This window comes from Gossypium hirsutum, chromosome A09 (genome assembly GCF_007990345.1).
Source record: "Gossypium hirsutum isolate 1008001.06 chromosome A09, Gossypium_hirsutum_v2.1, whole genome shotgun sequence".
NCBI lineage: Eukaryota > Viridiplantae > Streptophyta > Magnoliopsida > Malvales > Malvaceae > Gossypium > Gossypium hirsutum.
The window spans coordinates 59,281,103-59,353,191 of record NC_053432.1 but is presented as its reverse complement, the minus strand read 5'-3'; the positions used below and the strand labels follow the sequence as shown (position 1 = coordinate 59,353,191).

The following is a 72,089-nucleotide window of genomic DNA, read 5'->3' as shown; positions in this document are numbered from 1 at the left end:
GGCGTTTGTAGAAAAAGCGCCACTAAAAGCCTTGACCTTTAGCGGCGCTTTTCCCGCAAACGCCGCTAAAAGCCTTGATCTTTAGCGGCGCTTTTCCAACAAACGCCGCTAAAAGCCTTGATCTTTAGCGGCATTTTTCCCACAAACGCCGCTAAAAGCCTTGACCTTTTGCGGCGCTTTTCCAACAAACGCCGCTAAAAGCCTTGACCTTTAGCAGCGCCTTTCTAACAAATGCCGCTAAAAGCCTTGACCTTTTGCGGCGCTTTTCCAACAAACGCCGCTAAAAGCCTTGACCTTTAGCGGCGTTTTTTTCAATAAACGCCACAAGTTTTTGTGGCGTTACCTATAGCGGCGTTTTTTGCGGCGTTTTAGAAAGCGCCGCTAAAAGTTTTAGCGGCACCTAAAAGCACCGCTAAAGGCTAAAAAAAGCACCGCTAAAAGTCTATTTTCCTGTAGTGAAAATATAAGATTAGTAGATTACAGAAAGTAGGGTTGTATCCACAACAACCGATGATAATTTTATTTCTTTAATAAAAATACAAATAAAAAGGAGGTTTAAAATTAAAAACTAAAATTAAAACTAAAACAAAGTGAAAAGAGATCATAAAATCAAATCAAATCAAATCAATGGGGAAAAACTCTAGCCAAAGGTAAAATCTTTGTGCAACCTGTGAACTCGATCATTGATACAAAGATATCTTCAGTGACTTCAATAAATTAGTTCAAGTTGTTGACTCAACGCAAAACAACTAATCTCTTCTTACTTTTTCGATAACCAAAAGACAACTCGTTTGAAATTATTTCCCTAATCGATAAATAACTTGGTAACTCAACACCCAAGATCTACCTTACCGACAACATCAAAACTAGAGAGACCTAATTCAAACCAACAAACTCACCACAACGGAGTTCATTTAAACTATATCACACATCCATGCCACATAAACATAAACTACAACATAAACAAGTTATGCAATTCGTCACTAGTATTAAAATAAATTAAACAATTACATATTTAATCATTCTAATAGACTTGGCCACCATTCTAAGCTATCAAATACTTGCCACATATTTAATAAACTTGAACAATCGTAATTATAACAGAAGTTGCATGAATACCAAAGAACAAAGAAGAATTAAAGAGCAAATTAAGTCTCAGGAATTTATTAAATCAAATTTCGATTGACTAGGAAAGAGGGTTTAGAAACCTATAAAATAAAAATAAAAACAAAAACAAAATAAAATAAAATAAAAAAGAATGGCTAGGTCTGTGTCTTCCTCAATCTTAACCTAATAATGTCCAAAAATAATATAATGGAGAAAATACAAAAGTGTCCCTAATTAAATAATGCAGAACTTTTCAAAAAATTCGGCAACTTGCGCGTCAAACTTGCAGGCCATTTTTGGATATTTTCCTGACATTTTTTTGGGCTTCATCTATTAAATAAATTTATTTACTCTTCGAATTGGTGAATTATGGGCCCAAAAAGGAAATTTGTAGCTCAAGCTATGGTTAAAATACTAAAATTGCAATATGTTGAAAGTGCAAACCGTAAAAACTTTTCAAAAATAAATTTTAAACTTATTTTTCTTCAACTATACCCTAAATCAATAATAAATAAAATACAAGTATAAATAATATAACTAAGAACATAAATAGCATAATTCAAGGGGAGAAATATCACAAATAAATAGAGAAAGTACATATTTATCAAGCATATTAAAAATCTTAAAACTATTAAATTTCTTCATCCAAACACGCTCTTAAACTCTTAAGATTAAATTAAAATATATTACATACTTAAACATACTTAAACTTAAGTGTGTTAAACTATCCAAAACAACAATTAAATGTGTAACGATTCAGAAGTTAGTGATGTCGAAAAGTGTGGTTGTAGAATTATATTAGAAGCGAATTAAATTTTGATTGACTAATTTTATCAAATTAGGGTTTAATTAGCGTAGAGAGACTAAAACATAAAAGTGTCGAAAATATAATTTATTAAGGAATCTTTAAATTAAACTTATGTAAGGACTTATAAAATAAACCTTTAAATTAAACTTATGTAAGGACTTATAAAATAAACATACCCTTAAAATTTTATAATGGCCGATTAGGAATTAAAAACATGTATGTTTTTATGTTTAAAACATTAAATAATATGATAATAAAAATAAATTGGTAATAAAATAAAAGAAAAGAAACTTAGTGGAGGAAAAACATTTTCCTCAAAGAGTTCAACCGAAACAACTAGGGAGAAGAAAAGCTTCACACGGCTAAGTTTTCCAAACTTTCAAGCACTAATTTGGTTAGTTTAATTTAGTCTCTTCTTCTTCTTCTTTTTTCTTTTTTATAATTTTTCTGTTTTTGGAGTCCTGGAAGCTTAAGTTAGTCGACTCATATTATGTTTTTTGATATTGTTAAAGTTTAAGGATGTTATCATTGTTGAATAGTTAGAGTTTTAGTTAGAGTTTTAAGGAGTAATTTAATAGATGTTAAGTTTAGTTTTGAAAAAAGACTAAATTGTAAAATCAATTGATGATTTTGTGCAATAGGAACTAAATTGCATAAATTTCAAATTTTGTTATAGAAATGTGAAATAGGAAGTTAAATTAGGCCTAGAGTGAAATCGACATAAAAATATGAGGCTAGATTTGAAAGTTATGTTAGTCCTAATTTTATGGACTAAATTGAATAAAATGTCAAAGTTGTATAAAATAGCAATTGAATGTAAAAATGGTTGCGTATTGATGATTTTATATTTTTGTTTTAATCCGTAGCTAACGTCAACCCGGATTCCTCGAAATACAAAGGAAAAGACAAAGTCATTGGCGAATAGCTTGAATTTACTGTTTATGTTTCTATAATTCAAACTACTTGTAAATTGTTGCATATTGAACTGTTGTTGCATTGTAAGAATTTAAGGTGAGACATTTTGATATGATGAGCTATCTTGTAATTGACTTGAGTTGAATATCGGTAGGGAGGACTAAATTGAAATTATGTGAAAATGTATATGATTATGTGAATGTGTAACTGAATGCATATAAAGCTGATTGATGTTTTCATGTATATGGATGAATGATTAAAATGATAAATAGATATATATGTGAAATGATATGTTGATTGATAATAAATTTTTCAATGAATACCCTATTAACTGTTCGGGTAAGGTCGAATATAGTTGGCATGCTATAGGATAAGAAGAGTTCAGAGATACTTCGACTACAAGTTGATGAGGCACTAGGTGCCAATTTTCTTTGGTTATACTGATGAGACACTAAGTGTCAAACATATTGATAGCGCTGGGAGCAACTATTTGCTTCGGATTTATCTAATGAGGCACTGGGTGCCAAACTGGTGTGTTGGTTGGATCTATGTATCCGTCTGAGTCTGAGTCGTGTTAATAAGGAAATAAATGATTAAAAAAATACTTAATGTTGAAATGGAAATGAATTAAGAAATGGAGTAATCAATTGTGAAATGGTTTGGAACATTGATAGAAATGTTCAATAGAAATTATGGATTTGGAAATTAAAATAGAATGTATCATCATATGAGTTGAGACATCAAATAATTTGTGAGGCAGATTTGTCATGTTTCATCATTGGTAGAATGTATTTGAAGTAAGCAATGAATATAAGAACTTGCACAATTGACATGTTAATTGCATAGCATCATCTAATTTTAACTTGAGCATTTTAAATGTATTATGTTTCGCTTTTATGTTCAAATTATAGAAATGCCACTAACTTATACTTAGTGTATGGTTTTATTTTTTGAGCGTAGGTTAGGTATCTAAAGATTTGACCATCGATTCAACATATAGCAACAATCCCAAACTCAAGTGTTGGTGATGTGTTCATTTTGATCTTGGCATGTGCCTAGGATGTCTTATGGTTATAATGCTCATTTTGGCATTTTGAGATTATGTATATATAAATGTTTATGTATATAGTGATAAAGGTCATGTTGTTAATGTCTTGCTAAAGTAATTTGGTTTATGTGATTCATGGTTTAAAGGTTGATTTGATAATATGTTAGGTGATGTGGTGATTGGTATTTAGTTGAAAGTGATGAATGGTATGCTACTATTGATCTTGTATTGAATGGTAAGTTTTGGTGTATGATTTGTGATTGAAGTTGAGTGGTTCATTATGTATTAAAAAGAGTTTAATAGCATATGTTTGGTTGAACTTTTTGAGGTGCCTCGAAGGCATATTGGTATGGATAAATATGATAGATTAGTTAATATTGAATTGTGAATTGAGGTGCCAATTGTGGCATATTGGTTAGGCACTTAAGCTGGTTGTTTAAAATGATGATTTTGGTTTGATTTGGATGCTTTTGAATTAGTTAAATATGGTTTAAAAGGATTGCTTGTTGCTTAAGTGAGCTAACATAGAAATCTTGCATTAAAAAGTAATTCCAGGTACACACAGCTTGAGACACAGTCGTGTTCCATACATAGGCATATGGCACAGTCGTGTGGTCTGTAAGTTTTTAGGTGATTTTAGTGCACACGGCCACAATCTGTTACACGGCAGTGTGACACATTTTTGAATATTAACACTTTTAACCTACACGGCCTTGATGAGTGTGCACGATTGTTTGCACAGCCGTGTGACTCTAATACTATACAGTATCAGTCTGTTGCACGGCTTGCCTATACGATCGTGTGTCCCATCCCACATGGCCTTGTGACCCCTGTTTGCATATTTTTTCCTAACTTTTTGTTTAGTTTCAAAATGATCCTTGTTTACTACTAGGTTAGTTTTAAGCTTTCGTAAGCTCGATATTAACCCAAAATTGATTGAATCACATGTTAACTTGATTATTTATGAATTGCTTGATAATTAATTGATACTTTGAGTTATAATTTATATGTAATTGTTTCGTATTTGTTTCTAGCATCCTATTGCTTGGGATCGGCAACCAGATCGGGTAAGTGGTGTTACAATATGAAGGTGAAAGGAGGAGTAGACAAGGCCTATAGGTCGTTTTATTTAATTAATTATGCATTTTAGGCCAATTTTAAAATTAATTAAGGAAATAGGCCAATTTTAGGAGAGAAACGAAAAGCATGTCTAGCTGGGTGCGCTTTCCATTCCTCTTTCGAGGGTTAGGGCTTTAGGATATTTTGAAAGTGTTTAGGGTTTTTGACTGAAATGATAGAAATTCTTAGGTATTTTTGAGGGGCAGATGATGTGATAATGCGCCTCAACGCACATATATTTCATATGTCATGACAAGATAGGACCATGACCTTAGAAACCTATCGTGGGGAAATCTGGTTTTGGGATAATAATGCTTGATACGATCAGGGGTTGAAGTCAAGATGAAAGTCTCAGCTGGTGGCTGTGATATGACTAAGAGTTCGAGTATAATCGGGGAGCAAGGTGACAGTCGTTATGCAGTTAGTAGTTCAAGCTTTTTGGATACTCGCAAACAATGGCCTATACATACCATACATAAGATTGATGCCATAATAATAAGGAAAAACTCTAGGGACTCCAGGTGTAATCAACATAACTTTTTTCTCTATTTCCAAGCAGCTAGTATCTTTAACCTTTCATTCTTGTTCGAAGGCTAACACCAAGGTGGACACAAGAAGGCTCTCAACAGGAGAGCGAATGTTCTGGCACAATAAAGCTCAAACTTGGGTCGTCGCGGCAGCAGTTGTAGTTACTAATGGGTTGTGTAATAATGACAACTATTGCCACTCCGAAAGGAGCCTCACCTTTACTGTACCGCAACAATCGCTCCCCCCTAAGAGTCCTTCTGTGTCTACGACGATGCTGGCCTTTGAATTAGATGGAAGGTTAAAGGTATTGGTTTCCTAGAAATGGAGAAAAAATTTACACCGATTATAGCTAGAAGCCCTAGAGTTTTTCCGTATGAATATGCCCTCAAACTTTTGTATGCTAACTATAGGGCATCATTTTGGAGTCTTGGAAAAAATTAAGCTCATGGCTGCGTAACAACCATTAACTAGCTCCCCTATTATACCCTGATCCATTACCGCATAACGGTCGTCAATTGAAACCTCCACATCGACTTCCACCATTGATCATAGAAAGAAAAATCACCCCATAACTGACTTCTCTATGATAGGTTTCGGACGCAATGATCCCTTCTCGGCATCATATATGAAATGTGTGCAGCTCAAAGTGATATCGCACCACCAGTGGCTCAATAATACCTCCAATGTAAACTAAATATTTTCAGCGACTGAAATTTTTAAGACTGATAAATAGTTTATAGTAGAGAAATAGAAAGGAGTGGAGAGAAATTATATGAGTGAGGGATAATGAAGGTTGGAATGTTAGAGCCATTTTATAGTCGCATGGAAGGATATGTTTGCAAAGGAAAACTTTCAAAGGACGCTAGAACATATTCTAAACATGTTGAAGTGTTTAAAGCATCCGAATTATTCAAAGCATCAGGCTCTTCTGCCTCGAGGAATAATAAATTTGTGAGAGAAAGCTTGCCCAATTGAGGGGGTTTTTCTGCCATGTCAAATCCCCCTAACTAGGTGAGCTTTCTCTAACAAATTTATTATTCTCTGGGCAGAAAGTACTTTTCAAATGACTATTGCACACGTTATGCAGCACAGAATCTCAATAAAATTGTATGATTTCTGAATGCGTGATGAAAATTATTTGCACCATACACTATGCAATGAATATGCACATTCATAAAAAAAATTCATAGCACGAATTCTCTTTCTCCCTATATAATTCTCTTATAAAATGGGCGTAATTTTCATAACATAGATACACATCAAGTTAATATGAAACAGAATAACCTTGCATCACGGGTGAGAGTTGTGTATACTCCTTTAGACAACTTTCTGCTTATCTTTTTGCGTTTATTCATCCAAACCATAACCAATATTGAAATGAGTCGACAAGTGAAACTCGTTATATACTAGGCAATCAAATCTGTAATATAGAGTTTTAGGTGGTGTTTGTTGGAGTGAAGTCCGTAAAATTTATGTTTAATAGTACCATTCAAATACGTGAGCTACGAACTAGAAGCAGAAGGAAAGTTGGAGGATCGAGCCAGGGAAGAATTATGAGGTTGCAATACATATATCTTGCATCTGTTGACCCCTATAAATATGAGCTATTTAATGTGATTAGCGAGACACATCTCGAGACGGTCATATCATTGCACATTTTAAGCAAAAATGATGTTATTGAGTTATATGTCAAGTTCACCTATGCTAATAAATCTGGCCTATCTACTACCATCACAGTAAATACGGGTATCAAAGCTGAAGTAGAAACTCCTACTACACAATTTTACGGTGGGTTTCCTGGCCTCCTTCAAAGCGGCTACTACAATGTTCTCAGAACATTTATGGGTAGACACTCATCGATTTTCAGCATCGATCTAAACTTCAAGGGTCAGTACCAGTCAGGGCATCAACATAACCTAAATCTAGACACTCAGGCTCGATATTCAATTAGTGCATTTGATTTCAACTTCGGCATTGGGTCGATATTATGGGGAAAAAAATTTATACTTAGGGATCATCGACGTACACCGGTCAACCCATTGATTATTCTGGCGAACACATGGATTTCAAGAAAACCAATGACCTATTCCTTTCGATAGGGGCCGGCGAGGGTACGTCCAACACTGTGTTCAAAGATGACAATGAAGGTGCAGATGAGGGAAGAGGATGCAAATGAGGAAAAAGGGACGCAGACACAAATGAGGGGGAGGAGTCAGAACTTGAGCCAATCCGGCAATGCGGTCCAGATGTTCAGAAGTGACACTATTTTCTGAACCAGATTCGGTTACAATAGAGCTGAAACCTTGTGAGTCTGATAATGATGCCTCAGACAATGCTCCAGACCCAGATGTGTGATTTAAGGTGCATGAACCTCTGCCTTACATGAAAAACGTCGACCTATCGATCAAGAGTGGTTTAGAGTTTTCACGACTTCCGTACAAAACAACTGGTCATGCAAGCACAGATCGTGATGTAGGAGTACTAGAAGTTGGAATGGAATACCCCAACAAGGATTTTTTTTGCTGCAGTAAAGCGGTACAACATCAAGAATGGCATGAACTACTATGTCACGAAGTTCCGCTCCGAGAAATTCGAAGGAAAGTACGCAATGAAGGACGAAAGGTGTAAGTGGAAAATTATAACATCTTACTAGAAGAAAATAGGGTTGTGGAAGATAAAAAAGTATCCCGGTCCCTATACATGTGTTGTGATAGGTGCAAGTTAGGACTACCCGAGGCTAGACTCGGACATGATTACTGACATTATTTTATTGGTGGTGAAGGCTAGTCTCCAGATTGAAATACCAATACTGATTGCAGACATACGTAGCTAGTACTAGTACACTTCAATGTACTACAAAGTGTGGGTTGCAAAATAGAAGGCTATAGAGAAGTTTTATCACGGGTGGGAGAGTTCGTAAAACTATATGACAATGGTGTCAGCTATTGGATCGATACGTACTATGTTTCGTAACTGACCTTAAAACGCTCCCAGGGTACTGCAGCGATTAGTTGGTCCTAAGGAAAAGAGTATTCCATTGGTTCTTTTGGTCCTTTGAGTAATGTAGAAATGCATTTCAACACTACAAGCCTATGGTCCAAATTGACAACACCTGGCTGTACGAAAGGTATTAGCAACATCTGATGCTTTCTGTTGCTCAAGATGGTAATCGAAAGATTCTACCTATAGCATTTGCAATAACTCTTGGAGAAACGGCAAATGACTGCGATTTTTTCCTGAACCTATTACGCAACCTAGTTTGCTCATAACCCGACATATGTGTTATTTCAGATGAGGGACCCAAAATACTCTTGGTGATTGATCATCACGGATCCCTCTTGGATTGCACTCATCATCGGTACTATATATGACATATAGGATCCAACTATTACCAAAAATATCTTTCGGCGATTGAGTGAGATCTAATGCTCGACATGGGTTTGTAGTTCTAACTATGTATTCACTATACATCAAATTTTCAATACAGGGTTACTTCATTGCACTAATTGGTACCTATTTATTGACAGGTTACGAGCTCTTCCAACATGTTTTCCATCAAAAAGTTGAACAACTTGAGCACCATTAATGCCTACGGTCTTGTGTATGTTTTGAATATACTGTTCAAACACTAGACAAGTCGTACGATGGGGATCTATGATACGATCACATGGCGTCAAACTTGGTCGATTGTATCAATTCGATACTGAAGGGGATGCGTCATTTTCTAGTAACATCAATTGTCAAAAAGACATTCTTTTGATTGGCCGCCTTGTTTCCTAAGATGGAGTGATGTATGTTGGAAAGATAAAGAGATGCAATACATCTATGATAACGTGATGCAAGAGATTCAGCGGAATACAACGAGAGCAAACATGATATATGTAGTGTGCCACTCATGTCGGAACCTCAATTTTTGAGTCACGGAGCATGATAGGCCCGACCAGGAAATGTCAGGTGCATTCTATCGTATAAACCTAACGAAAGGGACCTGCGATTATGGGAGATTCCAAATACTTCAGTTCTCATATGCACATGCAATTACCGCATTTGAGAATTTACAAATTGAGTATGCGCCTTACATCAACAATGTCTACTGACTATAACACATTCATAGTGTCTGGAATCCTAAATTTTCAGCCATCCTAGATGAGAGTATATGGTCATCCGTGTCCAGTGAACTGTTTGAGTTGGTTCCAAACAAATACTTACATCGCATCTCGAAAAGTCGCCCAAATTCCACCCGAATAAGGAACAATATAGATATTCGAGAGAAAGACAGTCAACAAAAATTATGGGAGTATTATAGAAACCCAAGGCATACGAAGCAACATGGTCCCTATACAAGGGTACGTTGGGGCCTCAACATGCCATACTAACATTGTATGTTGTATTCTGTATAAACTATAAAGTTTGGTGTTCTGTATTGCGATTGGTTATAAGGATATACAATTTATTTAGTTGTAAAATGTCATTCACATCAAATATATGATCTACCTGCTTCTTTTTATTCAACATTTTGCATGTTTATTTTTCTTTTCCTTCTTATTTAAAACACAAGCTAAATCCAAATCAAATTTCATATTCAAAATAATACGTCGATAACAAAATTCGACATTTTTTATTTATTGTTAACTTACTCATAACTCATGATAGATAGTAATAAAGACAAATGTTTTTTTTAATGAATAACCTCTATTTTTATTTATTTATGACATATTTGTATTTACATCACAATAATTGTAAGAAAAAATAAACTCAATCGTGCCGTTGGGGAGAATGTGTGCCACAAGGCAGTGGACGATGGTCGTGTAGATGATAATGACGAGGAGGTTGTCCTCGCCTGCCATTGTGTATTCGCCACTTCTACGTCCGATGGTTGCAACGATGAGCCACACTCGTAAAAAAAAGTGATACGTGTGGTGTTTGGGTCACTATAGGCATGTAACTATAAGGTGCCCCAAATCTCTGGTACGTTAGAAAGGTACCAGGCATCGACATCGTCATCGACTGCTGTACTGTAGTCTGCATCAGTACCATTATTAGTAGCGGAGTTCAGCATCTGTCCCTGCACAGGGTTCAGCATCGACATCTATTTGGGGGTATAGTATGCGGGGGACGTCGGTGGTATGAAATATATACATGCAGAAATAGAAGAATCGGCCCTGTGTGATGGTCTGTAGTGTAGTGGTGCTTGTGAAAAAACATAGAGTTAGATAAATGAACAGGAATAACTAGACTGAGATGACCCGGATATTGAGTAGCCATAGGCAATGCATCTTCTACTGGAACAGATGATGAACCTGTCGTGCAACTGCGTCCCTTCCTACGCTGCTATGGCAGTCAACGTCACCTATTCGGTCAAATTTTCAAACTTCTCGCCTCTAGTGTTAGCAGATATGGCTTACCGATGGCTCTGAATCATGTTCAGTAATCATTAACTGCCACTGTGTCCGCTAAGAAAAATGGCTCGCGAACAAGTAAAGATTGCATCCTATAATCTCATGCCTCGATATGCTCCTCGTGCTATACCACCCAATCGTTGTTGTCCTTCCCCCACATAACTACCTTGTGCAACTCTTTCAGGTCTCACAGTGGCGGCGGAATTCATTACCTTCACCCGAATTGCTGCAACACCCAGTCCGATTTGTGCATTTCCACCATTGCGTACATTACCAACGGCACCTTTGTGTCTCACATTATTGTTGATTTTCCAACACTTCCAACGGGATGCAAGATATTACATCAATGTCAACATCCATTAAAATTGAAAAGTAAAATTGTAAATATCGTTATGTATGATTTTTTTTTACGAATCATTACGTAATTAATATTGGCTCAAAAGAATAAGTAACTAAACTCGACTTCCAAGTGTTCATCTAACAATAACCTAATATCTTCTAACTCCTCGGGCAATCCCACGTAGCTTGACCCATGGTTCCACCTGTAAAAGCTATATGTTAGTCGAAACATATAATAAAAAAATTGCTGTTAGAAGCTCCTTTAAAAATTTTACATATGTAGGCATCTGCGATAGTTTTAACAAAGGGTAAATTAATATGTAATTGTTTAAAAAGTTCAAGAAATTTACCGAATTGTGCATCCATGCGGTCTTTCTTCAACTTTACTGGATATGGAATTGGTGGTTTATATTCCCTCAACACCGTTTTTTTCATTGTTTTTGGGTTTTTCCTCCTCATCTTCTTTTCAGTCAGATTCTAGTGGCAACTTCTTTTCAAATTCAGCTAACACTTTCCCAATCCTTAATGTAATTGCTTTCACATGCTCTTTTGGATTGGGTTTGGTATTGCTAGGTAGGCTCCCTAGTGGTCTCTCTGAAATCATCTTAACCAGTTGCCCAATTTGATTCTCGAGCCCTTGAATTGATGCTTGTTGATTTTTAAGTGCAGTTTCAGTGTTCTGAAAATGAGTTTTCGTTACTGAAATAAACTTTGTCATCATCTTCTCGAAGTTCGGCTTTTTCTCTTGCTGATAAGGTTGTTGTGGAAAGCTTGGGGAAGGTGGTGGTCTTTGATTTCCTTGGCCTCCCCATGAGAAATTTAGGTGGTTCCTCCAACCTGCATTGTAAGTGTTACTATAAGGATTATTATGAGGCCGAGGATTATTATCCATATAGTTCATTTGCTCGTTCTTCATGTTAGGGCCGTAGGATGGATAGTCTAAATTGCTCGTTCCACCCCCACTTGCATCGCACTGCATTACTGGATGAACCTGTGAAGAACCAAGTAACCCATCAATTTTTTTTCAAAAGTTCTACCTGATTGGAAAGCATAACAATTGAATCGACGTTAAAAACGCCAGCCGCTTTCATCGGCTTTATCCTCATGACTTGCCACTTTCAGTGACATCTTTTCTATAAACTCATGAGCCTCTTCAGGTGTCTTATTGTTAATAGTCCCACCAGCAGCTACGTCAATCATCTGTCTAGTCGAGGGATTCAAACCATTGTGGAAAGTTTGAACTTGTAGCCAAAGGGGTAACCTATGGTAAGGGCACCTTCTCAATAGATCCTTGTATCTCTCCCATGTATCATAGAGTGTTTCTAAATCTATCTGCACAAAAGAAAAAAATATCATTCCTTAATTTAGCCGTTTTAGCCGGCGGAAAATATTTAAGTAAAAAATTTTCGGTCATTTGTTCCCAAGTGGTGATTGATCCTCGCAGAAACGAGTTCAACCACTATTTAGCCTTATTCCTAAATGAGAATGGGAACAGCCGAAGACGAATGGCATCGTCAGAAACGCCATTAATCTTAAAGATGTCACAGTATTCCAGAAAATTTGCTAAATGAGTGTTTGGATCCTCGTTCTGCAAACCATCAAACTGAACAAACTGTTGTATCATTTGAATCGTGTTAGGTTTCAGTTTAAAATTATTTACAGCAACAGCAGGCCTAACTATACTCTATTCAGTTCATGTTAAGGTAGGTTTAGCATAATCATACATAGTACGAGGAGCGGGATTTTGATCTACTAGATTTGCAACAACCACAAGAGGTAACGGATTATTCTGATTATCAGCCATTTCCTCAGTTGTGGTATGAATATTTTCCTCTTGCCCTTCCTCTATGTATTGTAGGCTTCACCTTATTTCTCTTCGGTTTCTGCGAGCTGTGCTTTTGATTTTGCTATCAAAAAGTAAAGGTCCTAACGAGTTTATTCTATTCATAAACTATAAAAACTTGTCAGAAATAAATAAAATAAAAATTAGTAATTAAGAAAAAATTAAATAAAATTAAATTGCAATAATAAAAAATAAGAATGGCTAAAGTAATAAAAATTAAAAGTTCCTAATATCTTAGTCCCCGGCAACGGAGCCAAAAACTTAATGGTCGCTAAACTAACTAAAAATTTGACTAAGGCAAGCGCACCTACCGAATAGTAGTATAGTTATGGTGAGACCGGAATTATCGTATCCACGAGGACTAAAAGTACTAGTAATTACTATCTTTTTATTATCTAGCCTAAGAATTAAAGAATGTTTTTTAAACTAAAACTAATTATCTAATTAACTAATATTACGACAGAGATTAAAGTTGGAAAATACTTTTTTGAAAACCGATGGAGAAGACAATACCCAAGGAAGAATCCACCTAGACTTCACTTATTACCTTTGAGTTAGACGATTTATTCACTTGTCTTAATCTGTAGAAATCCTTGATTTATGTTAATATCTCTCTCGAGACTAAAAACAACTGACTCTAGGTTGATTAATTGAAATCTCTTTCTAATTAAAACCCCTGTTGTTGCATTAACTCGATCTATGGATTCCCTTATTAGATTTGACTCTAATCCAGCAATTTTATATCATCCTATCTCTAGGATTGCATGTAACTCCGCTTAATTATGAATGATCTACTCTTGAATAGGGACTTTTGCTCCACTGAATAAGCACATCACAAACATGAATTAATATCCTGGAATATTAAAGCAAGGGTTAAATTCACAATTAAAAATAAGAACAAGTATTTATCATATAACTCAAATAATAATAAGATTCGTTGATAAGCCGTAATTTATACATATTTTTACCCCATGTTTAACGCATTTTATGGATGATTTCCCATTAGAATTGGTGAATTTGACGCTTCTAATGCTTTAATTTCATGTTTTATACTTAGGAGAGCATAGGAGAGCGAAAGGAACGAGAAACAAGACAAAAACAGAGAAAAATTGGCCAAAGTACGAATTCAACATGGCCTGGACCTCCTCACACTGGCAAACCACACGGCCGTGTCAATTTGGTAGATTCGAAGCACGACTCACACGGACGTGTCCTTACTGAGCCCAAGTTGAGTCCAATTTGGAAAAGGCTAATTTTGAGGGTTTCTAGTCATTCTAAAGCCTATAAATACACCCTAGAGGAGGAAACTAAGAGGAGGCACAGGGAGGAAGGAAAGAATTACTCAAAGGAAGCTGATTGATCCATCTCAGAAGCCAGATTCATCATCAAGACTGAAGATTTCCCTTCAATTTCCCTTCAGGAGTTTTAGGTTTTCTTTATGTTTTGTACTCATTATTCTTCTGAGGTGTTTTCCTTTTTAGTTATGAACTAAATCCCCTAAATACCTAAGGGGGATGAAACCTAAGACGAATCTTGTTATTAATTTCTGAATTGTATGATAAATATTTAACTTGTTCTTAATTATGTGTTCTTAATTCTTGTTTCAATATCCCAGGATATTGATTCAAGATAAGCTCTTATTCAGAAGAGGAATAGACCCTGTCTAAGAGTACATTTGTCATAATTAAGCGGAGTTGATTGCGCACCTAGAGATAGGGTGACAAGGTTTTGTCGGATTAGGGTGAAATCTAATAAGGGGATCCATAGATCGAGTTAATGCAACCTTAGGGTGTTAATTAGAGAAAAGTCTCAATTATTCAATCTAGGGATTAGGCGTTATTAGTCTTGAATAGGGATAATGACATAACTTAGGGATCTCTACGGAACAAGTTAAATGAAAAAATCGTCTAATTCGAAGTTAGAATAATAAGTGAAGTCTAGGTAGATTTTTCCTTAGGTATTTTCTGTAACACCCCCTACCCGTATCCATTGCCGGAATAGGGTACGAGGCATTACCGGAGTTTACTGAACATTTTCAGATAATTCTTAGTCATTTATTATTCATATTTTAGAAATAAGCATAACGTCTCTCTATTGGGCCCTCGAAGCCCAAACATACATTAGAAACCAACAGGAATTAAATCGGGATTATAAAAAAAATTTTGCAAAATCTTAAATTTTATTTTCATCTAAGTACTTACTATTTCAATGCTCCTTACAATTAAACATGTTACCGTTCAATCAATAGTTTGGCACTTGTCTAAGCTTCAAACAACATCATTGTTAGTATACTTGCACACATTTCATCTAAATTCAACATTGATATACTTATTTTCTCTACATATCGCACTTGAGTTTAATAATAGTCTCAACTTACATAATTTCTTTGTATCAACATATCAAAGATAATCATATATGTACATGTCATGAAACATATCATGCTCTTACCGTTTCTTCATAAGCATATATCATTCATTTTATTATATCAATATTTCATGCCCATCATTTCCATATATTTTATGTATATTTATTCCGGTAATAGTTTATATCAAACTTGACATAAATTATATTCCATGTACTTATACTTATTTCGTTTCTTTTATCTTCATAATTATTTCATACAACTATTTTGTACATATATTTCCATATGACCAGTTCTTGTAAACATTTCACACAACCATTTCATATAACCATTCGTCATCTAATAAGTATTACCTGAATATCAATTGTTCAATAGATGTCATAGCGTCTCCCATCCACGGTCTTATTTATCTTTGACATCATGCCATAGTGTCTTTCAACTATGGTCTTACTCATTCATTTTTTGTCATGTTGCCATGGTATCTTTCAACTATGGTCTTATTCTTTTCATGTCACGTTGCCATGGTATCTTTCAACCATGGTCTTATTCATTTCATATCACGTTGCCATGGTATCTTTCAACCATGGTCTTACACATTTTATATCAGGTTGCCATGGTATCTTTCAACCATGGTCATACACAGTTTCAATCATATAATTTTGTTTAAGCTTCAAAAATTCTTCACATCCCTGATCAAGAAATCCCTGACCGAAGTATATATATTTCTGTCAGAACCCTTTTCAAAAAGTTTCCAAATAACCCTTTCTTAATCACAACATAGATCAACATTTTCTACACTAGTAAGCTGAATCCTTTAATAAAAATATTATACCTTTTTAACATCTAATCAGTGTACAGAACAATTCATTTATAATCCTGATAACATTCTCTAACCAGATTCCATTTCTTCCAAGATCATTTCCAATTAAAATTCTCAATTCTTCCACACTATGTTCACAAAGTATTAATAGCAGATGACTTACCCGTTCGGTCAATCCTTGTACCTTAAAGCACTTCGGGAACCGATTGAGAAACAGGAGGGGTAGATATCGTAGCAAACACAGTTTCTTTTTACTCACTAAAATGCATCAGTCATAATGCTAAATAATTATATATCATCTTTTCTCTATCATTTCATCAGCCAACATTTAGCAATTAATCACTTATTAAGTTAACACTCAATATTACCAATTTAGTTTCCTTTTTAACTCACGAGACTACTCGTCTCCAGTATACATTTCGTAATCAATACCATTGATATGTTCATCTAACATTTTCAACTATAAAACAGTACCAAATAAATATATCAGCATCCGATCCCAACTCAATTTCGACTTAATTATGGCATGTACCTCTAGACTCCTTTTAGTACTCGACTTAATCCTAGAATCGGCTAAACTCGGTTAGCTCTGATACCACTAAATGTAAACCCCCTACCCGTATCTATTACCGGAATAGGGTACGAGGCATTGCCGGAGTTTACTAAACATTTTCAGATAATTCTTAGTCATTTATTATTCATATTTTAGAAATAATCATAACGTCTCTCTATGGGGTCCTCGAAGCCCCAAACATACATTAGAAACCAGCAGGAATTAAATCGGGATTATAAAAAAAATTTGCAAAATCTTAAATTTTATTTTCATCTAAGTACTTACTATTTCAATGCTCCTTATAATTAAACATGTTACCGTTCAATCAATAGTTTGGCACTTGTCTAAGCGTCAAACAACATCATTGTTAGTATACTTGCACAAATTTCATCTAAATTCAACATTGATATACTTATTTTCTCTACATATCGTACTTGAGTTTAATAATAGTCTCAACTTACATAATTTCCTTGTATCAACATATCAAAGATAATCATATATGTACATGTTATGAAACATATCATGCTCTTACCGTTTCTTCATAAGCATATATCATTCATTTCATTATATCAATATTTCATGCCCATCATTTCCATATATTTTATGTATATTTATTCCGGTAATAGTTTATATCAAACTTGACATAAATTATATTCCATGTACTTATACTTATTTCGTTTCTTTTATCTTCATAATTATTTCATACAACTATTTTGTACATATATTTCCATATGACCAGTTCTTATAAACATTTCACACAACCATTTCATATAACCATTCGTCATCTGATAAGTATTACCTGAATATCAATTGTTCAATAGATGTCATAGCGTCTCCCATCCACGGTCTTATTTATCTTTAACATGATGCCATAGTGTCTTTCAACTATGGTCTTACTCATTCATTTTCTGTCATGTTGCCATGGTATCTTTCAACCATGGTCTTATTCTTTTCATGTCACGTTGCCATGGTATCTTTCAACCATAGTCTTATTCATTTCATATCACGTTGCCATGGTATCTTTCAACCATGGTCTTACACATTTCATATCAGAGAGCACACTCCCACAAACCTCATCCTTACAGTGGGATTACCAGTCCAGGCTAAATCCCCTGTAATATAAACTCATAGAGTATTGTCGGGAATACCAGTCCAGGCTAAATCCTCTGCAATGACAATTACTCTAATGAGCTTGGATCTGAATTACCAATCTAGGCTAAATTTAGACCCTAATTCAGATTACAGGTCCGGGCTAAATCCATTTTACACATATTCTTCGGGAGGGCTACATCAGGATAGGATCACCCGTCCGGGCTAGATCCTTTTTACCGTCAATTCCTTCTCAGAGATCCATCGAAATTTCCTTTCATTCAACCGGGATTTCTTTCTCTTTTATCAAATATGTCAATGTTTCATAAAATTTCATATAATGAACATTCAAATCATATTCATATCAAAAACATGCATTTCAAGCATTTAAGAATATAATTCAAGTTACACGAACTTACCTCATTGCTTGTTTGTGTTTATAATTTTTTTAATCCGATATCTTTTATTTTCCACAATCAAGTCTCATATTTGAGTCGTCCAGATCTTTACAAATAAATTTGATCATCATTTTCATTCATTTCATATTCTAATGCATTTAATTAATGCTCTAGGAAAAATTACCATTTTGCCCCTAAACTTTTAATTAATGACGATTTCATCCTTAGGGTCAGGAAAATAAAATTCTTGAAATTTAATCCTTATTTCTAGATATTATTATCATACATATTGATAACAAACCATGAATTCTATAAAATATCAGAATTTTCCATAATTTCAACACTTTTCAATTTAATCCCTAAAACATGTTTTCCCCCGATCTTAAACTAAATTAATAATTTCTTTCAATTTTGTAATTTAAATAATAAAATAATAATCCATTTCATGCAATTTGGTCATTTTTGACATTTTTACAAAATTAACCATAAAGTTTTACTTTTATTCAATTTAGTCCCTGAGCCTAAAACATGCAAATTAGCCATGCTAGATGAATATTCATACATATTTTTCCTCCTCCTCCTCTCCATTCCACATCCTTAGTGTATATAACACACTTGTAAGTAACATTATCTATAATTTTTATTATTTACTTTTATGAATATTCAAGCTGTCCATCTATGTCATAATCACTAAATTATTTATAAATCGAGCTACGAAACTCCAAATTAAGATCCGTTAATTTTCCCTGAAACTAGACTCATATATATTATGACCATAAAATTTTCAGAATTTTTAGTTTAGCCATTAGGTACAGTTTATTCTTTAAATTCACCCCTATTCTGCTGTCTAACAGTTCCGACCCTTCTTCACTAAAAATTAATTATCTCACAGTACAGAACTCAGATAATATTCTCGTTGATTTATACTGAAAATAGACTCATTATGAATTCTAAACATACAACTTTAAGCCTCTAATTATTTTTGTTAAATTTTTGGTTATTTTCCAAAGTCAGAACAGGGGAACCCAAATTCATTCTGACCTTGTCTCACAAAACTCATTATATCTTATAATTTACAATTCAATTGCTTAAATTGTTTCTTCTATAAGAAATTAGACTCAATAAGATTTAATTCCATATTTTATTCATCCTCTAATTCAATTTATACAATTTTTTGTGATTTTTCAAACTTAAACTACTGCTGCTGTCTCAAACAGTCTTAATGCAAAATGTTGATTTTCTACTTTAATTTCAATTTAATCCTAACTAAATTCACTTACTTTTCTATCTTAATTCATACTTTATTTCTACTCAATTTTTAACCAAACTTAGACATAATTATCTATTTTTCATCATAAAACCATAATTTCTAAATTCTTTCAATTTAGTCCTTAAAGCATAAAACTTATGAATCACTTTACAATTCAATCCTTACTTCATTTCTAACTTGAATTTCTATCAATTTAGCCCTTAATTCATCTTTTTGTTCAACTTAATTAACACATAAAAATTCATTAACTCCCTAACTTACCTAGTAAAGCTTAAGGCTTCAAAAACCTCAATTTTCCTTTTATTTTTCTTTCCCTCCTTTCTTTCCCCTGTTTCGTCTCATTCTCTATTTTCTCTCTTCTTCTTCTTTTCTTTTTGTTTTACTTTATATATATATATTATATAATAACAATAATAATAATAATGACTTTATTAAATATCTACTTAATATCAAATATTTATTTTACACTTGGGCACACATATATTATTACATTTGTATTTCATCCCCACCATACACTTGTTATTTTACATTTATTTATCATATAAATATATTATTATATAATTATTTATTTAATAAATATCTTTCACTAAATAATAAATATCCGTTTAATATCAAATACATATATTACAAATGTATGTATTTTTTTATTAATACATTTGTACCAAATCATTACCATACACTTGTCTTTATTTAATCTATTCATCATATAATATCAATTTAATAATAATAAATACATTAATTATTTACTTAAATAATAAGTAAATACATACATGTATTACAAATGTATGTATAATACTTATTACACATGTATTTTATTTTTGCCATAACTCCTTTGGCTTATTTACTTATTTAGTCCTTTCAATTTCTTTATCCTATAATTAAACTTTCACACTTCATTCAATTTAATCCTTTTATCTAATTATCCTTTATTTAAGCTAATTTGCTTCATTAAACTTTAATTAATCACTCTCTTAACTTCGTAAATATTTTTAATAAATATTTACAAATCTATTTTTCAGAAACAGAGACCCGAAAATGCACTTTTTTGATAACTGTAAAAATTCGGGTCATTACATTTTCTTAATTCAATCGTTTTCCAAAAGTAATCCCCCAATTCTACTTTTTATGAATTCTTAGATTAGTTAATTAGTTAGTGAAAACAAAACCCCCTTATTCTTAGGCTAGATAATAAAAAGGCAGTCATTACTAGTACTTTTAGCTCATTTGGGTTCGACAATCCGGTCTTGCTAAAACTATACTACTGTTCGATAGGTACACTTGCCTACATCGCGCTAATAGTTAGTTTCAAGAACGATTAATTATAAATATTTAAAATCTATCACGAAATCACGCGATCATCCGTCTTAGGTTTTATCTCCCTTAGGTATTTAGGAAGTTTAGTTCATAATAATAATGGAAAACATCTCAAAGTTTGGAAAACAATTAAGCATAAACAAACCCAAAGAACTTCTTGGAAATTGAATGGAAATCTTTAGTCTTGATGTAGATCCTGCCTCTGAGGTGATTTTGATGGATGTCCTTGAGTATTTTCTGCCTTCAACTCTGCGTGTCCCTTTAATCCTCTTCTAGGGTCTTTAAATAGACTTTGGAATGCCCAAATTCGCCCAAAATAAGCCTTTTCCGAGTAAAATTAACTTAGGCTCAACAGGGACACGGCCGTGTGCCACGCCAGTGTGAAGGGGCTCAGGCCGTGTACAATTCTGACTTGGATTAATGTCGACACGGCCATGACACACGGGCGTGTGGTCTACCCGTGTGTCACACACGGGCGTGTGGCTCACCCGTGTAGAAGTGCCTAGGCCGTGTACTAAGCTGAATTAGGCCTATTTTGTCCGTTTTTGGCCCGTTTCTTGCTCTTTTCGCCTTCCTATGCTCGCCTAAGTGTAAAACATGAATTTAAAGGATTAGGAGCATCGAATTCAATAAAACTAAGGAAAAATCATCCATAAATATGCCAAGCATGGGGTAAAAATATGTATATATTATGGTTTATCAATGCACTCGCCGCATGGAAGGTGGAAAGTGTGTGTTTCAGGCCTCCATCTTTCCACCAACACGTTGATTAGTGCCAAATCGAGTTTGCAGCCCCTAGACATGCGAGATGCTGTAAGAATCCAGCTGCTTACAAGTGGCCACGAATTTTAGGGATCGCAAGCTTTCCCATATTATGAGTGAAGCACTCCAGAACATGATCATCCACCTATTTGCACAATAAGAACAATTTCAAATTAAAAAAAATAAATTTAACATTATTGAAATTAACGAAATTTAAAATTTTTGGCTTACCATTGCTAATTAGGTAGCAAAAATATGCATGTCGTCGAAACGAATTAGAGAGACAGCCGTTCGTGAGAAATCGATTTGAACAAATAAAAACGAGATAATTAAAAAAATAATATTTTTAAATTAAAATCAAAAATTTTAAAACGAGTGAGTTGAGAGACTTGAAAGGGTTTGAGAGAGTTGAGAGAGTCGCGAGAGTTGAGAGATGAATGTGAATTTAAAAAAAAAAATTGAGGGGGATTTATAGGGTAAAAAAATTTAACCGTTGGCATATTTATTTTGTACCATTGGCATGGCAATGTTCAAAAAGCAGTTATTTTTTTACCATTGCTGGAAATAGCGTCTAGCTGGAAGAGCTTTCCTAACACCTGTATAATAAGCTTGTCCAGCAAAACACGTTTTTCATTTAAATCGATCTATTTTCTTAATAATTTTAAAACCAACCTAAAGACCTAATTAATTTAAAAAATACCTAAAAACCTAATTAATTAAAAAAAGGGCCTTTACGCCATTTTTTGCCGATAAATTTATATTTCTTGAAAGTTGAATGCTAATGATGGGCTTTCCATTTATCGCAAATCATAATGCCACCAAACTCAAGCTGAAGTATCAGTTTGAAGACCTTTCCAACGTCTCCTTTTTTTTTTTTTCTTCTGGCCAGACTTTCCAACACGTCTTTAGTGTGCCAAAATTCTATAATTAATTTGATAATAAATTAGTATGATTTTTATGCACTTATTTTTTATTAAATAATGTACAAATTTAAAGGTTATAATTTTCTCAGAATTTTTATGTTGTTCGTATATTTAGAATTTAATTTTCATATTTTTATTTTTAGAAGTTTAGTTTTTTTCATTTTTTGAATTTAAAAATTTAGATCTATTTGTTAACACTATTAGAATTCTTTTGTATTGGTATGGTATTTTGAGGGACTTGAATTTAATAAATAATTTTAATTATGCTAACAATTCTTAAAAATTCACATAATCATTTTAGTTAGAATAAAGTATTTAGTCTAACTAATAACATTATAAAAATTAAGGTATCAAACTATGTCAAAGTTAAAGTATATAGGTTTAGATCTCAATTTAGAACGAAATATAGAGATCAATTAAAATTTAATCATTCTTATAATCTAAAAAGTAGAAGGATTTGAATTGAAATTTACCAATAATCTTCTCATGTAAAAAAAGAGAGGATAAAAACAAATGAACATGTGTCCATTGTGAAAGGACTTAATTATATATAAGTACGAGTGAATTACATCATTAATTATTAAATTATGGATAAATTTTTATTTTAGTCACTTAACTAAAAATAAATTACAATTCGATTACTAAAGTTGTATGTTTTCTATCAATTTTACTTTGATTACGTGTAAAATGATAAAAATTTAAATTTTTTTTAAAAATTTAAAAAATTCAAAAAACAAATAAAAATAAGAGTAGATAAATTTTCAAAAGTAGATCAAGTGAGAGAAAATGAAGGAAATTTTTTTTAAACCCTCCAAATTTTCTCTTTGTATTAGCTATATAAAAATCTCTAATACCCAATCTTTAAAAAACATTAAAAAAGTATTAAGCAAAATAATTGGTTCTATTTTTTTTACCTCTTTTGTTTTTTGCCATAACTTTTTTCTTACAAGAAAAGAAAAAATTTAGAATATCATTTTTTTTTTACAATTTGGGTTTTGAAAAATAAATTTATTGAATTAAAATTTTGAATTGAGTTTGAAAAGAAAATTCTGTGGCATATTTTGTATTTTTTTGCTAGAAAATGACTTCATAGTCAAATTTATAAGCCTATGTAATATTAGTTCTAGATGTTCTTCGAAGGCATGGAACTTGACTTGAAAATATTATTAATTTGATTTTGAAAAACACGGAAGAAATATGTAATGATCTAACTTTTTTTTGTTCTCTTTTTAATTTGTATTGAATGATAATTTTCCTTATTTTTCATACATATTAGTTCTTCAACAACATTTTTCAAATTTTATTTTTCTAGAATTTTTAAATTTTTTAAATAATTTTGAGGAATTTTTATAATATTTATATAGAATCAGGGTCAAATTAATATAAAATATAAATTTTGGGATCTAAAATTGTTATTAAACCAACTAAAAAAGTGTCACTTAATAACAATTGACCAAATAATAATAGTTTTGAAAACTTTATTGACCAAATTATAACTTTTTTAGTGAAGTGACTAAAATGAAAATTTACCTATAATTTAGAACTAAAGATGTAGTTTACCCTAAATATATAAAATATAATACAGTTTAATGCGTAAAAGGAAAAAAAAAAGGGTGAGAACATGTGAGTTCATTGGTCTAAATAAAGTATTACGTTTTAGATTCCAATCACCCCATTATTACATAACTATACTTTATTAAAATTTTGAAGTATTTTAATTATTAATACTAAAAATTCTATAGTGTATGCATATAGAAATCATAAATTTTAAATTTAAATATGTATTTAAAAATAATATATAATAAATAACAAAATATATTATTTCAAATTAATAATTATAACAATACATATGTAATATATACGAAACTAAAATAAATAAATAAATAGTTTAACTTATGAGTAAAAAAAATTAAAATAGGTGAATACATAATATTGAGAATATTAAATGTACTTCAATTGTTCATCATGTTATTACCTTTTTCTATAGCACGTCAAAAAGTTATCAAGTTAGTGAAAAGAAAATTTAATATTAAAATTATGTATTTTAAAAATTAAATATCGAGTTAACTTGTAATACCAATGCAACGTATGGCATTATCTATATGCACAAATTTGGTGAGAGAAAACATTTTATGTTAAAAATTAATTTTTTTTTAAATTTACTCAATGATTATTATTAGTGTATTGGTAAAGAATTTATTTATAAATCTATTAAACGCAGTTTAATTTTTTAAGCATGTTAATTTTAGTTTTATTAATAGTGTAGATTGTATTAACCAAATTGTTTATTAAGATGTTAAATATTTATTTGAATATGAAATTCAACATATTTAAAAAGGAGAATAATGATACATTATCGACGCATAGGTTTCAAGCATTATTACTTAATAATAAGATGATACATTATCATTGGTGCAAAACAAAAAATATATATATTGAAAGGTTTAAAAATAAATATAAATAACTTTATTTAAAAATATTAATTATAATTATTAAATATAAATAAATACAAAAGCATCAAACCGAAACTCAAAAATCAAAACTTAAAACCCGAAATTTAAAATTCAAAAGCCAAAAATTGAAAACCAAGACCCAAAAGAGAAATAAAAATATAATTAATATTTAATTACGTTTAACAAAGTTATGTCCTTCAATATTTTTTATTTTACACTAATGATGATGTATCATTTTATTATTGAGTAATGGTACATGATATGTGTGCACTGATAATGCACCATATATTAAATCATTGTTTTAATGGTTATTGAAAGTTAATATTCACTTTACTTTTTCGTATAATAAATATGAATTTAAATAATGAATATCTAAAAGTTAATACCCATATCAACTATAGATAAAAATTAAAATATTTGAATATAAATATTATCCAAATATGTAATATCTAATTCCACAAAAAAATATAAGTAAAATATCTATAAATATTACCCAAACTAATTAGTAGACTAATAAAATCCTAAGGTAATTTTACACTTGTCCCAATACATGAATTTTATTGTCTTAAAGCAACTCACTTTAAAACTAGAGATCCAAAATAGAAGAGATATGTTTTGAAACATAACTTTTCATTTTGACAAATTGAGTTAAAATGTGTATCTTGACTTCGTGTTTAACCTTGTATGACCCCGAGTAAATATAAGTGAGTTCATTAGACTTAAATCAAGTGCACTACAATTATACAACACGAAACTTTATAAAATTATAATACATTCACTGTTTAGCTTTGAAGGAATTAATTACGATAGTTTGAGTTGCTTTGGTAATGGAATATAACGTTGCTCCGATAACACATTCATTATTTAGCATTTCGAAAATTTATATGTACAACAAATATAATTATATTGATAAAGTTAATGATTGAATCGTTAACATATTAGTTAGGAAAAAGTGTAAAAACTACAATAATTTTATAGTGATGTTTATAAAAAAATAAAATTGTTGGTAATTAAAAAAATAATAAATACTGCAAGATACAGTTAAGGTTAGAAATATAAAAAAGCATTAGGAAGTGATTATAAAAAAATGAAATGGAAATGGTGCATTATAATAAAAAGAGATGGACAATGTAATAATATTAAATTGAATTATGTAAGGATTGTGGGATGATACTCAACTGATTGTCTTACCAGACACAAGTGAGTGACAGCATCTCTCAGATCATAATTTTGATTTGTTTTTATTATAAGTGGGAATCAGTACATTCAACATTTAATGCAAAACCCTTCTTTTTTTTCCAAACTAAACTCCTCCATTTTCATATTTATTTCTTTCTTATCCTTTGCTTTTTTTTTTTTAAGTATTTTCGTCCGAGGCGTCGTCGTCAACGGCCCCCAACGCACTGTTTAACACCTCATTGAGGGATTTCGCGACGGAGGAATCGGTTTTTGAGGTTGCGATCGGAGGTTTTTTGAGGTTGAAGATGACGGCGGCGCGTGATTTTCAGTGAAACAGAGGATGCTGTATGTGGAAAGAGTGAAGTGAAGCCATCGTTTTTGAGTTGATTTTGAAGAAAGCTTTGTCTCGTAAAAGGTAATAAGTTAAAGCAAATATTAGCTTCTTTTTCTTTTTTTCTTTTTTTGTATGCTTATGCATAAATCGATAATCAAAAGTGTTTTGTTTCTTTTGTTTGTGTTTGCAGATGGAGAATAGTTCATATTTTGTTGCATCTAAGCACAGGCTCAGTACCTTTTTCTCCCTCATATTCCGTTCTCCTACTTCCTATCATCCATTGTTAGCCTCTGCTGTGTCGAAGCTAATAATGCAAGACCCGGGGAACCGTTTACTTGTTGGTAAAGATGAGAAGTCAGTGAGGCAGCTCATAAGAATGTTAAACAGTGACAATCGCCGTTCGGTATGTTGCTTATACGTTGTTCTTTTTTCATGTGATTTATCGTTGTTGTTCTGATTTATCATTTTTTTATGGTCAGGTTGAACAAGCTTGCTCTTCTTTATCAAATCTTGCTGGTAATCTTCATAGTGAATTGTTAATAAAATGCGACATCATGCAACCAATTGAACATGTTTTGAGGTCTCCTTCCCCTGAAGATCTGGTCTCTGTGCTGCAAGTTGTGGTCACACTGGCCTTTGGGTCTGATACTGTAGCTCAGAAGATGCTGTGTAATGATATTATGAAATCATTAGAGATACTGTTTGGCCATAAAAACCCAGAGGTAACTTTCTGCTTTTTAATTGGTTCTCTTATATTTAAAGGCTGTGCATATAATTAGCCTTTTATATGTGAAATCAGGTGCAAAGGCTTGCTTTGCTATCTGTTGGGAATTTGGCCTTTTGCCGAGAGAATTATAACATTCTTGTCACTTCTGAAAACTTGAGGGAACTTCTCATGCGGCTGACGGCTACACCCGAGCCACGAGTAAATAAAGCTGCAGCTCGTGCTTTGGCAATTCTTGGTATGTTTCTTGGATTTGATTTGGGTATATTTAGATCATAGGATCATCGTATTATGTTATTTTGTAGGAGAAAATGAAAGCTTGCGCCGTGCTATTAAAGGGAGACAGGTACCGAAAACAGGCATACGCATACTTTCGTTGGACGGAGGTGGCATGAAAGGTCTTGCAACTGTGCAGATCCTTCAAGAAATTGAAAGGGGAACGGGAAAGCGAATGCATGAGCTATTTGACCTTATATGTGGGACATCAACGGGTGGCATTTTCGCTTCTGCGCTTGGTATTAAATTGATGAGCTCAGACCAATTGGAAGAAATATACAGAAATCTTGGTAACTATATGCTCTGCATAAAGAATCATTATTCATCAACACTGTATATATACTTGTAGTTCACTTTGTTTATAGTGTTCCCTGTTTTGACTTTGTAGGGAAAGTTGTTTTCTCTGAACCTGTGAAAAAGAAAAATGAAGCCGCAACTTGGAAACACAAGTTGGACCAGCTTTATAAAAGTTCATCACAGAGTTTCAGAGTTGTTGCAAAAGGATCTAAAGTATGAATCTTTCTTCTATTGTATTTGAATTTGTGCTTATTTATTGGATACTGCTAGTGTTCCGTTCATGTTTTCCTTGAAAATGTATGTACATGTGTGCATGAAGATGGATGAATAATTATATGAAATTATATCCCAAACATTGTGATCACACCTGCTGCAACTTATTTCTTATTTTTATTAGAGGTATTTCGGCATGGTAAGGTCGATACTTCAAATGCCTGTTTGTTCACCTTTCAAAGTAGCCTTTTCTTTCAGAAACACACTTTTAACATTTAGTATTGCAGCACAATGCAGAAAAGTTAGAGAAGTTGCTACAGGACATGTGTGCTGATGAGGATGGTGATGACATATTAATTGAGACTGCTGTGAAAAACATTCCGAAAGTTTTTCTCGTGTCAACTTTAGCGAGTGTTACGCCTGCGCAACCTTTTATATTCCGCAATTATCAGGTCTGAGGTCAACTGTTCCTTTTTTGATAATATCTAATTGAGTTCAAGTATTATGTTGGCCCTCTAGATATAAGTAGACTAGTTTATCATCCAATATGGTAATATCTTAGTAGATGTAGTAGTTTGTTTATATGTTTATATTTCTTAATGTGCAGTACCCTGTTGGAACGCCCGAGGTGCCTATTGTGACGTCTAAAAGTTCAGGAACCACTATGCTAGGATCTCCAACTACGGGTACCCAGGTTGGCTGCAAACGAAGTGCTTTTGTTGGAAGTTGTAAACATCTTTTGTGGGAAGCTATAAGAGCATCTTGTGCTGCTCCATATTATCTTGATGACTTTTCCGATGGTAATTTCTTCTGCTCGATTATGTTAACAATTAATTCTCAAGTATGTCTAAGCTTCTCAACCTTTATATTAAGTTAAGATATGTTTTACATAGGTGTATACCGTTGGCTTGACGGTGCTCTATTGGCAAACAATCCAACTATCTTCTCCATACGAGAAGCACAACTTCTGTGGCCTGATACTAAAATTGATTGTATAGTTTCAATTGGATCTGGCTCTTTGCCTACTAAGGTAACCTTTTTTTCTTTTTGTGTGCGCCGTTACTTCATGCCATATACTTATGAGTATCTCCATTGTAGGCTCGAAAAGGTGGTTGGCGATATCTAGATGCAGGGCAAGTGCTGATCGAGAGTGCATGCTCTGTAGATCATGCAGAGGAAGCTTTAAGGACGCTGTTACCTATGCACCCTGAGATCCATTACTTCCGGTTCAATCCAGGTACGAATTCTTACTTCCTTGTACCATTCCGCATTCGAGATTCATTACAACCGTGGGCAAAAATGAATAATTATGTGTAAAACGGATGTCCCTGGTTGCAGTGGATGAACGATGTGACATGGAGCTGGATGAGACGGATCCAACAATTTGGGCAAAGTTGGAAGCTGCAACGAAGGATTACATCGATAACAATTCGGAAACTTTCAAGGATGCTTGTGAAAGACTTGTTGCACCATTTAAAAATGCGTAAGTGGAGAGAGTTATAAATATAAATCTCAACAACCAATCATGTATTTTGTTGTTACAGTGTAAAAGATATAAATGTTGTAAATCGTATTACGTAGATGAAGAGAGAGGGAATAAGAAAAAAACATCTGAGACCTCTTTGTGATGAATCAGATGAGAGCAGTAATAAAAAAAAAAACTTTATTATTTATTTATTTATTTGCAGAAACTCTGAATTAAATCAGTGTTAACTTTTGGTTTTTTTTTGGAAGTTCCGAATATTAAGTTTCAAAAAAATGTAAATTTTGTAAACTATACCCTGTCACATAATATTATCCTTTTGTTATTATTAGGATAATCATGTTCTTTTTATTCACCATATTTTACCTTTCATGTTCAAAATTCCTCACTGTGTTTGTATCATTAGGGACATTTAAAAAATTAGAATTTTCATAAAAGAAAAAAAAAATCCAAATCATAAGGACCAGCTGGAATTTTTGTTAAGAAAAATAAATCATCATAATATCATCTTTTAGGAAATTTTGGTAATAAATAATAGGGTAATGATACATGTTAAAGCCATTAATTTTTCTTTTTTAGCAATTTTTTAATATTTAATATTAAAATTTTATACATATAAGTTTACTTATAATTTGTATTTTTATTATACAAACTCTAAATTTGTAGACCCTAAAACCCTGCGCCTTAAATAATACATTTTATAAAAATCTAAACCCTAACTCTTAGAATTCTATAATCTTAGCATGTTTAAAATCCTAAATTTTATATCTATAAATCCTAACCCCATGTTTAAAATAAAATAGGTAAAAAGGGAATGTTAGAAAAGATTTTTCCTAAATTTGGTTTAATTGAAATATAAAGATTCTAAATTTAAATCCGAAATTCAATAACAATCAACCAAAACTTAAATAATGCAAATTATTTACTAAACTTCACCTTTTAGCTTTTGATATCAACACTAAACTCCAAAATCATGACTCATGCAAAACTTTAATCACCAATATTTTAAGTGTTCTAAATCCCATTTTAGGAAAGGTTTTGGTTTGGTTTGAGCTACAGGCTAAATTACTTTTGATATATATATATATTAGGTTAGTCTTGGATATTCTCTTTAAAAATTTTAAAGTTTATGTCTCAATATAAGAATAAGTACTAAGTTTAAGTTTCAATATAGAAACAATTGTTAAATTCATTAATTAACTTTAAAAAAAAATTAAATCTCAACATAAAAATAATTATTTAATTTAGACCCAATAAAAAAATAATTACGAAATTGAATGATTTGTTTACAAATTTAGACCCACACAATTATTTACTTGTTCCAAAGCACATTAATGTGACATAGCCTGACCATTAGCCCACACACCATTACCACACCAACCAACCAGCCAATTTGTCTCATTCATTCATTCAACCTTACCTTTCCATAAAGCAAGGAGAAAGTGATTGCATCTTGACTTCCATCAATGAATCCAACATTAAACACCCAACCAATTTCATTTTCCAACTTGCTCAGATTACATGTTTTATTCTAAATTAATTATTATAAGTATTAAATTGAACAATTAATGTGTTCAAACGTCTCATGTCCTTTTCCTTACCATTATTCTAACTATAGTTTCTTTTATATGTATTTTCAAGGGATTAATTTTGTTAAAACTAAATTCTTACCACTTATTTTTCTAAACGTAACATATACATTGTAACCTTTTTTTTTTATAATTACAAAGTTTCTTTTTCATATTTAAAAAAAGATAAAAACAAAGTATATAATATTTGTCTAACTATAAAACCTCACCAATTTTAAAATAAGTTAAAATCAAATTCTTTCATGGAATTAATGAAAAAAAAGTTTGATTAGTTGAAAATATATATTTCAAAAAGTAGAGAACTTAAAAGGTTAAATATTTCATTCTACTTTATTCTTAATTTATAATTTAGTCCTTGTATTTTTATTTTTAGGAATTTATTTTCTCTACGTTTCATATTTCAAGATTTAGTTTTAGTAGTTAACATTATTAACATTATTTTGTTAAATTTAAGTTCATTAGGATATCTTTTTTAAGTTACATAGTTATTAAGTGAGTATATTTTTTATTTCAAAATATCACGTTAATAAATTTAACAAAAAAGATTTACAAGTTTTAACAATTGGACTTAAATTTTAAAATCTAAAAAGTAAATGAATAGATTCTTAGAAATAAAAGTACATGGGCTAAATTTTAAATTTGTGAAGAATGCAGGGACTTATAGCATGGCATTTTTAACTTACTAAAAATATCAAATTATAATTAAAAAAAGACTAAATGCTGTTAAAATTATTTTTTAAAATTCAAATTCATTACAATGTCTTTTTTTTATTATTATATGGCTATTAAGTGATTTTTTTTATTTTAGAATGTCCCATAAATAAATTTAACAAAAAAATAATAATGTTAATAACTGAACCTAAATTTTGAAATCAGAAAAAAAGAGGGACTAATTTTCTGAAAATAAAAGTACAAGAACTAAATTCTAAATTTATTAAAAGTACAAGGACTTATGGAATATTTAAACTACTAAAAATATCAAATTACCATAAAAGACTAAACTTGACAAAAATACATAGTACAATGACCTTCTAAACAAATTGACTTAGAAACAAAAGCTCCATTCCCAAAACAGTTTTTTTTTTTTGGTAAAACAACCCCTAGTAATTCTCAATTTTAAAATTAAGTAAATTGGTTTCTCTTAAAAGTTCGGAGCAATTTAATCCTTATTGTTTTTAAAAATCAGACAATTAATCACATAGTTTTCATTAGTAAAATAATAAATTTAGTTCTTAATATTTATATATTTTTTAATTTAATTTTAATTCTAAAAAATTAACAAATTTAGCCTCAGTATTTACATAAATATTGTAGACTAAATTTGTTAAATCAAAGCCACGTAAACAGAATGATTACATTTTGAGAATTAAATTTGTTATTATATTAATTAAAGTTATATGCAAAAATCATTAATCTCAAGATTAATTATCTTTAATTATATACTTTTAAAATTAATAAAAATTAAATTAGTCTAATTTTTTTAAAAAGTTTAATTTACTCAATTTCGAAGTTTTGAAAGAATTTTTACCCATATTTTTTTTGGTACCACAAGAAAGCTCTGTTGTTTCTTTTGATATATATGATATCATTGACAAACACTTTTAACAGTCTCAAAAATCATCACCGTGAAATGTAAAATAAACGTTTCACCATAATCTTTAAGCACCCTCTTAGCTTCCTCCAATTTCCCTTATTTATACAACCCTTGATTCTTCAACACGAACTCAAAGATCTAGATTCTTGGGTTTACAATATAGGAGGTTGTAGACCCGGTGTGGGGTGGCATCGCGGCGGATCACGACGGTGGAGTCGGTGCAAATACCGGTTGTGTTGTGTTGGTGTTGCAGATGGAGAACACTTCATATTTTGCTGCATCTGGACACAAGTTGGGTGCCTTTTGCTCTTTCATTTTCAGATTCCCTTATTATCCCTTTATAGCCTCTGGCCCTCTGCAGTATCCAAGGTAATACTCCAAGACGTTGGGAACCGTGTACTCGTTGGTAAAGATGATGAACCAGTACGGCAGCTCATTAGCATGATAAGCAACGACAACTACCATGTGGTAAGTTCCATGTTCTTGTTCTCTGTTTCATAGTCTGCTTTTTTACGGCTTATATTGTCAGGTCCGACAAGCTTGTTCTTCTTTATCCACACTTGCTGCTGATGTTTCCGTGGCAATGAAGTTAATGAAATGCGACATCATGCAACCTATTGGAGCTGTTTTAATGGTCTCTTCTGTCTCAGAAAATCTGGTTTCAGTGCTGCAAGTTGTGGTCACATTGGCTATTAGATCAGATACCATAGCTGAGATGGTGGTAACCAATGATGTTCTTAGTTCATTAAAAGTACTTTGCGTTCATAAAAACCCAGAGGTAATAAACTAATAATAACTTTCTGATTTTTTTTATTGATTCTCTTCTATTGATTCTTGAATTGTTATGTTTATGCATGATGAATGAACCTTTTGTTTTCAATCAGGTGCAAAGGCTTGCTTTGTTAGCTGTTGGGAATTTGGGATTCTGTCCGGAGAATCGTCATGAACTTGTCGCTGTCGAAGGCTTGAGGGAACTTCTTGTGCAGCTGACGGCCACGCCCGACCCACGAGTAAATAAAGCTGCAGCTCGTGCTTTGGCAATTCTTGGTATGTTTCTTGGATTTTGAGAATCTTTACATCATGGGATCATCATATTATGTTCTTTTGTAGGAGAGAATGAGAGCTTGCGATGCGCTATTGGAGGGAGACAGATACCAAAACGAGGCATTCGCATACTATCGTTGGATGGAGGTGGCATGAAAGGTCTTGCAACTGTGCAGATCCTTGAGGAGATCGAGAACAGAACCGGAAAACGAATGCATGAGCTATTTGACCTTATATGTGGGACATCAACCGGTGGCATTTACGCTGCTGCACTTAGTATTAAGTCGATGAGCGCGTACCGATTGGAAGAAATATACAAAAATTTCGGTAACTATATATGATCTGCATAATGAACCATTTGTTCATATGTAGCTGTAGTTTCACTTTGTTTACTCTATTATCCTTTTTTGAATTTGTAGGAAAAGTCGTTTTCTCCGAACCTGTGCGGAAGGATAACAATTCTGCAACTTGGAAAGAAAAGTTGGACCAACTTTACAAAAGCTCATCACAAAGTTTCAGAGTTGTTGCAAAAGGATCCAAAGTATGAGTTTTCTCGTTTCACCATATGCGAATTCATGTCGATAGAGTTACTTGACAATGTTTAGTGACCATGTGAAACTATTTGCAGCACAATCCAGATAAGTTAGAGAGGTTGTTAAAGGACTTGTGTGCCGATGAGGATGGTGATGACCGACTAATCGAGTCTGCTGTGAAGAACATTCCAAAAGTCTGTCTCATCTCGACTTTAGTGAGTGTTATGCCCGCTCAGCCATTCGTATTCCGTAATTATCAGGTTCGAGGTCAAGAGTTGCTGTTGCTATTTTGTCATCCATTATGGCAGAATGTATGCATTTATACATTCTTAATGTGCAGTACCCCGTGGGAACACCGGAGGCACCTTGTGTGACATCTGAAAGTTCAGGAACCACCGCTCGGGTTAGCCACAAACAAAGTGGTCTCATCGGAAGCTGTAAATACCAACTATGGCAAGCTATAAGAGCATCTTGTGCTGCCCCATATTATCTAGATGATTTCTCAGATGGTATTTTTTATTTTCTGCTGGTTTTTAGTATACAATTTTGTTTAAAATTTGCCTAAGCTTGTTACATTTCTTATATAGATGTATACCGGTGGCGAGATGGTGGTTTAATGGCGAATAATCCGGCAATCATTTCAATGAGAGAAGCACAACTTCTATGGCCTGATACTAAAATTGACTGTTTAGTTTCCGTTGGTTCTGGTTCCGTACCTACTAAGGTAACTGCCTATCAGAATTGTGTGGTTAATGAGCCATTACTCCATGCCATCGATTTTACGAGTTATCTATCTCCTCCGTTGCAGGCACGAAAAGGCGGTTGGCGATGTCTAGATGCAGGGCAAGTGCTGATTGAGAGCGCATGCTCGGTGGACCGAGTCGAGGAAACACTGAATACATTGTTGCCTATGCACCCCAAGATCCGTTACTTCCGGTTCAATCCAGGTAAGAATCCCGGGATGTATCCATAACTGTATTCGAATGTAATCCTTGATAATGAAGTTTTGGTATACGATATAATGTTGCAGTGGATGAACGTTGTGACATGAAGCTGGACGAGACTGATCCAGCAGTTTGGCAGAAGTTGGAAGCTGCTACAAAAGATTACATTGAAAATAATTCGGAATACTTTAATATAGCATGTGAAACACTGGTTCAAGCCTCTGCTAATAGGGATACTGAGAAATAAAAAAACACTTGATCTTTGTCTGGTCGGATCAGTACAAGACGATGGAACTGTCTTATTATGTTGCCTCTTTTGAATTTACAATAAATATACTCAACACCTCCTTCAATTATACACTCAGAAATAATTTAATCCAAAATTCTTGTATTATTGAAACAGAAAAAACTTATTAAATCTTTTCAATAAAATCACATGTTTTCGTTTAAAAAATTAAACAAGATTTTATATATATATTGGATTAATATAATGCGCTAAAAAAATTTTGGTCTCCCTAAAATGATAAATTTATCATTTAAATTTTTAAAAACTTTATAAAATTACATTTTAACTCTCTAAAAATTTATAATTCATAGTTAATCCTTTAAAATATTTTTTTTTACTTCGTTACCATTGCATTTAACATTTTTTTTTTGTATTGAAAGAGATTTAAGTTATTTATTTTAGGGATAAAAGCTCAAAATTGAAAGAGACAGTGACCAGAAATTTTTTAATGAAAAATTGGACCCACAATTGAAAAATGCATTTGAAAGATATTTTAGGCCCACATGGATTTGTAGAGTTGGGACCTTCTTTTTAATTACCCAACAACCGTTGTTTTTTAGTAGGGGCCGAACAGCTTATGTCAAGAAATTTCAGAAAACCAAAAATCGATTTAAAAACTTGAAATCGAATTGAAATATATTTGTTATTAAACATATATTCAATTTTAAGTTTTTATGATATAAAAATAATTATGTTCTATTTAAAACAATGAAAATAATTTAAAATTTATTCAAATATTTATGAATTCTTTTTTTTGAAAGTTTATCAAATAATATTCAAAACCCATAAAATAAACCTCATTTTGTCAAATTATGTTTATCCAAAACCAAAATTTAATATAGAAAAATCAAGAACCGGACAAAATCAAATTATGGACATTTAAAAAAAAATCGAAACAACCCAACCAAACCAAACTGATAACGCCCCTAGTTCAAGATTTTAAAATTTTAATTAGTGGTAAAATTGGTTAAGTTATCAATTTATCAATCCAAAAAACCTGACCGGTTTAATTAAATAAATATTAAGAAAATCATAAAAATATTTTTAAAAAAATTCAATCATCCAGTTCAACCATTTCCTTACTCAACAAGTTCGGACCGATAAATTAGTTTATTCTCGACCTGGCTAGCTCGTCCAATTCAAATAACCATAGTTGAACTTGAGTTGAGAAGGATAGTACCACAGTAAGCCAAAATCATGTATTTTGTTTTTAAGGTATAATGCTAAATTTAGTCCTCGAAATTTATATTTTTGTTAATTTATTATTTTTTTAAATTAAATTTTGCTTTCAACCTTTCAAAAAATCGAATTAGTATTTTTTTAACAGAATTATAACAAAAATTTTAAATTTTTAAATATGGCAGTTTGCATAACAATCTTCGTATATTTCATGTTCTTTTTTGAATTTTTATTAACTTTTTATATTTTTTTTAAAATTATATTTATATCATTTTAAAATTATTCTTTGATGTGACATATAATACAAATAACATCATGTTAGCATGAAGTACACGTGAACTAACATGTAGGTTGTGATACTAACATCATTAAAAATTTAACAATTTAATAATCATTTCCATTTAAAAAAATGATTTGATTTTTTTTAAAAGGTAAATGATTAAATTTAACTATAAAAATATCATAGATGTTGAGAACTAAATTTTATTTATGATTATTTTCAATTTAAGGTAAAAAAATTAAATTATAAATATGTAAAAAGAATTTAAAAATTCAAAGAAGATTGAAGTTAAGGCCACTGTGTCCGTGTGTGCCCTTTTAATTAGCATTGTTGTTTGCATTGCTTATGAGATAAAAAATTGTCATTAATGGCAAAATAATGCCAGGGTTAAATTTTTTTATTTGAGATTTTAAGTATTTTGTATTGTTGTTAAAAAGTGTTTGTAAGAAATAAAATATTTATGTTAAAACATGTATATATTTGAAATGATGTTAAAGTTTATTTATATTATAATATTTTAATAAAAATTTAAAAAAATATTGTTAGTATTTTGATATATGAAATATAAATTTTTTATATTTTGAAGCAATTAATATGAATTGTTTATAAAATTTAATTTGAATATATAAAATATATTTTAAATATTAAAAATAATTATTACAAAATCATATATTATATATTTGAAATAAATTTTAGTTAAACATAATTATATACCCAATATAAATATTACATAAGATACTTTAAATTATAAATGAGAATTAAAAATAACATTCGGTCCTAAATATTAATTGGTTGCGTTAGTAGTATTGGTTATTTCAGCTTTACCTTATTATTGCAATTCATAAAAAAAATATTAATTAAAACTGAGTTAATTTTAAATATTAGAATCACATATAACCATTGATGTTGTAAATTAAATAATAGACTCAAATGAAAATATCCTTAATTTTCAAAGTCTTTATTATTATTATTAAATATTTAACTTAAATCATAATACAAATATAATAAAATATCTAAATGAAATATAAAATTTAAATATAAAATTTTAGTAAAATTTAATTTTAATATACAAATCATATTTATAATTTATAGTTAATATAAAAGGAATATATATAATATTTTACACTCAAACTGTTTTTTTGAAAAGCTAAAAAACTTACATTAAATTTTCAATTTTTTTTTTTTGACTTGAAAAGTCTATTTTAAAACAATTTATTTAATTTTAAAAACTATCGATTTAACATTACTGCAATCTTGAAAATAGATTTGAAAAATACATTTTAAACTCGATGTTAAGCACACCTTTAGTCTCCACCTTTGCCATCATGTTTTTAATGAAATTTTGTCTAATTCGACTAAAAAAATTTGAATTTAAGAGTGTACATTCAGTTGATTCAGCTTTTTTATATCAAAATTCAAATAACTTGAAGTATCCATATAAACTCAGGAGTCAAATTGAATAAATTAAACCAAAAATTTCCAATTCAATTTTTAAAATCTTTTTTAAGTTGAAAAAAAAAATCTAATTGAAGTACGTATAATTTTTTTCATTTAAATTTTTCATTTTTCATTTTTATTTTAAAATCATTATAAAAACATTAAAATTTAAATCAAACAATTTTTAATCAACTCAAAATATATTTATTTTCTTACATGGCCAACATACAATTCTGAAGTTTGCTATTGTTCTTAACAGGTGTATATCAATTTGAGTTTTTTTTTAATATATTAATTGATAAAAAAATAAAATGAACATCATAAAAAATTAAATTATCAATTTAAGTTTTAAATATTATTGTGAATTGGCTTTTAAATTTTATTAGGTTTGGGCTTTTAAGAGCGTTAAGTTTTAATGAGTATTTGAATTTGGGTATGTAAATGAGTAATAGCTTATGACCTTAATCGATTTATTCAGTTTAAAATGTCAAAACCAAAAACCGACCAAATAAACCAATTAAACTGACCATGAAAACCGATTAAACCAAAAAACTGAAAAAAGAAAAGAGATTATTTTGGTTAGGTTTTTTCGGTTTAGAATTTTTTTGCACACCCCTAATTGAAACACAATTTGCTCCAAATAATTGACTATAGACCAAATTGAAAAGGAGTGCAAAAATTGAGAACTAAATTGTTATTATACCTTGCATATAAAGCGCCAAAATAAGGCTTCAACTATAGACACTTTTTTGGAAATAGTAGTTAAAGCTCTCATCAATGTAGAGTCTATTTTCCTCCTTTCTGGAAGGTACATAAACCAATTTGCTTTGCAATAAAAGAGAAAAAAATGCAATCCAATATACAGTACAATGACTTGTATGGTAGTTTTACCTTTAAAAAGAGTTGGTTTTCATTAAATTCCCTAACTTTCAAAAGGAAAACGAAACAATAAAATAGACATTCAACAAAAGCAAAATGCAAGATGGAGAAATCAACCTAATTAATTACCTGAAAATAACCTAATGGGATAAACACGATTCACATAATACGTCGATATAAGATTGTCTTCTCAAGTCCAGCACCCTAATGAGCAGGGCCCAAACTCTGATATTGTCATCCCCTCCCCATATCGTAAATTGTACCAGAAAAAAAGAGATTGCTGCCTACAAAGTAACTTTCGAGAACTAGCTCAATAAGTTTCATAGCCTAAACCATCCAATCAAGAATATATCTCAATCAATCTTACTTGTCAAAGTCAAGTTTCATCAATTAATCCAGCATTAAAGCAAAATCAGCAGCACTTCCATCATAAACATCAACTTCATAACAGATTTCATTCAAAAATGGAGATAGCTGTTTACAGTAAAGATCCCAGGACATCTAAAATAACTTATAAAACAAGTCTCCATAAGAAGGAAAAAAAGTTATTGTTGGGCATAGTTCCACTGCCAAAATAATCCTAGTAAAATAAAATATGCTCTTCAATAATTCAGCAAACAAAATGAAAACAATTCATCCTGCATGAGTAAAAAGGCCCTACTTATTTCATTTCCATGCAAAAATGTAACTGATTAATTTTAATAACAGACTCTAAGATAGGATACCCTGCTTACCTTCTCTACTGGGGCAAATCCTTTTCAATTTCATCCCATGCATCTGCATTTTTGGAGAACTTCTCCTTAACATTCTTTATAAGTTCCTTTGCTTCCTCAACTTTAGATATGCTAGCAAGTCCTTTCACGAGAGCTTTCATAGTTGAAAAATTCGGAACCCAATTTTTCTCCATACTTTCTTTACAAAACCTCAAAGCAGTCTCAAAGTCCCCACTTTGACACAAGAAATACACCAATGTAAAATAACAATGACTATCAGGCTTCAAACCTTTATTCACCATACTCTTAAACAACCTCTTAGCTTCCTCCAAATTCCCTTCCCTACAAAACCCATAAATCAAATGGTTATATGTAGCCGAATTCGGCATTATCCCTTTTGATAGCATCCCATCGAGTAAAGCCTTTGCCTCATTAGATTTCTTCAACATACACAAGCTCCGAATCCTTATATTGTAAGTACTAACCCCAACAGAAACCCCATGTTCCTTCATCAAATTTAACACTTTCCCAACATCTTCATATTTCTCCTCTGCATAAAAACCAGCTAACAAAGTCCCAAAAGTAGTAGCATTTGGTTTAATCCCTTTGCTTTTCATATCAACCAAAATGGAATACACTGAGGACGATGACCCAGACTCACACAAAGCTTTAATTGCAGTATTGTAAGTCTCTAAATTGGGTTCAATGCCATACCTTTTAGGGAATTCCACGAAAATTCTCTTCGCTTCTTTATAATCCTTCGCCAAAATAGCCGCCACAAGCAAAGCATTTAGGGATTTCGTCGAACGGCAATACCCCTTGTTGTAAAATTCGTCAAACGTCGTCAAGGCATGGTTTAGCATCTTGGCTTGGCCGTAGAGGATTAAAGAATGGGAAACGAAACGCTCGTGTTGCAAGTCGGGACGTGAATTGAGTTCACGGAGGAAAGTATCGATGGATTGGAAATGGTTACCTTCGGAGAGTTTGGAGATTGCGACGGAGAAAGCGATCCGGTCGAGGTGGAAAGTCGGGGTGAGTGAGGCGGCGCGGCAGATATTGAGGATGCGGTCGGGGTTTTGCTCTGATTTTAGGAGGCAGAGGGCGGCGCGTGTTTTCTGGTGAGCGCTGAGAGGAGTGGGTGAGTCTGCAGAGAGGATGGAGAAGCGACGGAGGTGGAAAGATGCAGCGGTTGCCGAAGTACGGATGCGGGAGAACAAAGCCATTGTTTTTGAGGTAATTTAGGGTTTAGGGGTTTTGCTTTAGGTGGAGATCAGTGTCATTTGGAATGGTACACTGAAAAAAGGAGGATCCTTTTACTGTACCCAAAACAGGATCCGGAATGGACCCGACAATGGAATTAATATACTTAGTTTGATTTTAATATTTGCTTAAATTTTTTTATATTTTTAAAATTTTTTACATAAAATGATAAGTTAAATTTTTTTTAACCTGATATCATTGTAATATCAATCATTAAAAAATTAAAAATCCAAAAAAATTATAAAAATTTATTTATGTAAAAAATTAAATTATTTTTATAAAAGAATTTAGAGTTTTTTACTAATATAATTTAAAAAAATAAAAAATACTGAAATAGTATAAGGAAAAAAAGTAATGATGAAAATGGTATGGATCAGGTTGGTGCCGCCTATGGCAATGGCATGACCACCCTGGACCCCATTGATTCTGTCATTTTCTGTTAAAAAGAAAAAAAAAGTTAAGAACGAAAAAGAATAAAAAAAAGGGTTGTGTGGGTCCCAGAGGTGACACCGGTTGTGCCTCTAGCATAGACGACACCGGTTTTGCTATACTATGTTAAAAAATAAATATATCCAACTCAAATACAAATATTTTTATTATAATTTAAAATATTTTAGTTTAAAATATAATATATTTAATACACCCAGCATGTAGTTTAATATATTTTAATTTAATTTAATTTTTATTTAATAATAATTTCAGTGATGCAAAAATAATTAAAAAACACATAATAAGTTGTTCAATATTATTTTAAAATATATTATAATATGTAATTAATTAAAGTCATTGGGAAATAAAAAAATTTCCTATTTTAAAATTTTCGGATCTTATTTTTAAAAATATACTATTTTTATATTTTATTTTTTTTATTATTTTAGTATATAATGTTTCAAATGTATTATTTTAGTGTTTTTTTATATTAATTTAGTAAATAACCCTGATTTTGACCCTTTTCTTTGTATTTTTAAAATTTTCGGATTTTATTTTTAAAAATATACTATTTTCATATTTTATTTTTTATATTATTTTAGTACATAATGTTTTAAATGTATTATTAGTGTTTTTTTATATTAATTTAGTAAATAAACCTAAATTTGTCCCTTTGTTTGTATTTTTAAAATTCCCGGATTTTATTTTTAAAAATATATTATTTTCGTATTTTATTTTTTATATTATTTTAGTACATAATGTTTCAAATGTATTATTTTAGTGTTTTTTATATTAATTTAGTAAATAACCCTGATTTTGACCCTTTCTTTATATTTTTAAAGTTTTCGAATTTTATTTTTAAAAATATACTATTTTCGTATTTTATTTTTTATATTATTTTAGTACATAATATTTCAAATGTATTATTTTAGTGTTTTTTATATTAATTTAGTAAATAATCCTGATTTTGGCCCTTTCTTTGTATTTTTAAAATTTCGGATTTTATTTTTTAAAATATACTATTTTCATATTTTATTTTTTATATTATTTTAGTACATAATATTTCACATGTATTAATTTAGTGTTTTTTATATTAATTTAATAAATAACACTGATTTTGGCCTTTTGTTTGTATTTTTAATATTTTCGAATTTTATTTTTTAAAATATACTATTTTCGTATTTTTTTATATTATTTAAGTACATAATGTTTCAAATGTATTATTTTAGTGTTTTTTATATAAAAAAACTGAAAATATTAAATATATTATATTTTAAACCAAAATATTTTACTTATTAAATATTTTAAAATATAATAAAAATATTTGTATTTGAGTTGGATATATTTATTTTTTTAATGTAGTATAGCAAAACCGGTGTCGCCTATGCCAGAGGCACAACCGGTGCGGCCTCTGGGACCCACACAACCTTTTTTTTCGTTTTTAAAAATGACAGAATCAGTGGGACCCAGGTTGATCACCCACTACCATAGGCGGCACCACCCTGGTCCATACCATTTTTGTCATTACTTTTTTTCCTATATCATTTCAGTATTTTTTATTTTTTAAAATTATATTAGTAAAAAACCTAAAAAATTATTACCCAATGAACATTTTCATGAGTTTGATTTAATTTTTTTATATAAAATTATATAAATTGTTTTTTTAATTTATTTTTGTAATTTTATTTTATAAAAACTATACTTTTTATAAAAAAATATGAAAAGTATTAAAAATTGATTTTTTTAATGTTTATGAAACATTATAAAAATATTTTTAATTTTTATATATATTTTAGATTTTAGATTTTTTTATTATTATATAAATTACTTAATTGGTCACCCAATTTTTAAAGTACGTTCACTTTGATCGTCTAAAAGAACATTAAATCCTAACAACTACTAACTCCATATGCCACTTCATTTTCGTGCTTTCATTTTGATTACTAAAAAAATCCTTTCAATTTGATCAGACAAACTTATTGTAGACAATTTTGACTTCTAATTTTCCATTAACAATTGATATTCAAAATTTGCATTTCTATTATTAACTCCTATTCATATTACATTAGTGAAGATTTCCAATCTCCATCCGTATACTCAAATCAGTTAACAAAATGAAAACATTAATAAATATTAACCCAAATTTTACATAAATTGCAAATAAACCAACAAAATACTTAAACCAACAACACCCAAACTAAAGCCATAATTTTGTCCAATCACTTATTACCCAAACCAACAAACAAAAACCATCAAACTCTAAATCCAAACTAAACTCACATCATCTCTGAGTTTAGTTTGAATGTTCTTTATCTAGAGTTTAGAGTTTAAGGTTCTTGTTTGTTAGTTTGTTGATTCTTGGTTTGAATAATGAAGTGATAAAAAAAATTCTAAATATAGTTTGAGTGTTTTTCATTTCTTAGAATATTTCCCATCATATTAGATTATTTGGGTTTATTTTGGGGATTAAGTTTTTTGTTTGTTGATTTACTTGTTATTCATTTCGGTAATGAAGTGATGGAAAAAAAATGGGTTTAGTTTTGGTGTTCTTCATTTGGGTATTTTATTTGTTTATTTGCAATCTATGTAAAATTTAGGTTATGATATGTGGAAATGTGTCATAATGTTTGCATTTTGTATTCTGATTTTAGTGTATAAAATAGGATTGTGAATCTCCATGATGTAACATGAACTTGAATTAGTAATGGAAATGGAAATGGAAATTTTCAATCTCAATTGTTAAATGGAAAATTTTAATTGAAAATCATCAGTAAAATAATAAGTTTCTTTAACAGAAGTGATAAAATTGTAAGAATTTTTTTGTGACCAAAATGAAAGCGTGAATAAGATCTGACATCCAGTTAGTCGTTGTTGGGGATTTAATAATTGAGTGACTAAAATAACAAATTTGTCTAATGGCAGTGATAAAATTGCAAGAATTTTTTTTAAGTGATCAAAATAAAAGTGCCTTAAAAATTGAGTGACCAACTAGATAGTTTACTATTTTTTCTAATTTTTGAATGATAACAATGTTGTGACATCATCGTTGCCATGAGTTAAATATTACATTAACCACATCGAATAGCATGAAAAAGTTAACACCCTTTGTCACAAATATCATTTTGTGTAACGAAATCCAAATTTAAATACTACATTGAATAAAAAAAAATTAGATATCACATTGAATATTGAAACCAAACTCGTGTATCAAATGATATAGTAATCCTATAATTTGTATAATTAGTAGATCCACATGATTGGATATATGTGATGTTTGTGTATTTTTATATATATCATAATCAAACATTTCATCCAAATTCCAAAATTGATTTCATTAACATCAATTCAAAATCAATTCAACTCAAATTAGAAATAATTCTTCAGACTGATCCGAATAAATAATTAAAAATGACCTGACTAAAATACCTAATTGGAACACCTAAATGATTTGAATGCGAATTGAACAAACCTAAAACAACTCAAACCCTAAATAATTTGCGTTCAAATTTACCTAAATCAAATATGACTCAAAATTAAAATAATTTGCATTCAAAATTGACCTAAACCAAATATGACTCAAAATTAAAATAGTTTAAATAAAATTAACATGCAAGTTTTAAAATTTGAATTAACCTATATTTAAATTGAGTTGATCTGAAATGAATTTTCTAATTCACTGATTTAACTATAATTCTTTAAAAGATATTTCAAACAATAATCATATCTATATAGGCTATTTTATCCATCTAACCCAAAAAAATTTAATATTTATAAAAATAATTTTGGTTCAAAAACATTCACCCAAATGACCTGAAATGAACAGTAAAATTAAGTTATGAGAACTAGATGGTTTGCACCACTATTTTTTATTAAAAAATAATAATTTTTGGGATTTTGGACACTAGATGGCTGACACCCATATATATTTTTTTTCAAAATTTTTTTTTGGTGCTGGCACATTGATGGCTGGCACTCTTCTATCTGATTAAAAAAATTTTTTTGGGGATGTGTGGTGCTCGCCAACAAATGGCCAAAGTCACCCAACAAAAGGGATGGGAATGCTGCAACATTAACCCCTCCTTGTTTTCCCATCTTTTTTATTTTCCAAGTTTAATTACATATTTTATATTTTAAAATAAAATTGAACTACTCATTATGTTTTTTAATTATTATTGCATCACTCACATTATTATTAAATTTAAAATTTTAAATTTAATATGCACAATTAAATTAATTTTTTTTATAAAATTAGAACCTACTTTAATGATTTTCATCTTTTATAATAATTCAAGTAAACATTGCTAAATTATTGTTTCTTTTATTTTAAAAATAACTTGTAATACACATTTCTAAATTTATAAATATATTACTCATTATTTTTTAAAATAAAAGAAACAATATTTTAACAATGTTTATTTGAATTATTATAAAAGATAGAAAATTATTAAAGTAAGTGTAATACCCTGAAAATTTTTACAGTAAAATATTATCCTTGATATAGTAAAATAAGAAAATAAAGTGACAAAAAGGAAAATTTTGAGTTGTGTCAACCTTGGGAAGTATATTATGATATATTAATTCAAAAAAGGACTAAATTGTAAAGATGAGAAAAATCTTGTTGCACAAGAGTAAATACTCAAAATTTGAGGGGCTAAAGTGTAAATATGAAAATCTTGAAGGACCAATAGTGAAAATATTTTAAGGGTGGAATGATCTAGAAACTAAGAAAAATGGATGAATTAGGACAAAATTGAATAGGTGAAAATTTATGAGGGACTAAATGACAATTTTACCAAATTAAGTGATGACTCAAGGATGGAATTCTAAAAGATCAGAAAGGGAATGGTCAATTAGTAAGAGAGAGAATTCTAGAATGCAATGATTATGTTGATGATATTTTAAATTAATTAATTAGATAAATATTATTTTATTAATATTTTAATGAGATATTTATTAATATTTTATTAATATTTATTTAGTATATAAGGAAGGAAAGATGAAGAATTCTCATCATCTTTCCATGCATGCAAATGTTAGAAGAGAAGAAAAGAAAGAAAGTTTTCTTTTCTTTACAATTTAGTCATTCCACCAAAAATTTACTATTTTCACCTAGAAATCAAAAGAATTTCCATAGCTACTAAGAGAGAAAAATGTTAAGGAGACTATGGGGAGTTAGAATATCAAATTGGATTCAAGGAATAGAAGCTAGAGGAGAGAGAAAATCAAGATGAAGACTAGAACAAGGTAAGAACATCATAATATCAATATATTTTTAAGTTTGATATTATTGAAAAAGCATAGGATTGATGTTAATGTAGAGTTTCCTTACATATGGTCCTATGTTCTTGACATGTTAGTGAAGAGAAAACAAGAGAAAGTGATGAGAAATAGTGTAAAGAAAGAAAATAAGGGTGTTATAAACATGGTAATTAATATCTTGCACTAAAACAGTTTTGGACAGCAGCAGTGGTCTAACTTTAAAAAATCACCAAAAATTGTGTAAATTGAATTAGAAGTTGAATAAAAAATGAAATTAAATTTTACCGAGTCTAGTTTTTCATAGAAGAAGTCTAGTTTTTCATAGAAGAAATGGTGTAAGCAATGAAATAGTAAATTGTGAGATATAACAAATTTAGTTAGACAAGGTCAGATTGATTTTAGGTTCCCTTGTTCTGACTTTGTAAAATCATCAAAAATTGGATAAAAATAATTATGGGCTTAAATTGATATTTTTAGAATCCTGAATGAGTCTATTTTCAAGATAAACAAACGGGGACATCATTCAAATCCTGTACGAGGAGATAATTAATTTTTAGTAAAGAAGGGTCAGAATTGTCAGACAGCAGAACAGAGGTGACTTTAAAGAATAAACTGTACTTATTGGATACACCAAAAACTTTTAAAAATTTTATGGTAAAAATATATGTAAGTCTAGTTTCAGGAAAGATTAGCGGATCTTAATTTTGAGTTTTTTAGCTCAAGATATAAATAATTTAGTGACTATGACTCAAGTAGACAGCTTGATGTGAACATATAAGCAAATAGTGGAATTATGTATAAATTAAGGATGTGGAATGGAGAGGAGGAGGAGGAAAATATATGAATATTCAGTTAGTATGGGTTTACTTTAAAAATGGCTAATTTGCATGTTTTAGGTTCATGGACTAAATTGAATAAGAGTAAAACTTTAGGGGTAATTTTGTAAAAATGTCAAAAAAGGACCAAATTGAAGAAAATGAATTTTTTTAGCGTTTAAATTAATAAATTGGATGAAATTATTAATTTAGATCAAGATCAGGTGAAAATTGAAAAAATGTAAAATTACCAAAATGCCCCTGAATCTTGATATTTCTATAATTTAGCCAGGGAAGCTCATATAACTTAATTAAGTATGAAAATGTATTGATTTAATTATTGACTTGTGAGAATTGTGATATGTAAATGACATGAATATGTAGCATGAAAATGTTAACATCTGATATATGTGATTGATAAAAAGGGTACAAGAATCCGTTCGAATATTGAATTCTGATTGGACAGGTAATTACCCTTATAAATGAGGTATTGCATGTGTTGCAGTAAAGGTTATTCCGAAAGGAGTAATCTTATGATCTCATTATAAAAAGGAATTTCACCTGAAAGGGTGACACTTGAAAAGGATACATGTACCTAAAAGGTACAACTGGAAAAGGAAATGTACACTGTGTGTATACAACTTAAAAAGGAAACGTACACTTTGTGTGTACACTTGAAAAGGAAATGTACGCCTTGTGTGTACAATGTGAAAAGTGGAAGCTTCGGCTACTTGATCAGTGAAAAGTGGTAGCTTCGGCTACCTGATCAGTGAAAAGTGGTAGCTTCAGCTACCTGATCAGTGAAAAGTAGTAGCTTCGGCTACCTGATTAGTGAAAAGTGGTAGCTCCAGCTACCTGATCAATGAATAGTGGTAGCTTCGGCTACAAGTGAAAAGTGATAAGTGGTAGCTTTAGCTACACTTATCTGATCAGCGACAAGTGAAAAGTGTGGAAGTGCAAGTCCACAGTTGAACTATGGAAAAGTGATAAAGTGTGCCAATCATGGCAAAGTGATATAGTGTGCCAAACATAGCAAAGTGTTCAGTGATCAGTGATGAATTGACGGATAAGACCATGGTTGATCCATGGCAAAGTGTAAAACGTAGGTATGGTGTTTCCATACTGAGTTGTGAATCGTGGCACTGAGCAAACGACGGACTCAAATCCGCAAGACGTTCTCTAATTTGACAAAGATTGGTAAGTGACATATGAAAGCAGTATTGGAAGACTTATGGTTATTATTGATATTGATCTAAAATAAGTGTACCATTGATATTTAAATGATTCAATGGGTAAAGTTATGATATGAGATAACATGAGTTTGAAATGAATTATCACAGATATATACCTAAAATATATGGAAATGATGGTGCGTGAAATATTGATATAATGAAATGAATGATATATGTTTATAAAGAAACAACAAAAGAATGATAGGTATCATGACATGTAAAAATGTGATTATCTTTGAAATGTTGCTACAAGAAAATTATGTATGTTGAGATGAGCAATAAATTCAAGTGTAATATGATGAGAAAATAAGTTTATCTATGTTGAATTTATATGAATATGTTTAAGTATGCTAACAAGTGTTACTGTTGATGCTTAGACAAGTGCCAAGCAATTGGTTAAATGGTAATATGTTTATTTATATGATGTGTTGAAAAGGCAAGTGCTCAAATGAAAATATACTTGTGATCGTGAGAGAGTGGCAAGTTTTAAGTTACGCAATATCTTATCAAATGACTTATCATATGATTAATTGAAAAGAGTTATGTTCAACTGCACTAGCTTGTGGTTATAATGGTATAGTATGCTTATGACCGATCCCTTATGTGAGCCACCGAGGCTCAAAATATATATTGGGACTTAATCGAAAACTCGAAAATTTTTTCAAAAATATTTAAAATTTTTCAACACTGCAGGGGTCACGTGGCTATGTGGCCAAGCCGTGTGGTTTAGACAATACTCATGAAGCTATATTCATCAATTTATAATGTGAATAAATCCACAGCATCACTTATACATATCATCTCTAGCTTAGTAAGATTTTAAATAATTTTAACTCTTCCTAGTTTCTGTATTTTCATATGTATCTCTTTACTTTCCACACTCAATTTGGGAAATAAAAAAGATAAGAAAATAAGGAGGGGTTAATGTTGCAATAATTCCATCCTTTTTGTTGAGTGACTTTGGCTATTTGCTGGTTGGCACCACATACTCCAAAAAATAAATTTTTTTAACTAGATAAAGGGGTGCCAGCCATCAGTGTGCCAGTATTCCAAAAAAAATTTTTGAAAAAAAATATGAGTGCCGGTCATCTAACGTCCAAAATCTCAAAAATTTATTTTTTTAATAAAAAATAGTGGTGCTGGCCATCTAGTTCCTATAACCCAATTTTATTATTTATTTTAGATCATTTAAGTAAATATTTTTAAATCAGTGTCATTTTTGTAAATATTATTTCTTTTTTAATAAGGTGGATGAAATAATCTCTATATACCTATATATATAAAAAAGGAAGGCCCAAGGACCTTCCTTCTATTGGCACGTGGTTACATTCTTCTTCTTCGCATTAGAGAAATGTTGTTAAAATTCAATTTTGACCTTTCCATTAGCCTTGAATTTTACTTTATTTGATGATTATATTTTTATAATGTTATTAATTAGTTAAAATAGTTAATATTATTAATTTTTTATTAAAATATTACATAAGTATATGTAATTTGAATGTACTAATAGTTTTAGAGATAAATACGTGATTATTATTTCTTAAATTTCCTTGTTTTATTTTTTACATTATAAGATAATGGTTAAATTTTGTTTTAACCCTTATACTATGCTGAGGCTTGAGATTTAATATATATATATAGTTTAGTTTTGGTGAAAATTTCCAATCAAACCCTCTAATATCAAGAAGTAATTAAACAACTTCATCTAGTCAAAAATGGAGCAATCAAGTTGTTTATGAATCCAATTCAAGAGCCGTAGTTTACTGATGTAATTCAGGAGTCTAATTTATGGGTATGATCATCGGTCCAATTTGAAAAGTTAAATTAAAGGAGTTGGAGTCATTGGGTTCTATTTATCGGCCTCATGGATCTGGTTCATCCCTGTGTGTATGTATGTATTTATATAATAGAGAGCATAAATAAGGCTGAATGATAACTTGGGCTGATTTACATGGGCCAAATAATCAAATGGAACCCAACTCGTTAAGCTTTATATATGCTAATTGGAAAGAATAAAGATGGAACCAACATATCGTTACCTTCTTGGTTAGATTTTCTACCAATATTCTATTTAATTAATTTAATAGTAAAAAATGTTAAAATTTCATAAAAATGAAAAATACAAATAACGGGTAAATATTTATTACACTCACAATGTATCTTATTTATTCCACAAGCAACTTAAAAAAAATAAACATGTGTTTTTTTAAAAAAAATATTTTATTATACCTCTAATCTTACTTGAAAAGTCTAAAAACTCCATTGACAATATATCCAATAATTTTCTTTAAATAATAACATAAACATTCATTTGTAAACTATTAACAACAAAATTAATTATTTAAACTTAAATCTAGTTTAAACCATTTTTCATCGAATTTGACCCATCTTTTTTTTTTTACTTTTCTTCGATTTTATGGCACATATTAAATCAATTGAAGCATAGATTTTTAATGTTATTTGTCATTATTACCGCCAATTTTTCCTGAGTAAATTAATCCCTCTATTATAAAAACGAGCAATTTAATCTTTATACATTTAATTTGAAGCAAGGAGATGACTATTATCATATTTTAAAGTAACATGAAAAGAAAATCAAAATTCAATATTTTTTAAAACGCAACAAGGACTCAGTAGCTTGCTTATTATTATTATTATAAAAAAAGTCACTTTAAAACACACCAAATCAACATTTTTAACATTCGATCTTATTGCCATTTACAGTTTTATCTATTTGTTTCAAAAGTAAAGGTTCACTTTTATAGATAAAGGATTACAGGGACCCATCAAGTAAATTAACCATTCTGGAAATAAAAATCTCTTTCAGCCAGAGAAAGTGGGCAAGTACATAAACTTGGTGTATCAGATGCTTTGAAATCAAAACTTTATCAAACAGGCCAATTAAGAGGGTCTGTCAAAAAGAAGATATGAGCAACTAAATATGGACTATCAAATATATATACTTTTAAGTCAAAAGGCATTGATAAAATTCAAAGATGGCAAAGTTGAATTTAAGCACAACATGACGCTGATTTGGTCCTACCCACACTTTTGCATTTTATATCATACTATATACCATGCTATATCTTGTAATTAGGCCAAACCAAATTTAGCCACAGTGCATTGTTTCATGATCGATATGAAAACCCTACACTGATGAGAAATGGACTTGCCACACAACACTATAATCTAGTACATAAATAAATGTGATATCTATTGATTAATTGAGTTGGTGTCACGAGTCAATTCGATACTAATTTAGTTGTGAAATTATTAAAATACCATTACTTTAAAGGGTAATTAATATTATTATAAAAATATTTTCATAAATTTATATAACTTTCCAATGAAACAACTAAAAAAAATCAGTTGAAAATTGAACACAAGACCAACAAATCCATATAAAAAACCCTTGCCATCCCACTTATAATCATTTATTAGTACGTTTTTTAATATAAAATATTTTCGTTCACCCACATCATGGGTGTGATAAAATCTAGTAAATAATAACTTGTCAAAGTTTATATAATATGATGTATTAAATATATTATTTTTAATGGAAATGTTGACTAGAACATTACTTTTTTTGATGATGTTAGTATGGAAACCCACATAACAGTCCACGTATACTTTATGTTGACATGATACTATTTATCTTATATGTCACATAAATAAATAAATTAAAATTTTTAAATATATATATATAAAGTTCATAAAATTAAAAAAAAGTTAGCATGAAGTACGCATGGATTATTATGCAGATTGCCATATTTAAAAATTTAACATTTTAGTAAGTATTTTTATAATAAAAAAAACAATAATTTGAATTTTTTTTAAAGGTTGAAGTTCATATTTAACACATTTTAAAAGGCTAGATGTCAATTTAATTAAAATAAAAATAAAAATCAATTTAATAAAAGATGTAAATATTAAAAATAAAAATTTTCATTATGCGTATTATTTTTAAGTACAAGAATATAACAACAAATGCGTTAATTGTTAGGGCAAAAGTACCTTGACTACCTTGAATAAATGGTGCCCCACTTAAAATGAATACTTTAATTTAATTTAATTAAAAATTTTAAAAAATATATAAAAAGTTAATTAATTTTTTTTTAAAAAGGCATGAAATAGGCATGAATTATTGTGTAAATTGTCATGTTTAAAAATTTAACATTTTAGTCAATATTTTTATAAAATAAAAAAAACTATAATTTATTTTTTTGAAAGGTTAAAGTTTAAATTTAAATTTTTTTAAAAAAATTAAGTGTCGATTTAACTAAAATAAAAAATAAAAATTAATTTAACAAAAGATATAAATATTAAAAGTAGCTATTATTTCTAAGTAGGAAAATATAATAACAAATGCATTAATTGACTAACTTGATTAAATGCTATAATTTCATAGTTTGCCTCTCTTAAAATGAATACTTTAATTTAATCTTTTCCACTACTTGATAAAATGAAAATATTTTATTCTTGAATTTTACTAATACAAAACTATTGATGACAGCATGCAAGTGGTAGAAGAGATGACCTAAGCCTAAAAAGATCATATATTTAACTGTCATTACGGAAGGGGTAAAAGTGAATTGAGACAGCTACTTGAGTTGGGAATTGGAATTGGAATTGGTGACTTTATCACCTTTTTGAATTCATGGAGGGACACTAATGGCATAAAACAATCACCCGACATGAACAACTATTTTTGATTAATTTGTCAAATCATTCATGTTTATTATTAATATTTTTATTAATGCATGATTACTATGGGGAAAGCATTAGAGCAGAAGCAATTATGGAAGGTACGTTTTTTTTCTGTAGAAGAAAGATCTTAGAGTAAAATAAAATAAGTCTTAAATTTTGTCGATTAAACATTAGATTTCAATAAACATTGCATATATGTTGGAGGTTTATCAAGGATGATGAACTTCCTTAACCAAGCAACCAGCAATTCTGTTGCCATCTCTCTATAAAAATATAAGCTTCACTTATCAATCTTTAACAACCTAAATATGGAATAGTCTAGAAGTGATCATGGGCCGGGTCGGATTTGGATTGGGCCCAGATAAAATTTTAAGCCGGTCTATTAGGTCTAGGCCTGGTCCGGCCTGAAATATGGGCATAAAAATTTATCCAAGCCTGGCCCGAAATAAAATTATTAATTCCAAGCCCGGCCCGGCCCGACCCATATTAACTTTTTTTTTGCTTATTTTATTAAATAAAAAATTTAAAAATATAATAAATCAAATATATTTAAAAACATAAAAACAAATATTAAAACAAATAAAAATTATACTAAAACAATTCTTAAAACAATACACAAATTGACAATATTATAAAAAATGGGTATATTAAAAATTTAAAATGATTAAAAATAAAATAAAAAATATATTAATATATAATTCGGGCCAGGTCGGGCCGGGTCCTGGCCAAAAAACTCTTACCCGAGGCTCGGCCCTTTTTCTAAACGGGTCTCTTTTTTTGCCCAAACCTATTTTTTGGGCCTATATTTTTACCCAAATCCTCCCATTTTTCGGGCGGGCCTTCGGGCCGGGCCGCCCAACTCATGATCAACTCTAGAATAGTCTGGCTTCTGCTATATTATTTATACAAGCATATTAATATGATTTGGTATATTATTTTACGAATGTCTCGTTTAGGATGCAATAAAAATAAATATTAAAAATTAAAAATCCATACATGCGATAATATTAGAAATTTGTTTCTATCAAGTTAAAATAATTCAAATATATTATTTTATGCATATAACAATTATCCTGATTAGGAATCATAAGAAAGAAAGAAAAAATGCTTTTCTTTTTCTTTTTTAAGAGATGCTGTCCGAGTAGTAAAATATAGTGATTGGTGTATGATTTTTATGAAAGAAGAGACTGCTTTTATTATTATTATTATTATTATACAAAAGAGGTCTGAAAAAACTATTGCAAACTGGTATTAATAAACTTGAAGTGCTGCTGATGAAATATAAATATTGTGTCGGACAATAATTGAAGATATACAACAGTCACATTTTCCACAGTACTATATAGTTATTTCATATATTAAGAATCTAAGGTATAATAACATGATGAAAATGGAACAACATATATAGGGTTTAGAGAGAGATTTGTCTAACCTGCTGTCAATTAGCTTACTCAATTAAGTACTGCATGTTCATGCAATTTCGTTCTCTTTTGGGCCTTTATCTAGGTATAATAATGCTGATCCTTTAACCTCATTTTTCCCAAGATTGTAATCAGATTTAAAGCCGAAGAAAGATTCTTCAGATACTGTAACTTTCTGACTCAAATTATTTATCAATAACCCTACTCGGTATTCCTTCCCCCCACTTCTATTTTAGTTTGGATTAGATTAATAGTTGTCATTGTTTTATAATTTGAGATTAATCATATTCTAAGTTGAGGTGATTTTTGATAAATTTTTTTAATAATAATTATAATTTCAAGATTTAAATAAATTTAAATACTTGAAGAAGAAGCTTACTCCCTTTTTTAAAATTGTAAAGATTTTCAAATTATTTTAAGTAGGAATTAATTTTAAATTTAAATAATTTTAAATTATTTTGAGTGAAATTTTGGATTTGGGTTTAATTTTCATTTTTAATAATTATTTTATATTACTAAACATTTATGATGAACTACAATTATATTTTCACTTGTACCGAAAAAAGGAAGATTAGGAAATCTATAAAAATTCCAATCCTTCCAAGAAGAACCGCTATTTTCACATGGTGATCTGATGAGAGGGTTGAGGCTCCAACAAAAGCAGGTGGTGTCAGTCTAAGATCAAGTGAACAACTGTACTATATTATATATATAGCACTAAAATTTAAATCCAGGCCTAGGAAGTTACTGGTCCATCTAGATTCCTCCTATCTATTTTTTCAAGGAATAGGTTCACTATGGTGTCAACCACTCTTTCTTCATTGGATAATAAATGTCAACAACTCCTAGTAGCTACCCATATAATGTATGTGATTTCATTTCTTAGTTAGAGACCCTGGAATGGAGTTTACATTTCAGGTTAGAGATATGTATATAGAAAGTTGAGAGCTTGATCTAAAGAGCTGAAAGTTCAATAGAGAAGTATATCTATAACATTTATACCTAATCCTTGGCATTCTTAAGGCAGTTGTTGTAGGTGTTTTAGTTTGAGATTTTTTTTTATATAAACAACCCTAAAATTTTTAAAATTTATTTAAATTCAAATATGCTAGAGAATGAATTGAAAATATTTGAGGGATATATTTGAATTTAAATAAGAATTTAGGCAAACCACAATACTGCAAAAAAAATCCCAATACTGAAAAAATTAAAAATTTCTAAACAAGTGTACTTTACATGCAAGTTTCAGGCAACATAACCACAATACTGCAAAAAATCTCTTTTCCAAAACCCCACAAAAAAGTAAGAGAGAGAGAGGAGCAAAAAAGCTCTTAAGTTTTAAGTAGCATCACTTTATAATCTTCCATTCAATTTAGGGGTTATTGTTATACCCTTTACCCTATTTTGTCTTGCTTTAGTGGAGATTGTCCGAAGTGTCCATCTCGCCATGGTTCATTGCTTTATCAATGGCAAAGACCTTGCCACGCCTTATACACCTCTTGTAAGGCCCATTGACTTGTTACCATGCAGATTGTAAGGGTTCAGTAAGGTGATGTGGTTCAAGAGATATACACTAGTACACATGTCAACAAGGCCATATGACTTATCCCATAAACATTAAGAAAAGGACATCTATCTAGGAGTATGTATGTATATATAGTTTTCAATCACCAAGAATAAGTCAATCTCTTAAAGGAAAATGATCTCAACACTTTATAATGTGAGCACATCACCATTCTTCAAATCCTATATTCCCTGCATTTCTTATCTTTCTCCCTTCTTGCTTAGGTTACATAAACAAAACCCAAAGTTTAAAAGAAAAGATAGATAAAGGATTTGATAGTAGTGTAAATAATATTCATATACATTATTGCATGATACAATGTGTTGATGCAAGATTTGTGGTAGAGGTCAGGGGTAATTTTCAACATGAGGTTGTCAAAAGCTACTCGCAAAGATTTTATATATCTAGTGAAGTTTGTTTAAAGTTTTAGTAACGGTACATAACCTGATTTTCTTCTTAGAGAAATTTATTCAATTTAGTCTCTAAATCCGGGACAAGCATAACTTTCAATCTAAAGCTTCGAATTAAAATCTAATTTAACGTATACTCATTAGGGACCCTCTAATTTCTATTCCTACCTCAATTTCATAACAATTTTGCATTTTATTCAATTTGGTCCCTAATGTACGAAACTAACAATTAAATTTTACAATTTAGTCCTTTTTATAAACTAAACCTTAATTAACTATTAATTTAGTGAAATTACTGGACCAAAATTTAATATAGCAATATATTATACATGTAAATATTAATATTTAATATTTAATATTTATGGACTCAATTTACAAAAACGAGATCTCAAAACCTTAATCTTCGACACTACTGGAAATCGAGTTGTTACACCTACACTTTCTAGTAGCTAGAAGGATCAAATAGCTATGGAATTCAAAACTAGAGGTCCTTATATGGTAATTAGACCATTTGTAACACCTCTAACCCATATCCAACACCAGAATAGGGTTACGAGGCATTACCAGAAAACTCACAATATTCACATACATTCATATATTCATAATCAAAATCTATTCATCACAATCATATAGTCCCTTCTAAGGTCATACAAGACCTTAAAACATGCTTAGAAGTGGTTTGAGACTAAACCGATAACATTCACAAACTTTTAGAAACATAGAAAATTTTCAAAGATATAAGGGTCACACGCCTGTGTGAACAGGCCGTGTGCCTCACACGGCTACCAGACACGCCCGTGTCACAAGCCTTGTGAAAACAGGGCATACATACTAACTTGCACTACACGGCCGAGGACATGCCCATGTGCCAGGCCGTGTGAAATCTAAGGGGCTTATTGACTTAGGTCACACGGTCGACCACACGCCCATGTACCAGCCCGTGTGTCACACACGGCCAGTAGACACGCCCATGTGTCTAGGCTGTGTCAAAACTGTAGGGTATACTGACTTTAAATTGAAGGGTACCCTAGGGGACGCACAGCCTTGTAACATAACCGTGTGTCGCATACGGCTGAGACACACGCCTGTGTCTCTACCCGTGTGGACAAAAATAGGCTTTTTGCAAAGCCAATTGCCACCCTAACCATAAGCACAAATAGCAACCAAAATGGCACCATTTCAATACATCTTTAAGCTACCAAAAACATGCCAATTCATGCTCATATCATACCATCTATTCATAACTATTCAACCACTCAATTCTATATTCAAAACATACCAAAACAATGTACCATAGTCACCACAATTTATCTTATTTCCAAATACATTAACTCATCAACCTATCATCTAATTCAAATCACTTAATATACCATATGGTCATCTCAAATCAAACCATAATATGCTAGCTTTCAAGCATAAGCACATCAATTAACAACTAATCAAAATAACCAACTCATAATCACACCAAATAAGCTAACATATAAGGCATTATATACATCCTATAATTAACTTATCAAACACATAACTTAAGCCAACTTAAATGGCCAAATTCACACCAACATTTACAAGCCAAATCTCATGGCTAAAATCACAACTCAAAACATATCAATATGACACTAGCCTATACATGCCATATACCATATATATACAAAGCTTCCAAAAATACCAACGAGATGATCTATAGTGCGATGACGTATTCCTGACGATCCCCGAGTCCAACCTAGCTTCGACAATCTATAAAACATGGAAAGAACACACAAAGTAAGCTTTAAAAGCTTAATAAGCTATATACAAATAAAGCTATCATATAAATCACCACATTTTTATTACTAGGCCAAGTACAAGTAAACATATATATATACACAAACCTTTCTCTTTGAATGCATATTCATTTTCTCATGTAATTCATAAATTACTTCACTTTTCAATACTCGTATTAACTTCATACGTACCTCAGTTGTTTAACTCATTAATACATTTTTTCTCGACTTGTCTTTTCCCGTTGAACTGTTCGGAATCGTTAAGGATACTCGGCAATCACATATAACTCGTACAATGCCATATCCTGGATATGGTCTTACATGTTATCACATATTGATGCCACTGTCCTAGATAGGGTCTTACTCGAATCAATATACGATGCCAATGTCCCAGACATGGTCTTACACGTAATCTCAATGCAACGCCAATGTTCTAAACATTGTCTTACATGTAATCACATCTTGATAACCTAATGTCATGACATTCGTATCCTAATCTATTCCTAGGGTTCGTATGAGACTTTTGGATATCATAACTCTGTCGATTCTTGCTCTTAAGCACTCGTTCAACATTTATAACAATTCAATAGCAAGTAAGTACATATAATTCAATTTAAATACATTTATTTGCATATGAACTTACCTCGTAGTCGGAATAAACGGACTGGATCGACTATTTGATAACTTTTAACTTCCCCCGATCTAAATCCGATTTCTTTCGTTCTTGATTTATATACATTCAAAATTAACTCTTTTATTCCTAAATTTATTCAATTTCATCCACAGACACATATTTGGGGATTTTTACACTTTAGCCGCTAAAGTTCCACATTTTTACAATTTAGTCATTTTTCACATAAACTCAAATTACTCAAAATTTAACGAAGCCCATGCTTAGCCAAATTTCATATAAGTCCCTAGCAGCCCAAAAATTTTGTTTATTTCACAATTTAACCCATCAATTTACACTTTTCTCAATTTAATCCCTATTTGACATTTGTGTCAAAAATCATTTAACAAAACTTTAATATCTAATATCAAGCTTTCAGAATTCATCAAAAATATTCAAAAGCTCAAGCATTCGTCAATGGAAACTCAAAAATTCATCAAAAAATTCAAAAATTAGGGTACGGGCTAGCTAGTACTCAAAGCAACGATCACAAAAACGTAAAAATCATCAAAAATGGGTTAAAAATCACTTACCAATTTAATCCCAAAGTGATCGAACCCTAGATACAAAACAATGTCTTTTTCCTTTTGAATGTTCGGTTGATGATGATGAACATAGAAAAATGATATAAAATTTTTATTACTTAATATTGTATTATTAACTAAATTATAAAATTATCCTTAATCATAAACCATTATAATGCCTTAATATAAGTCCATATATGTCCATTAACTTTATCAATTGGTTAATAACATCATAAGGACCTCATAAATAACAAACCATAGTAAATAAACACTTTTAACTTATAGCATGCCACTTTTGCATTTTACGCGATTAAGTCCTTTTTTTCTCAAATTGAGCTATTAAACGATAAAATTAGCTCACGAATTTTTCACACATACATATTCATATGCTTTAAACACATAAAATAATATTAAAATAATTTTACGACCTCGAGTTCATAGTTTCAAAACCACTATTCTGATTTAGCTAAAACTGGGCTGTTACACCATTAATAAAAAGTTAGTAGATATTTTTGGATGATTCATCCATGGAAAATTAGAAAAAGGCTAAAAACTAAGTTGGAAATCAAAATTATTAAAAGATGATAAATTAATAAATAGAAATAAAAATCATTTTTATCATCTTCTTCCCCAAAATAATACATGGAAACCCTAGGAAAGAGAGAAGAAACTTTCATGGCCAAATTGGGTAAGTTTCCTAGGCCCGTTTTTAGTAATTTTTATATTTTTGAAACCGGAATAATCTAATCTATCTATTTGGGGGATCAATTTGAGAAGTTTACAAAGTATGGAAAATGAGTCATGGATGTATATGCTAAAAATTAATAATTTATGGTAGAAATGAAAGGTTGTTGGTAGATAAACAACTTTTACAAAGTGATTTTTGATGAAAACTTGATTTAGGGACTAAAATGAAAAAATGGTAAAACCCATGAAAAATTCTGAAATTTTGAAATGCATGTACTGTAAATGAAGTGTATAAATTTTGACTAGGCTTGGGAAGAGGGTTAAATTTCATGAATTTCATTTTCCGAGCCTAGGGACGAAATTGGAATTTATGAAAAAGTTAAGGGAAAAATGGTAATTTTACCTAGGACGTAAATTGAGTCCACCTAAATATGAAATATGACAAATTGATGTTAAATTTACTAGTATAGATTCGGATAGACCAAATTCGGAGCTAGAACGAGGAAATGAGGAAAATGTCGGATTAATAGATTTATGTACACGAACATTTGTCGAGGTAAGTTCGTGTAACTAAATTGTATATGTTTTTATGCTTGAATTTAATGTTGTGTTTGTGAATTGTATAAATTCCATAAATATGTGAAATGATTACATACTCGTTATATCCCAATAAATGAAAGTGCCCGATAAATGGTAAATGATAAAAATGTTACTTATATGCTTGAAATGAATGTGGAATGCGTTTACTTGAATTATATGAATGTTATGGATGTATGAAATAATCACATGCCCGATAATGCCTAAAAAATTTTTAAATCCCGGTTGAATAAATGGAAAATCGATGGATATGTGATTTCCCGAAATAAATGAGGTCCTATATTTGTTGCTGACGGGATTTAGCTCAGACGAGTAATCCTATTGACCTTATTACAGAGAGGATTTAGCCCGGAAGGGTAATCCTGAGATAAGTCCTCTCGAGCATATGTTATGGATTGGATTTAGCCCAAACGGGTAATTCAGATCAAGCTCTTTAGAGCATATGTCATAAAAAGGATTTAGCCTGGACTGGTAATCCTGTTGTATACATATGTTGCTCGAGAGTGTACTATCTAAAATAGTACCTTATGGGTACCATTGAATATGAATTGACGGATCCTGATTTGTACACCTCGAGTGTACTATTTGTGTAACCATCGATATTTCAGATAAATTCAACGGGTAAAAATCTTGATATGAAAAGATATGGATAAGAAATGAGTTGTTATACGTATCCGTCTGAAATTTAAGCAAATAATGATACATGAAAAATGATATATGAAAACATGAAATAATGATATTTGTATATGGATTTTATTTGATGATTAAATGTTCATTCTTAATTATAGACTTGTACACCTTGAGTGTACTACTACTCGTATGACCTTGATATTTCGAATGATTTGAGCAAAGTACTGACATGAAATAATCTGAACTCGAGATGAACTATTATGAAATTATACTTGTAATATACAAAGATGATTTATACATGTTAAATGAATACATGTTGTGGAAAGCATATGTGCATGGAAACTTGATTACTGTTGAGTTCATATATGTTTTGATATTATTATGGAATATATCACTAACAAGGGCAATGAGGATGTGTGTAGGGCTTAAGGTCAAACTGATGGATTATGCCTTACATAGTTACCTCAAAATAGAATGAATGGTAAGTTATGTACCATGTTATACGAACTTACTAAGCATTTTATGTTTCCTTAGTTATATTCCATGTTTTAGAGTAAATCAGAAGCTCATTGGGTTGGAAGCTCGACGGAGATCACTCACACTATCCATCGGCCCATTTCGGTACAATATGGTAAAACAATTATTGTTACAATGACATGTATAGGATATATTGGCCATTTTGGCATGTAAATGTAAATGATGTTTATAATCTAGCCATTGGAATGACTAGTAATGGTTTGTTTTATTATAATTGTAATGTCAAACTATGGAGGCTACATATATGTTAAATAGTTGATCAAAATCATGTTTAACACATAGTTTGAACTAATATAAGATTGAAGACATGTATGCATAAAATGATATGTCATGATGAATGATGGAATTTGCTTGATTTGAATGCTTGAAATGGTTGGTTTTTGATGTGTGATTCAAGTGCAGGTTATGGGTGTGATTTTAGGTGAGAAATAAATCTAAGAATGATTTTATTTTGTCCACATGGGTAGACACACGGGCGTGTAGTTAGACCGTGTGTCCCTTGCACCTTAAATTCGAGAAATAGAATACTCAAAATTGAGCACACGGGTAGAGACACTAGCGTGTGTCTCAACCATGTGTCCTACACGGCCTAGAACACGGGCGTATGGCACAGCCGTGTGCACAAGTCAAAGAGTTACACGGGGTCGAACACGGCCTGCAGCACGAGTGTGTCCCAGGGTCACACGGGCATGTCTCTTGGATCACACGGGCGTGTGAGCCCTACACCTTGGAAAATTTTTGAAATTTCATGAAAAATTCTCAGAGTTTCCCATTAAGTCCCGACTTGATTCCAAAGCTCTATTGGGCCCCGAGGGCCCAATTAAGGGACATTTTGAATGATCTTGGTAAATAAATAGTAATTTACATAAATTATTTGTAAAAATATTTTGAAAGTTCTGGTAATACTCCGAAACCCTGTTCTGACGACAAATATAGGTTAAGGGTGTTACAACTAGGACATGTAGCATTGTGATTTGATATGGCCTACAACATCATAGTAAAACAAGCAGGCTTTCCAAATTTGCTTTCCCTTGTCCCAAAGTCAATACAATTTTCATTAGCTTTAACAAAAATAATAGAAGTAAAAGTTTCTTTACCATTTTCAATGTAATTGAGGTCCCTATGTCCAGTTTCTTTTCTTCAAAGTTTTTCAATTATAGAGCCCATTTTTCTTCACAATGAATTTGATAGCAATTAACTCATTTTGAATAACTTTCAATTCTTCTTATTTGCCTTTTAATTTGGATTTATAATTAATGATGAAAGAATTCTTCTCTTTTTAGCTACCTCATTAAACTTCACATTAGCTTTTTAAGATCAACAATCACAAAAACTCTTTCTTTGACAAACTCTAGAACTTCAGATTTTACATGAAACTAAGCTTGAGAATGTGTCTGGGGATTTAGCTAGAAGTATATGGGGAGATGATAATTTCAATTTTCAATTTACCGCGGCAGTGGGTCGTTCGGGAGGTCTTATTACTATATGGGATAAATCGAGTTTCTTAATGAAAAAATATTATTGTTCCAATCGTTTAATTGTGGTGGAAGGGAATTGGTGTTTTGAGGGGTGGGAAGGGGTTCTGATTAATGTGTAAGCGCCTAACCTGTTGAGTGAGTAGAAAATTTTTTAGGAGAAAATTTTAGAGATTAAGGAATGGTTTACAAATTTTTGGATTGTGGGGGGAGACTTTAATGCAATTAGGAACAAAAGTGAAAGAAGCAATTGTGTGGGTTTATTAAGAGGATCGAAGGACTTTTTAAGCTTTATGGAGAAATGTAAACTGGTGGATTTGCCTTTTTTTGGGAGAAAATTCACGTGGTATGGCCCGGAGAATAAGAAAAGTAGACTAGATAGGTTTTTGGTGGATGAAGTTTGTTATGAATAGTTTGAGAACATTCAGCAGCTGGGGTTAAATCGCTCTGTTTCGGGTCACTACCCGATTTTATTATTGCATGGCTATATGGATTGAAGGCCAAGACCGTTTAAGTTTTTTAATGTGTGGGTTCAAAATAAGGAGTGTATGGGTATTATCAGAAATGAATGGGGTTCGATGGGTAATTTGAACGACAGGGTTTCGGGGAAATTGAGAAAACTTAAAGGAGCCCTTAGAAAATAGAATAGGGAAGATAGATTTACATTAGAGAAAAGGATTTATGAGATCAAAGCTAGAATTAGGTGTTTGCATGATTGCAGTGATGATAGAGATCTTTCTGAGATGGAATTAGAGGAATTGAAGAACTTGAATCTTGAATTGGGAGTGTTGAGTAGATTCAGGGAGTCCATTTGGAGGCAGAAATCAAGAATGACATGACTAAAAGAGGGAGACTCAAACACTGCTTTTTTCCATAGACCAGTAAAGTTCAAAGCGAAAAGAAAGGCTATGTGTGGAATGAATTTTGGAAACGAGTGGATTAGTGATCCAAAGGCTTTGAAGAAAAAAGTGTTTAATTTTTTTAGTAATCATTTTAGTTGTCCCTCGAGGAAATGGAGTATGGATTTGGTGCTGATTTTTAAGAGGTTGAGGGATGCTGATGTTGCGTATTTGGAGACGCCTTTTTCATTAGAGGAGATAAATGAGGCAGTGTGGAGTTGTGATGAAAACAAAGCACCAGGCCCGGATGGTTTTAATTTTATGCTTTTTTAGAAAATGTTGGGAGGTTGTAAAATAGGATTTATTCGAGATGATGGAAAAGTTCTTTATTTTTAGAAAGCTGGAAAAGAGTATTAACTCGTCTTTTATTTCCCTTATTCCTAAAAATGATAATCCGCAGGATATTTCAGAATTTAGACCAATTTTTCTGGTGAGCTCTTTGTATAAAATCGTAGCTAAGGTTTTATCGAGAAGATTACGTGTTGTCATTGGAGATATGTCAGTGATTCGCAGTGCGCCTTCATAAGAGGTAGACAAATTTTCGACGGTATTTTGATTGTAAATGAGTTGATTCATTCGCTTAGGTGTAAGGATGCATCGGAGGAATTTTTGTTGTTTAAGTTGGATTTTGCTAAAGCATATGATTGTGTGAGGTGAGACTTTCTGGAGCTAATCCTCTTAAAGATGGAATTCAGCGAGCGATGGTCAGGCTAGATGGTGGAGTGCGTGTCTACGACGAGGGCTGCAGTGTTAATTAATGGTGCGGTTACTAATGAGTTCAGAATGTGTAGGGGTCTCCGGCAAGGGGACCCTTTGTCCCCTTTTTTATTTATTCTGGTTACGAAAGTTTTGCATCTGATGTTTGTTAAGGAATAGGAATTGGGGATTATGGAGGGGATTAATAATGTTATCCCAGGTCATACAATTTCTCATCTTCAGTTTGCAGACGGCACTATTTTATTTCAAGATCTTTTCCAGCTTGAGTATTAACTTTTGAAAGTCATGTTTGGTGGGTTTTGGCACAGATGAGGAGTTTTTGTTCAGGATGGCTGCTATTTGTAAATGCAAGATTGGGGAATTACCGTTCAATTATTTGGGCATTCCTTTAGGCGTGGATCCAAGAAAAATTTCTACTTGGAACGACATTGTAAATAGAGTGGAGAGAAAGTTATCGGGATGGAAAAGAATGACCCTCTATTGGGCAGGTAGAGTGGTGCTGATAAATTCTGTTCTATCGTCATTACCAATTTATTTTATGTCGATATTTCAAGCGCCTGTTACAGTGATTAATAAGATTGATAAAATTAATCGAAACTTTTTGTGGGGTTGTGAAGGAGGTCGGCGGAAGTTGGCTAAGGTTAAGTAGAAACAGATCTATTTGCCTAAGGACAATGAGGTACTGGTGTGGTGGATTTAAGGGTTAAAAATAAATCTGGTGCTGGAGATTTGTGGTGGATAGGGAATTATTGTGAAGAAAGATTATTACGGCCAAGTATGGTTCTCCTGTGCAATATTGGCGTTTCAGATCGAATAATGTTAAAGACATGTCGGTGGTATGGAGGGGCATAGTAGAGTTTGCGAAAGATTTAAAGTGGCAAAATGGTTGGGAAACGAGTCTTTTCGCTGGTTGGTGGGGAATGAGAACTCGATAATTTTTTAGGAGGATATTTGGTGCGGTGATAGGCCGCTGAGAGTGGAATTTCCAAGGATGTTTCATTTAGCCTTGAATAAGAGTGGTCTGGTTAAAGAATTTTCGATGTCCAACGGGTTTAAAGAGGTTGATTGGTCTATTTTCTTTTCTCGTCTGTTATTGGATAGGGAGATAAACATGGTCTCTCGATTTAAGGAATCAGTTAGTTGCATGGTTTTGATTCCTGAGGAGGAGGATCGGCTAATGTGGATTCATGACAAAAATGAGAAGTTCTCAGTGAGGAAGTTAATTGAGCTGCTGATCAGTGTCGATGTGGTGGACTGCGGGCTTGCATTTGGCAGAATCTGGAATTTAAAAGTGCCTCCTAAAGTGAAAAGTTTCTTGTGGTTGGTTTCAATTGATAGTATCCCTACAAAAGAGTTTCTTGGCAGTAGATGGGTGAAGATTGGTCAGTTGGGGAATGGTTTCTCGTGGTACGAGAGAGAGTCGGAGACATTGGTGCATCTTTTTTTCAACTGTAAGTTCATTATGGGCTTTTGGAGAAATATTTTGGATTGGTGGGAGGTGAAGTAGTGTCATTTTGTTGATTTCTCAGATGTTTTCTCTTTTTGTAATAATGTCTAGTATAAAGGTGTTGTGAAGAGTTTATGGTTGATTTCGGTGTCTACAGTTTATTGGTCGTTATGGCTTGCTAAGAATGAGCTGGTGTTTGAAAGAAGATGGCCTAAAATGTCCAGTTTGGTATTTCTTTCGAAAATCTGAGCTTTGGTGTGATTTAGAGCAGTGTATGATGAACTGAAAGTGAATAAGAAATTTTGGTGGGTTTGCTCTGCTAGAAGTTGGAGAGATGGTAAGAAATTTGGGGTGTGTGGTAGATTTTGGTGTCCTCCGAGCTTTAGTCGGGTTAAATTTAATGTGAGTGGAGTGGAAAGTGAAGGGGAGGCGGGATGTGGTGGGATTCTTAGAAATTCAGATGGGGTGGTTAGGGCAGTATTTTCTGGTCCGTGCGCAGCGAGTGAGTCAACTGATGCGGAGGTGGGAGTGGTTTGCTTGGCTTTGGATGTCTTTTTAGAGATGGGGTGGAAGGGTTCTTGCTCTTTAATTATCAAGGTTGGTTCTATTGAGGTGTTTCATTGGGTTGAGAACAAAAGTTTGAGACCGTGGTCGTTGGTTTCTAGCTTTAAGGAAATCGATTCAAGGGTGTCTTGTATTGGAAATGTTTCCTTTTCTAGAGTGGATTAGCAAGGCAATGCGATGGATTTTGCGCTGGCAGCTGCTGGTTTGAAAAGACAGGGCATGTTCAAGGCTTGGTGGTGATTTTGTGATTCTTTCTTGGCTATTTGTAGGTGTCTTAACGGTGTTTTCTGTAGTTCGCTTAGTGGCTGAGTGGGGTGTGTTTTTGTGCAGGTTTTCATCAATTTGTTAGCTTGTTTTCTTTCTTCTTTTTGGATAGGTCTTGATGAGTTGAGGGGGCTTTGATTGTTGTGTTGAGTCTGTGTATTGGTTTTTGTTCTTAGGTTGGGCTGGCATTGTATTGTGCTGCTTATGTTTATTTTCTGTAGCTTTATTTGCTGTTGTTTACGATTAAGCGAAAAAGATTGACCTCTTTTAGATTAATAATTTACCTAGTCAAGGACTTGTTCATATCATAAACTATATCACATTTCTCTAATATAATTCGATAAGTCTTTTACAAATAAGGAGCATCATCATCATTATTTAGTAATAAAAGTAATGTAGTTGCTTGTATATTCTTAGCATCAAACTCTAAATCATCACTCCATGTGACATCAAAGGACTATTTAGTTTTATGAATATTGATACATTCATACTTGACATGCCCAAAATCTCTACATTCATGACAATGAGTTTTTCTTTTCTTTTTATTATTTTCTTTCATAATTAGACATCCGTAACCAAAAGTTATGTTACTTGGTTATTAATCAAAAGTTGTCACTATCATAGTGATAAGTTATGAGTTGTCTCTTAAATTCAAAAGTTATGTTACTTGATTATTAACAAATAGTTATAATTATTCAATAGATATATCTACTTGAATAATTATGTTTATTAACTTTTGGTTAGCATAAAATTCAGAGATAGTCTCATTATTAGACATTCAAACATGGTGGCAAGCATTTAGAACTTTGATAATTTGACTCTATGAGTTCCTTCATGGGTGGTTCTAGAATGATCTATGTGTATGAGTTGAGACATATTTTGAAATCATTTTAGACATATTCTTGGTGAACTACCCCATTGAAAATAGCATACAATGCTTTCAAATTAAAATTTGCCACTTTATCTTATTTAGAAGTCCAAGTAGCTTTCAACTTTGGGCTACATACACCATTTGTTTTAGAGTAAGGAGGCTCTCAATCTAGTTAGAATTGATCTCCATGCTTTCTTATCAATAGGTTTAATGAAAGCTCCTCTTCAAACTTTCCAATAGGCATAATTGGATCCATCCAAGAGTTGTGGATTTATAGTCAAATTGCTTTCCTTCATACCTTTCATATAGAACTACCAAATGTAAGATCTCACAATATACTCTAGGTGTATGGCTCTGATACCAATAGAAAAGTTGAAATCTGATAGTGAGATGTGCTAAAAGATGCAGGTATATTAAATGGTACACCAAATGATACACCAATAAGCAAACATGGAAAAAAATGAAAGACTAAATATAGGATGCTGTTAATACAACTAAGACCTAACTTACGTCTACATGGCCATGCTTAGAGAAAAAAATTACTATACTAAATCTCACGGTACAAGAAATGATTTAAGCCTCATCTATCCTAACCCTGGGACAATTGCAGCATCACCCAATTACATTTAGAATGAACTCTTCCCCATTCATCTTCTTATTGAAGGTAAAAAAAAAACTCAAAACTAAAGAATACAAAACACATAAATTATTCGTCACAAATGAATTAAATTGTGCACTCTAAGCTTATACAATTCCCATGAAAACTATCTCTATTTATATAGCATGTAAAAGCTTATCACAAGGTGGGATAGTTTTCGATTTAGCAAGGATAGAGCTTGATCTTTCCAACTTATCAACAAGGCTCATTTTATCTTGAATAGTCATCAAATATGCCTTGGATATTATCTCCAAAAATGCCTTGCAGTTTATCTTCATTTATTCAACAAATATACCTTATGTTATTTCCATGGATTATTCTCAATAAATATCAAATAAAGCTTCACAAACAATCTTCATGATTTATCACATTAGTCGATCAACTTATCACGCCATATCGACATGGATAACTATCAACATTATATCCATTATAAAATCAATCACTTGCTGGAATCAATTATCACTAAATTTACTGTCAAAATATATGTTAAAAACAGGAAGTATAATTGTAATGAGAAACTACCAAGATATGAAGTACAAATTACTTGAAGGTGTGAAATAATATGTTTCTAACATATCATTATACACTTGTATTTAGGGTTCAGAAATTTTTTTTAAAGACCGAATTAGATTACACATTTTTACGATAGAAAAAATATAATTTTATCATTTTAATAATCTATATTTTTATAACTTTTAAAAGATTAAATTAAAATTTTATTATTTTTAAAAGATAAAGTATAATTTTATTATTACTAATTTAAAATTTTATAAACTATAAAAAATCTAAATAAAAAGTATAAGAGACGAGCCGACGTATGTGTGATCATCACATGCATAATATTAAGGGAAGGACCAACTCGATCCCATCTCCCACCACCTACAGTGAAACGGTTCCCAATTCGATCCTCTCTTTCATCATCATCTTTGATATTCTGACTCATCACTCTCGTCATTCATGTTGATTATCATTTTAGTACGTTTTCCCTATAGTAAGTGAAACTTTTGTCATATTATTTGGTAGGAAAAAAAAGGGATATTTTTAGTGCATACATGCAAGACGAGTGATGGACTGTAGATCTCAACAATTTTATATTAATATACGTACGATATTTTCCATCTCATTTACAATCAATGGAGATCACTAGTATGCTACATTTGATTGGGTAGCTCGTGCAAGATTCTCCTTTTCATTGGCTGTCCTTAGTGACAACTAGTCTTTGCACTTAGTAAACTCATAAATGAAAAAAATAAAATAAAAATCTTTATGTTTCCTCTCCACTCGCTAGTGTCACGGGGCTGGACCTTTCGTCTCGCGATCCGTGCGGCCTTAGGCGATTCGCTCGTCCAAACTCGCCCAAGTCAGCCTTTACTCGAATGAGGATTCCTTAAGAACTCCTCCAAGGCACCAACTCGTACAGCGGAAGCAAACTTATGCCAAAAGAAGCTTATAAAGAACAACAGAAAGGGGCGCACACAAAGTGTTTGAGTAAATGCTCTCTATTCTCTTATTCACAAAGAATAATGAAATAATGAATGGAGTGAGTACAAATGAGGGGGAGGCTCTCTATTTATACTTGAGCTCCCCCAAAACCGACGGTCAAGATACATTTACATCGACGGACGAGATTAAAGGCTACCTACCATCAAATCTCTAAGAATATAATATCATATCTTCTAAGATTACATATCTTAGATAAGATATGTAATCTTATAAAATAATATCTTATAAGATTCCATATCATATCTAAGATCTCTAAGATTATAATATCATATCTTTTAAGATCATGTTTCCATATTAGCCTAAGTTGCCATCTCTTCGCTATCGGGCCAACCAGGCTTCAATCTGATAGGCTTCTCCAATATCTCATTGAATCGGGCCAGTTCTCGTGGGCCAAATGATCCCCATCTGAGCAATAGACCTCCATTGGATGCATTTGGTGCGATGGTCACGGGCTTTGAACTGTGGCCCGTGACACTAGTACAATCATTACCAAAGATAATCCTAATAGCGACAAAGTCAAGATTATCATTTGAGTTTTATGGGGTTTATATTTTTTCCAAAATATCTAGTTGGTATTTAATTTTGTTTATATTTAATATTTGAATTTGTGTTTCATTATTTATATTGGTATATTTGTATTAATATTGTAAGTTTGTGCTAATATGACACTAATAATTAATTTCATAGTAACTTATGGTAGCCTCTCAATATGCTATGTGATGGGCATAAATTAAAAAAAAACATTTAAAATATATATCAATAGAAAAATATATTTTTTTTCACATTAAGAATGAATCTGGACAAATGATTGTTCAGATAGATCTGAATTTGGATTCTAACTTGTCTAAATTCATTCCTGATGTATTTTTTAGTAAATTTTTATTTTTATAAAATATTATATTATTATTTTGAAATTGAAAAAATATTTTTTAAATTAAATATATAAAATAATAAAAAGATATAAAAAAAGTTTTTACATAAAAAAATGAAGCTAGACACAAGGTTGTCCAATTCAAATGCATTTGGACAGCCATGTATCTATATTCATTGTAGACATACTTTTTAGTGTTTTTTTATATTAATATATCATTTACAAATTTATATTTTTTTAGTTCTTTTATATATTTTTATAAATCTATAATTTTATATTTTATA

General features: G+C 31.2%; 3 protein-coding genes and 1 non-coding gene across 5 annotated transcripts; 3 read left to right on the top strand and 1 right to left on the bottom strand.

Annotated features, from left to right (window-relative positions):
- The first annotated feature begins 12,521 nt into the window (after positions 1–12,521).
- LOC121206835 (small nucleolar RNA R71) lies at positions 12,522–12,629 on the top strand. Its single transcript, XR_005902007.1, has one exon. It is a non-coding gene; the product is annotated as a small nucleolar RNA R71 (small nucleolar RNA).
- Positions 12,630–26,206: 13,577 nt separating this feature from the next.
- Positions 26,207–29,746, top strand: LOC121206072 (phospholipase A I). The gene is made up of 12 exons (XM_041076260.1): positions 26,207–26,250; positions 26,413–26,644; positions 26,754–26,966; positions 27,043–27,285; positions 27,363–27,525; positions 27,593–27,853; positions 27,952–28,073; positions 28,361–28,525; positions 28,681–28,873; positions 28,967–29,103; positions 29,172–29,310; positions 29,412–29,746. The coding sequence occupies exons 3-12, from the start codon at positions 26,754–26,756 to the stop codon at positions 29,558–29,560; spliced, it is 1,785 nt and encodes a 594-aa protein (XP_040932194.1). The 5' UTR covers positions 26,207–26,250; positions 26,413–26,644; the 3' UTR covers positions 29,561–29,746.
- A 3,001-nt stretch (positions 29,747–32,747) lies between these two features.
- Positions 32,748–35,616, top strand: LOC107892617 (phospholipase A I). The gene is given in 11 exon segments (XM_041076259.1): positions 32,748–33,109; positions 33,112–33,207; positions 33,269–33,517; positions 33,624–33,786; positions 33,850–34,110; positions 34,203–34,324; positions 34,412–34,576; positions 34,657–34,825; positions 34,904–35,040; positions 35,125–35,263; positions 35,347–35,616. Coding segments are annotated over 11 exon segments (1,779 nt in total). The 5' UTR covers positions 32,748–32,992; the 3' UTR covers positions 35,508–35,616.
- Positions 35,617–39,109: 3,493 nt separating this feature from the next.
- On the bottom strand, positions 39,110–41,373 carry LOC107891814 (pentatricopeptide repeat-containing protein At1g61870, mitochondrial). Of its 2 annotated transcripts, none has more exons than XM_016816735.2 (2): positions 40,056–41,373; positions 39,110–39,605 (listed from the first exon to the last, which is right to left on the bottom strand). In XM_016816735.2, the coding sequence occupies exon 1, from the start codon at positions 41,255–41,257 to the stop codon at positions 40,061–40,063; it is 1,197 nt and encodes a 398-aa protein (XP_016672224.2). In that variant the 5' UTR covers positions 41,258–41,373; the 3' UTR covers positions 39,110–39,605; positions 40,056–40,060. The 2 variants fall into 2 exon arrangements, with proteins under 2 accessions (XP_016672224.2, XP_016672223.2); XM_016816734.2 differs by lacking the exon at positions 39,110–39,605 and adding an exon at positions 39,752–39,959.
- Positions 41,374–72,089: the final 30,716 nt, after the last annotated feature.

Bases quoted from the DNA above. Each gene is read 5' to 3' on its own strand.
- LOC107891814 (XM_016816735.2), bottom strand. From the start codon at position 41,257: ATGGCTTTGTTCTCCCGCATCCGTACTTCGGCAACCGCTGCATCTTTC.
- LOC121206072 (XM_041076260.1), top strand. From the start codon at position 26,754: ATGGAGAATAGTTCATATTTTGTTGCATCTAAGCACAGGCTCAGTACC. The intron at 27,526-27,592 runs GTATGTTTCTTG...GTTATTTTGTAG, and splicing joins TCGTGCTTTGGCAATTCTTG to GAGAAAATGAAAGCTTGCGC. The intron at 28,526-28,680 runs GTCTGAGGTCAA...CTTAATGTGCAG, and splicing joins TTATATTCCGCAATTATCAG to TACCCTGTTGGAACGCCCGA.